The sequence below is a fragment of the Bos javanicus genome, chromosome 15 (genome assembly GCF_032452875.1).
Source record: "Bos javanicus breed banteng chromosome 15, ARS-OSU_banteng_1.0, whole genome shotgun sequence".
In the NCBI taxonomy this organism is placed as follows: Eukaryota; Metazoa; Chordata; class Mammalia; order Artiodactyla; family Bovidae; genus Bos; species Bos javanicus.
Window position 1 is genome coordinate 44,355,359 of NC_083882.1, and position 70,611 is coordinate 44,425,969.

At 51.2% G+C, this 70,611-nt stretch overlaps 1 protein-coding gene across 3 annotated transcripts; it reads left to right on the plus strand.

Moving 5' to 3' along the window:
• Window positions 1-11,127: 11,127 nt before the first annotated feature.
• On the plus strand, window positions 11,128-53,010 carry LMO1 (LIM domain only 1). Of its 3 annotated transcripts, XM_061380492.1 has the most exons (5): window positions 11,128-11,333; window positions 15,784-16,043; window positions 48,306-48,519; window positions 51,042-51,167; window positions 52,627-53,010. In XM_061380492.1, the coding sequence occupies exons 2-5, from the start codon at window positions 16,019-16,021 to the stop codon at window positions 52,730-52,732; spliced, it is 471 nt and encodes a 156-aa protein (XP_061236476.1). In that variant the 5' UTR covers window positions 11,128-11,333; window positions 15,784-16,018; the 3' UTR covers window positions 52,733-53,010. The 3 variants fall into 3 exon arrangements, with proteins under 3 accessions (XP_061236476.1, XP_061236477.1, XP_061296863.1); XM_061380493.1 differs by lacking the exon at window positions 15,784-16,043 and having other exon boundaries at window positions 11,129-11,333; XM_061440879.1 differs by lacking the exon at window positions 11,128-11,333 and having other exon boundaries at window positions 15,487-16,043.
• Window positions 53,011-70,611: the final 17,601 nt, after the last annotated feature.

A 70,611-nucleotide genomic window follows, 5' to 3' on the forward strand; every position in this document is an offset into this window, starting at 1 on the left:
GATAATGAGTGATGTTGAGCATCTTTTCATGTGTTTGTTAGCCATCTGTATGTCTTCTTTGGAGAAATGTCTATTAAGTTCTTTGGCCCATTTATGACAGCACCATTTTAAAAAGTAACTTTCAGTTCAGTTCAGTTCAGTCGCTCAGTTGTGTCTGACTCTTTGCGACCCCATGAACTGCAGTATGCCAGGCCTCCCTGTTCGTCACCAACTCCCGGAGTCCGCTCAAACCCATGTCCATTGAGTCAGTGATGCCATCCAACCATCTCATCCTCTGTCATCCCCTTCTCCTCCTGCCCCCAGTCTTTCCCAGCATCAGTGTCTTTTCATATGAGTCAGCTCATCGCATCAGGTGGCCAAAGTATTGGAGTTTCAGCTTCAACATCAGTCCCTCCAATGAACACCCAGGACTGATTTCCTTTAAAATTGACTGGTTGGATCTCCTTGCAGTCCAAGGGACTCTCAAGAGTCTTCTCCAACACCACAGTTCAAAGGCATCAATTCTTCGGCACTCAGCCTTCTTTATAGTCCAACTCTCACATCCATACATGACCACTGGAAAAACCTTAGCCTTGACTAGACGGACGTTTGTTGGCAAAGTAATGTCTCTGCTTTTTATTATGTTGTCTAGGTTGGTCCTAACTTTCCTTCCAAGGAGTAAGCATCTTTTAATTTCATGGCTGCAATCACCATCTGCAGTGATTTTGGAGCCCAGAAAAATAAAGTTAGCCACTGTGTCCACTGTTTCCACATCTACTTCCCATGAAGTGATGGGACCGGATGCCATGATCTTAGTTTTCTGAATGTTGAGCTTTAAGCCAACTTTATCACTCTCCTCTTTCATTTTCATCAAGAGGCTCTTTAGTTCTTCCTCACTTTCTGCCATAAGGGTGGTGTCATCTGCATATCTGAGGTTATTGATATTTCTCCCAGCAATCTTGATTCCAGCTTGTGCTTCCTCCAGTCCAGCGTTTCTCATGATGTACTCTGCATATAAGTTAAATAAGGTGACAATATACAGCCTTGACATACTCCTTTATTGAGATATGATTCACATACATACAATTTACCCATTTAAAGCATAGAATTTAATGTATTTTAATATATTCTTAGATAGGCGAATCACCATAGTCAATTTTAGAACCTTTCATTATCTCAAAAAGAAACCTTGTACACTTTAGATAGAGGATGAGATGGTTCGATAGCATCATCTACTCAGTGGACATGAATTTGAGCAAATTCTGGGAGATAGTGAAGGATGGGGAGCCTGGAGGGCTACAGTCCATGGGGTTGCAAAGAGTCAGACACAACTCAGCATATGAACAACAGCAACAACAACATTTTAGGTGCTAGCTTGTTCCTACCCCTGCAACCACTCGTCTGTTTTCTGTCTCTATAAACTTGCCTACTCTTGACATTTCTATAAATGGAATTATATAATATGTAGACTTTTGTAACTGCCTTTTTTCACACAGCATAACATTCTGAGGCTTATTCACTTTGTGGCATGTATCAGTATTTCATTCCTTTTTGTGGCCCAATAACATCCCTTGTCAGTTGATGGCCATTTGTTTTTCCCCCACGTTTTGGCTATTATAAACAACGCTACTTTCAACATCAGTGTACAAATTTTTTGTGCGGATATGTTTTCAGTTCTCTTGTCTACATACCTAGATGTAGAATTAACGGGTCATATGGTGATTCTATGTTTACCTTTTGAGGGATTACCAGGCTGTTTTCCAAAGTGGCTGCACCATTTCACATTCCCACCAGCAGTTAGGGGTTCCAGTTTCTCCACATCTTCACCAACATTTGTTATTATCTGACTTTTTGATTTTAGCTTCCTAGTGGATGTGAACGGAGAAGGCAATGGCACCCCACTCCAGTACTCTTGCCTGGAAAATCCCAGGGACGGAGGAGCCTGGTAGACTGCAGTCCATGGGGTCGCTAGGAGTTGGACACGACTATATAACTTTCAAGTAGACAACCTGAGCGACTTCACTTTCACTTTTCACTTTCATGCAATGGAGAAGGAAATGGCAACCCACTCCAGTGTTCTTGCCTGGAGAATCCCAGGGATAGGGGAGCCTGGTGGGCTGCCGTCTCTGGGGTCGCAGAGTCGGACACGACTGAAGCGACTTAGTAGCAGCAGCAGCAGCAGTGGATGTGAAGTGGTATATTATTGTGGTTTGATGTGCATTTCCAATAGTGATGAACATCTTTTCAGGTGGCTTATTGGCTTATTTGTTTATCTTCTTCAGAGAACTATCTATTCAGTTCGATTTATTCATTGTTTTCTCTGATGAACTGAAATGAAATTTTATCATATATTAAATTATTTTCTAATTTGGATCTATATATTGGTTCTTTGTTCCTCTGTTCTACTTACCACTTCCTAGCTTATCCTGTACTGTTCAGATCATGGTGGCTTTGTAATATCTTTTATTATCTAATAATGCAAGTTCTTGTTAACTAGTCTTTCTTCTCATGTTTTCTCAACTAGACTCAGACACTTATTTTTCAAATATAATTCAAATTAATTTTTTACATTTCTAAAATACTTTTTAATTTGAGATTCTAATAGAAATTGCATTGAAAGTGAAGTGAAGTGAAAGTCTCTCAGTCATGTCCGACTCTGCAACTGTATAGTCCATGGAATTCTCCAGACCAGAATACCGGCGTGGATAGCCTTTCCCTTCTGCAGGGGATCTTCCCATCCCAGGGATCGAACCCAGGTCTCCCGCATTGCAGGCAGATTCTTTACCAGCTGAGCCACAAGGGAATCCCAAAAGGCTGGCTTGTCAGGAGTGGGAAATGAATTATTTTTATGAGAATAAGTCTTTTCTTTGAAACATGGCTACCTTTCTATATGTTTAGATCTTGTCATATGTCCTTCAATAAGATTTCATAACTTTATCCAAAGAACTTTACCTTTGTGATTGTTGTTTTAAAATTATCCCTTAGTATTTTACTGTTTTGTCACGATTGCAAATTAATTTTTTGTCATTTACATTTCTAATATGTCATTGTATTGAGAAAAAAACTATAGATTTTCCTTTACCTTGTATTTAGCCACCTAGTAACTTCTAAACTAAACTTTGTTGGAATTTCTTGAAATGCAATCATATCATTTGTTAAAAAAAAACATGTTGTCATTTAAAAAAATCAGCTATTTATTCCAATTAGTTTACTTTTGTCTTATTGAATTAGTTAAAATCTCCAAAAAATGTTGAATATTAGTGATGGTAATGACATCTTGGCAAGAGATGCTCTTGCCAATTTCTGGCAAGAGCTTCTGAATGTCATATATTTGTTATTGAGTTTTGATAGATAGTCTTTATCAAATTAAAATATTTTTCTTCTTTTTTTTGCTTTGCTTTGTATTTTATTAGCAATATTTGCTGAATGTTATGAAGTGGTTTTTGGCATCTATTACTATAGTCATATTTTGATCCTTTTCATTAGTTGATGTACTGGACTTATATTGATAAATTTCTTGATGCAGAATCATGTTTTTGATGATAAACTCTCCTATGTATGGTGTAAATTTGTGATACTTTTCCCATATCTAGTAGTTAATATCCTTATTTCAGATTTTGCACTCATTGAAACTGGTCTGTAATTTTTTCTTTCTCTTTTAATTCAATCTTTATAAGTTTGGGGAATTAAGAAGATGCTAGCAAATAAAACGAACCAATAATATTTCCAAATTATTCTCTTGTCTGGAAATAATTTAGGTAACATTAAAAATCATCTGTTTTTAAAGGTTATATAAAACTCACTTTTGCTATAATCTGTGGCTTGTAATATTTTTATTTTATTCTTAATTATGGTAAAATACACATGACATAAAATTCACCATCTCATCCATTTTTAAGTGTACATGTCATTAAGGGTAAGTACATTTACATTGTTATGCAGCCAATCCCCAGAACTCTTTTTATTTTGCAAAACTCAAACTCTATCTCCAGAACTCATTTTATCTTGCAAAACTGAAACTCTATACCCATTAAACAAAAACTCCCTGTTTTCCCCATCCCTCAGCCTCTGACAGCCACAATTCTACTTTCTGTCTCTATGAATTCAACTGCTCTAGGTATCTCTTTGGAGAAGGAAATGGCAACCACTCCAGCATTCTTGCCTAGAGAATCCCGTGGACGGAGGAGCCTGGTGGGCTGCTGTACATAAGATCACACAGAGTTGGGCATGACTGAAGTGACTTGGCATCCATGCATTGGAGAAGGAAATGGCAACCCACTCCAGTATTCTTGCTTGGAGAATCCCAGGGACAGAGGAGCCTGGTAGGCTTCCATCTATGGGGTCGTACAGAGTTGGACACAACTGAAGCGACTTAGCAGCAGCAGCAGATACCTCTTATGAGTGAAGTCATGCAGTATTGGTCTTCCTGTAATGGTCTTTTTTTACTTAGCATAATGTCCTCAAGTTTTATCCAAGTTGTAGCATGTATCAGAATTTCCTTCCTTTTTAAGGCCAAATAATATTCTATCATATATATATGTATATTTTTACATCTATATACCGCATTTAGTATACCTATTCATCCACTGATGAACACATGAGTTGCTTCCCGCTTTGGGCTATTGTGAATAATGATTCTACAAACAGGGGTTTACAAATACCTTTTTAAGACTTTGTTTTCAATTCTTTGGGGTATATTCCCAGGAGAGGAATTGCTGGATCATACAGTATCTTGTGGGCTTCCGAGGTGACTCAGTGGGTAAAGAATCTGCCTGCAATGCAGCAGATGCAAGCAGGTGCGAGTTTGTCCCCCAGCTTGGGAAGATGCCCTGGAGGAAGACAAGGCAATCCACTCCAATATTCTTGCCTGGTGCCGGAAACATCAGTTCACTTCCTGGGTTGGGAAAATTCCCCTGGAGAAGGGATAGACTACCCACTTCAGTATTCTTGGGCTTCCCTGGTGGCTCAGACAGTAAAGAATCTGCCTGCAATGTCTGGATTCAATCCCTGGGTTAGGAAGATCCCCTGGAGGAGGACAAAGCAACCCACTCCAGTATTCTTGCCTGGAGACTCCCCATGTACAGAGGAGCCTGGTGGGGTACAGTCCATAGAATTGCAAAGAGCTGGACATGACTGAAGCAACTGAGCATGCGTGCACATGGTATCTTGTAATGTTTTAATAGCAGAGTTTTCATTAAAAAAACAACAACAGCTTCTGTTTATTGGCCTATTCAAGATTTCAACTTCTGTGCTCAATTTTGATAATTTTCTACGTTGCCTGGAAAACATCTATTTCCTCTAGGTTTTCACATTTGTTTTCATAAGCTTATGTACATTATTGTTACAATTCTTTAACCTTTTCTGTATCTGTGATATGCCTCTTTTCTTAAATCTAATATGGTGTGTTTTTGCTTTCTTGTTTTTCTTAACTAAGGTTGCCTGGAAAAGTTTATCAATTTTGTTGGTTTTTTCAAAGAACCAGGGTTGGGTTTTCTTTTAATTATTTTTCTATTATTTATTTTCTGTTGCGTTAATTTCTGATTTTTATAACTTTGTTAATTTCATTTATTTTCTTTGGGCTTAGTTTGTTCTCTTTCTAATTTCTTAAATTAAATACTTAGTTAAATTTTTTTTAGTCTTTGTTTCATTGTTAAAAGCACTTATGATCCAACTATTTTTTTTTTAATTCTATCTATAGTAAATATATAAAAAAAACAAAAAACAAAAAAAAGTTTATGGCTATATTTTTTCCTCTGAATACAGCTGTGTCTTATAAATTCTTCATGGTATGCTATTCTCTTTTTCATTACTAGGTGGTTTGTAATTTCAGTTTTGACTTTGTTTTTGATCCAGTAGTAATTTAAAAGAGTGTTTCTTAATTACCAAGCAGTATATACATTTGGCCTTGAAATTAGTCTTATTTATATTAATATTGCTGTTCCTCCTCCTTCTCTGATTGCATTTACTTGGTGTATCTTTGCTCATTGCTTTATTTTCAGTCTTCATTATCACCTTGTTTTGAGAATATTTCTTGTAAACAGCATGTGGCTATATTTTATGCTTTAAATTACTCAGACAATCTGTTTTTTGATAGGGAAATTCAGCCTCTTCACATGTAGTGTAATATACTGATATACTTAGCTTTACTTGTTCCATCTTATTCCGTATACTTGTTGTTCCTTCCCCCCTCACACACACACACACACACACACACACACACACACATATACCTTTGTTGTTGTTGCTTTTGCTGGCTTGGTTGAAATTCTGCTTTACTTCTAGATTTCTGGTATTAAGAATTGAGTGGTTGGTTTACTGAAAAAAGATGAAGAAAGATTTGGGAAGAAAATCATAGGCTCAATTTGGATTTTAAATTTTAAGGTACATCCAATGGGATGAAACATTCTATGGGAGATGTCAAGGGGATATGTGGAAATACCAGAGCAGAACTCAAAGGGAGACTTCTGAGTAAGGGCTACACACCAACAACCCTAGATGGCACCTCAAGGTGGGGAAGGTGTTCAGAGACGCCTGGGACCCAGTCCTGAGGGATGCCATAGTTAACAGCTGATGAAAGAAGAAAAGCTGGCAATCCATGAAGACTAGAAGGAATGTCCACGGGGTAGAAGGAAAACTCAGAGAATGTGTCTGTCTGAGGAAGAAACATGTTCAAGACAGAAGGGATTATATGCATTAAATTCTGAGAGGTATGGTGAGCCCTAAACATAGTCTTTTAGTGACATGAAAGTCACTGGTGACCTTGGCAAGCCTTACGGAGGCTGAAGCCAGATGGTTGTGGAGGAGGAGAGAGTGGGAGATGAGGAAGTGTGACAACAAAGGGAATAGATGGCAAAAGGTCTCAAGGCAGATGTGAGGTCCAAGGAACTCCTTTGTTGACTTGTTTCAGGTAAGACACCAGAGTTTGCCTGCCTGCTGTGGTGAAAGGTCCAGCAGAACCAGGAGGTCAAAGGGAAGGGGAAGAACCAATGGGACCCTTTGACCAGTGGTAGCTGGTGGACCAGAGCACATGCTGAGAGATAGGGCCCAGCAGGAAGAAGGTCATGTTCTCCAGGAGGGAAGGCATGCATGACCAGGTGCCTGTTGCAGATGTGGAAAATGATGGTAGGAGCACAGACCTGGGGCAGGAGGACGTGGGCCTTTCTGTGGACACATCCCATCTCTTAAAGTAGGAAGTGACATCACCTACTGACACTGCGATGGAGCAGAGGAATAGATCAGACAGCTGTGGAGACAAGAAGAGAAAGAGGACAAGAAGAGAAAGAGAGTGTGGGAGAACACGTGTGGCTTCTGGGCAGCAAGGGGCAGTGGGAGCAAAGCCTTTGGTTGGCCTGATGTTGATGACATTGATGACGCCCTTTGCATCTCTGGCTGAGCTCCACCGCCTCCCAGGCAAGGCTGGCTATGGGTGCTATTCTGGCCCGTTCTCGCTCCCACAGCCTCTCCCTTCATGCCGGTCACATAGCTAAAACAGGTTGGAACGTGGATGCCGTACATATGTCAGGTACCAGATCTCACACGTTTATAACAATCAGCTCCAAATTCTGATTCCTCTCTTCTGGGTCCTCCTCTCCAAAAAGGTGTAAGACCTTCTAGGAATGCTTATACATGTAATCCAGGTGCCCTCTGGACACCATCAGATTTTGAGTTCTGGATAAAGCCATTTTCTCTCTAATATTCCCAGGGTTGGGAGGTAGGGTTGATAGGCTAGGGATACAGATGCCTCCCATAATATTAGGGTTGTTCCCTGATACTCTTGCCATCTCGTCATCCACTGCATGCACACACTTCCACCCATGCCACTGAGCTGCTGATGCAGGTACTCTTGTCCCTCTCTGTAGTTACCCGTCATTTCTAGTGACCAGCTGTTTTAGAGGAGGCTTTGATAGTAGAGCTATAGGACTCTTAGTGACCTGCTTCCTCATCTGCATCATTGCCCTCTTCTCATTGGAGTGCTGGGCAGAAGTGGGCCAGGCCCAGCTTTGCACCATACCTGGAACTGTTGCCCTTCCAAACTCCAGGCCTTGCTACTCAATCTAGACCCCCATGGGGATCTCCTCTCAGGACCCTCATTGTCTCTCCTCCAGCATGGTCCCCACTGGGGACCTTGATCCTTATAGTATGTCCATCCATGTCCAAATCTCAGGGATACACTAAGTTCAGTGTCCTTCACTAGTGCCTGAGGCTCATATACATTCAGAGATGGGGCTGGGCATCTGTTTCAGTATCCCTGACCACTCATCATGGTGAAGCTCTAATTTTCTCTTCCACTATGAAAACCATGAGGCTGGTCTTCAAAGAGCTCACACAGGTCCTCCGTGTAAGTGAGGGTGGGGCAAGGAAGCTGGGCTGGACTCAAGTGTCAGATCCTGCCAAGTAGATAACCCAATTACAAGGCCATGCTCGTCCATATAGTGCTTTTCTGAAAATTAGCAAAAAGTACTTTCTTTTGGCAGGTGCAGCCTATGTCAGACACATGGCTTGGAGAGCAGAGAGAGGGCAGAATTTCAGCCCCCTCTTGTCCTCTTGGCCAGAAGCCCTAGTGCCAGGAACAGCCAGCACCAGTCTAGACAGTGACTGTGCCTAGCAACACAGAGAACTAAACAGCATGGAGATCAAAATTTGAATTCATAGGAAGCATGCACCTGGGTTCTGGTCCCTTTCCATCTGAAGTCCTGGGGGAAACAAAAAGATGGTGCCTAAGGTTCTCTCCTTCTGAGCCTTCATTTTTATATCTGAATTCCTCCCCTGCCTCTATGGCTCCCATTTTCTCCAGTGACCCAGTGTAGACTCTTCATATGGTATCTGTCCTTCTACTCTAGGGGAGAGCTGAAACTGTGCCCTCAGGGACTGACCTTATTCTCCAGGTTTCAGTGGACCAATGCACGCACCGCTCAGAAGTCCAGACTTCACACAGAGACACTCACTTAGAGGAACACAGGGGAGATGTTTCCTTAGAGGATTTTGAGAGGTGGGCAAGGGCTTCCTAAGCAGAGGGATGCCATGAGAAGAATCACTAGAGCGAGAACCTGCAGGGTATGTTCAATTACAGCAAAGCAATCCAGAGGGGCAGGAGTGTGAGGCTGTTGTTGGAGGTCAATAGATAGCAATTAAATTGAAGTGAAGGGCAGTGGTGGTTACAAAGGCTTCCCCAGATCTGGGGAAGGGCCTAAAATGATCTGATAAGCAGTTAGGTCTTGGTCTTGTGGACAAAGGGGAACCATGGAAACTTTTTGAGCAGGAGAGTAGTAGGGTCAGGTCTTGGCACCAGGAAGATGACTCTAGCAGCTTGTGCTGGATGGTGAGGAGGAGTTGCCAAACTCAGTCACTGCATGGCTATGTCCGGTGTTTGTGGAAGATGAGAACAGCAGGTTTGGGAGGTCATTCTGAAGAGCACCTCTGAACAGCCCCCTTTTCTTCACTGAATTGAGTATAATTAATTCACTCATTTCACAAACTTTGCCCCATATGAACGATGTGGGTCAATGTGCAAGGATGGAGGAGGGCAGGAGGAACCTGGATGAGCCCTCCCTTCCCCTCCCCTAGCCCTCTCTCCACCCCTCAATCAGAATGTGTTTTGATAAGTGGGGGCTTGGGAGACAGCATGAGGGTGACAAACTGTGCCTCCTCCACCAATTAAATTTTTTAAAAAGCTGCTATGGAAGGAGCGAATATTAGTTTCCTGATTTATAAAGCCAAATGGATTAAGCTCATTCATTGCCCGGGGAAACAAAAAGGAAATCTTCAATACCTCTGTGCACATTGAGAACGGGAACAATACTGGTCTTTAGAAAGCAGAAACCTAATTTGGGGGAATCAATTACCCTCTGTGTCCCTGCCTCTGTGGGCTCTCTCACTGGCTTTCTCTCAATAGAGATTCTCTGGGAGGTAGAATGTGGAGAAGTTGGTCAACCATAGGCACACCCTCCGTTTAGCCTTACAAACAGGAGGCAAAGAACTAGGGTTTGTGGAGTGGGAGTTGGGGGTGCACCTGGATATCAGACACTTGTGGAAATGGGAGGAGGCAAGCTGTGGCTGGGGAGGGCTTTGGGATAAAACCTGGAGAATGGGGGAGGGGGGCGGGTATAGGGATGTGCAGTGAGAGGGCAAGAGAAGGGGATGATGGGAACCCGGAGTTTATAACTGGGGGGAAGGGGAGCATCCTCCAGTCCGTGATGGGGTGAGGAGGACACTCTCTCAGCCTGGCTCCACAGACCCCAACCGCCTCCTGATTCGTCTCGTCTGTGGTCTGCACTTGCCCTTGTGGGTTTGAGCCTGCAATGTGCAATGGCCAGAAAATTAGACAAAATGAAAGGGGATGGGGCGCCAGCCACAGTAGCCACAGAGTCACATTCACAGCCACACACAGAAGCGCGTGCACAATTTCACACATTCCGGTGCTGGGTCTCAGACACTGGCCCACGGTCCCCAGCCCCAGGGCCGCACTCACCCCGATGCACTCACAGTCACACATGGGGAAGCCCACACTCACAAGGACAGGGTCACAGACTCAAAACGACACCCCACATACTCCCACCTGAAATCGCACACATTCCGCCTCCCCCAAGTCCGAGCTGAAGCTCCCACGGTGTCTCACCACCCAACACAGCCCTCACTCTGGCATGTGGTCTCACACACACACACACACACACACACACACACACACACAGAGTCCCTCACACGCACACACTCTGGCTGTGCTTTTGTGTTTTGTCAGAATTAATGAGAAAAGTTCCCGTGCCCTGCGGGTAATTAGTGTCCTTGGAGTTAAATAAGCTAATGGCGGGCACCTCTGGCCCAAGCAATTATGTTTGTGTATTGAATAATTGATTCAAAGGGGGGGAAGGGCCGCTAATCAGATCTGAACATAATGAATTGATTTAATTAACAGGGGAATCTGAGGGGCCCTGGGAAACGCAGGCTTCTTCACTCGGCTGAGCGAGCGCTGCCCGCGCGGAGAGAAGAGCGCTCGGCGGCGGCGGCGGCGGCGGCGGCTCCGGCCCGGCCCGGGCAGCTGCTGCCGGCTCGGCTCGTCCATCGAGGCCGGGCGGACTCGCCCCAGCCCCAGCCCCGCCCCAGCCCCGCCCCGTCCCGCCCCGCCCCCGGGTCTGGCCCGGCCGCCCGCCCGCCGGAGCTCCTAGCCGGTGGGGCTCAGCTCCGGGCGCCGGTCGATCCGCCCCAGTCCGCGGCCGCGCTCGCCGGGCGCGGAGCCCGCGCGGGGCCGGCGGGAGCAAAGCAGACGAGCGACGGCGGAGTCCGAGCCGCCCGCCCCTCCGTGTCCTCGGCCCGGGCCGGGCTGGAGCCGCCGGGGACCATGGTGTTGGACCAAGAGGACGGTAGGTGCCCGGGGACCCGCGGGGCGCAGGGCGAGGGCGGCGGCAGCGTCCCCCGCGCCCGGCCCCGGCCGCCTTTGGCCCGCTCCCCGGAAGCCCGGCGGTGGAGGTGCGCGCGGGTGCGTATCGGAGTGCCGGGCTCAGCCCGAGGCTCCTCAGCCGGATTAGGAAGTCACACGGGCCAGCCAAGCCCGGCAGCCCTGCACGCTCGGGCAGGGAACTTTCTCAGTGGCTCTTGCCGCCTCGCGGGCAAAGGAGCGCCTCTCCGATCCGCGCCGTGGGCTTCCCCGCAGTGCCCACTGACCCCAGTCTCTCTGCCTCCCCACTGGTATCTGCATGTTCCCGCTTCTGCACCGCTGCGGAAAGGCTCCCCCAGGAGGATGCCCAGAGAACCCCGGGGTGAGGGTGCCATCCAACCAGCACCGCCCTGGGGTCCCTCAGGTCTGGAACGTCATAGCTGCGGGATGGGTGACATGGCTTCACACCTGGCCGGGTTGGGGAGGACTCTGGCCGATCAGTTCCCCCAGCCCAGAGTGTTGGGAGGTGCACTGCCGGTTAGGGCATGTGGACGGGCTGTATATCCAAGATAGCAGAGGCGGATTCACATTGATGGAATGAGTTTTTAAGCTTCAGAGCCCTTCCGTTGTAATTTTGTTTAGTAAATCTCCTATTCTTTTTCTTAAAGACCCTTTACTTACCCACCCCAACCCTAGTTGCATAAGGAAGCTTGACTCTCAGAAAATCTAACCACCCCTGGGTCCAGCTCACACCCTTCCCATTGTAAATGCCAGTCTCTTAGGAGAACTCACAGCTCTGCTGGTCCATGGAGCATCCCCGGTTGCTAGGGCAGTTCTCTGGTGCCCGGGAGATGAAGCCCTGAGGCAGGAGGCTGGGAAATTGGGGGTTGGGAGGCAGCTGCTGGTCTGCAGGAAGGGGTCTGGGTGCCTGGCCTTTCTCTCTGGCCCCGCTAGTCCCTTTTCCCACCATGCCACCTCCCAGTAGGGTGATTAACTATCCTGGTTTGCCCAGGACCATCCCTGTTTTATCACTGACAGTCCCAGGATCTGGAAGCCCCTCAGTCCAGAGAACTGGGGCAAACTAGGACATCTGGTCGACAGCCTATATCCACAACCTTCTCTGGGCTGTTGTGCAGGGGTGGGTTGGCCTTCATTGAAGGGGCGGGGAGACTTGTTTTCTGGAGTGTAGATTCTGCATAGGCCCTCACAAAACCCAACAAGTTATAACGGCAGCTTCCTGGAAGGCCTGTCCTAGGCTTCCAGAAACCGAAAGAGGAAAAGTTTGCCAACTGTGTACTTTGCCACTCTAGTTGGTTGCAAATCCCTATGCATGGGCTGCTTTGTGGGAGTCGGGGGCTGGGCAGGGCAGGGCACCTGAACTTGGCCAGCAGCCATCCTTATGGTACGCAAAGTCTGTAGAGTCACTCTGTCCCCTCAACTGTGGCGGCCACTGGGAACGGGCCTTTGTCACTCCAAATACCCCTTTTGAGTGTCACCTGTGAGGCCAGCTTGTAACTCCATCTTGGAGCTGGAGGCAGGCCCTCAGGCCAAGGCACATGTGACAAGCCCCGCTGAGGAGTTCTGGAATATCTGGTCTGCTGGGCCCCCCGGGCATCAAGTCTTCAGCCCCCTCCCCCACAACCCCAGTGCAGGAATCCTTCATTGGGACTTTACTGCCAGATGCAATGACAAACTGCTAGGACCTGCCCAAAACTTTGTAAAGCAGCCAGGCTCACCCCCTTTCTGCTCACCGTAACCTAGGGGGCTGAGCAACTGGCCTCCCTCTGCTGTCCCCAGAGGCATTTCAAGGGCATTTTGGAGCACTCTTGGCAGTCTCACAGTGAGAGTACACGCTCATCACCTGTGGAATGTATCAGGTGCAGACCCCCGCCCCCAGCCCCAGGGGATACGAGAATTCCACCCCCGTGTTGTGGGCGTGCCCCTGGACCTGAAGGCAGCTTGGGTGGGAGTGAGCATGGGCACAGGAGTTACCTCCCTGCACAACAATTACCCATAAGCTGAGAGGCAGGCTGCTGGAGGAGCCAGGCTCCTGCCTGGGTTTGTCAGCCCAGCAGGCCCCTTCCTGGGTGGGAGCTCAAGTCACCCAAAGCGTCCAAAGGTTGCTGGGTAGCTCTGTCCACCAGAAGGCCTCTGTGGAGGCCCTTCTCCAGATGAGTGTGGCAGCTCAGTGCTCATCACTGGGGCTGCAGAGGGAGCTGCCTGTGGGCAAAGGCAGCTAGCCCTTCACACACAGCACCAACTCCCTGCTCACACCCCAGCCTCTTCTACAGTCCATTGTTCTGTAACCCAGGCCTGTCCCAGTCCCTGGGTTGGGCTGCAAGGCCCCTGACTCTCGAAAGAGATGCTGCTAACTGTGTGGCTGCTAATTGGGCACCTTGGGAGCTGGGGAGAGCTAATGTTGGGACAGAGTCCCAAGCACACACCTGAGAGTGAGAAAGTGGCCCCAGCTAATCAAGTTCGGGTTTGTGGGTCAGGGCCAGACCCTGAGAGTGAGGAGAGGCAGTCCCAGAGGCCAGGAGTAAGGCCACAGCCCTTGTAGAGTGAACACCTCCAGGTAGCAAAGAGCTGTCTACAGAAAGAAGCTCCCCCTTGCCAGCCTGCCGGGTCCAGTGCTTGCTGTGCTGTCAGGCCCCCAACTCAGGCTGGGGTGAGGGGCTGGCACTAAATGTGCCGGCGGCGGCAGTGCCAAAGCCTCCCTCAGACCCTCAGGGTACAGCTGAGCTGCAGTGGCAGGGGAGAGATCAAGCTCGCAGTCCTGAGGGATGGTGAGTCTGAGCAAAATGATATATTTAACATCAAATATACTCAAGGACTATTAGGATTAAGTATTCAAGATGAAGGGGAAAGCGAAACCCTCTGAGCTGCGGATGAAGCATCTCATTAGAAGCAGCCTCTCTTCTGTTTTCTCAAAGCTTGACTTTCCTGCCTAGGGTAGAGGAGGATGGGCTGCAGCACCATCCCTTCTCCCCTTCCCCCTCCCATCAAGCACCCCACATTGGGGCCCCCTAGGGCTTAAGGGGCATGACCTGGCCTTCAAATCTCCTTTGTACCCACTGTCTCCCCCCTCCGCCATTGTCTGGGGTGCTACAGTTTACAAAGCACATTCATATGCAATGTCTCATCTGATCCCCAGAGCAAATTTGGAGATAGCAGAGCTGTTTTCTGCTTCACAGACAGGGAAACTGAGGCCCTAGGGAGAGAAAATGACTTGCAAAAGCCCCCTACTGGTAATAGGCAGAGACGAGATGAAGTCGTGATGGCCCTTTGCCCCTCCAAGGACTACAGTTTCCTTCTCCTTGCCTGGATCTAATCCTTGGAAGTGACTGTGGGGGATGAGCCTCTGGCACATGTTAAGATTTCCATCCCATCCTGGAACTCTGTAGTGTCAAGAGAAAAAAAAAAAGCCCTTGATATTGAAGAGTGGCCTTCCTGGAGAAGGTAGCCTGGGCACCAGCCCCAAGGTGCTCAGAGAGAAGCAGGGTTCAGAGGGAGAGGAGATGAACACTGTATCCCTTCCTGCCTCCTGTGTTACTAAGCAAAAATCAGCGCCTCTGTAATAGTAGAAATCTGTTTTCACTGCTGTATCCCCAGTGCCTTAGAATAGAGCTTGGTGCCTAGTATGTGCTCAATAAATAGTTGTGGAATGAAAATAATAACCTTCAAGGCCATGCTGTGCTTGCTCAGATAGAAGCTGAGACAGGATCTCATTCTCTGTGAAATCAAGATGCTCTTCTGAGGGGCTGCTGGGGTAAGGGTGGTGATGGAAGACTCAACAGTGGGAAAATCTGTGCCCTGCAGAGGGTTAACTTTGCCAAACAATCCAGGAAGCAACCAGGAACCCCGGAGAGAGGAGGTAGCAAGGGAGGGTACGTGGTCAGAGAAAGAGTGCCCCCGTGGGAGGGGGCCAAAATCAAGGCTGAGGGGACTGACAGACAGGAGTGGCCTGCCAGACAGTGTTTGGGAATGAGGACCCTGGGTCCTGAGCAGAGCCACGCGCCGAGTTGAGGCCTAGAGGCCTCCAGGTGGCGCTGCGGAGCCGGGCAGCCGCGCGTCTCCACTCCCCATTAACTCGGGAGAGAGGGGGGCCTCGGGAAATGTGTGCATTTATTCTGTAGCAGGAGTGCAAACCTCATACATTGAGGGAGAAAGGCAGCGGGAGACGGCCGCCGAGATTCCCCCATCTCTTTGAATATAATTTTAGATTGAGATTCAGATTAAATCCGAGGGGAAAACACTTTATGAGGCTGAAAGCTGTGTCGTTGCCAGAGCCAGGGTTATGAGCTATCAAATGCAATTACATTAAGACAGATTATACTGGGCAAATTGAGCCATTTAGAAGGTGAGAATCAAAGAAACGGCTCTGATCCTCTCTTCCCCCTTCTCTCTCCCTCTCCCTCTCCCTCTCCAAATTGCAGTTCGTAGTTCCTTGCAATTCTGAGGCACAAAAGTAGGTGAGACTGCTTTTGTATCTGCGAAGTGCTTCACTCCTGAATGTAATTCTAGCTGAGTGCAATCTAGGTTAAGAGCCGGACAAGCGGGTAATTAGAGTCCGCTCGCTGCCGGAGGACCGGCCGCCCCGCCGAAGCGCGCCCGGAATCGGCGCCCTTCTCCCGGCCGAGTCGAGCTGCGGCTGGACACGGAGCGCCCGAGATGATGGTGCTGGACAAGGAGGACGGTAGGTGGCGGGCGGGGGTCCCAACGCCCCGCGCCCCTGCGCCCCCGCCGTGGCGCGCGGGAACACACACGCCGGGACACGGGCGCGCACACGCCGGGCTGTGCTGGGCTGGCGGTCCCCAGGGGACTTGGGACTAGGGTGGGGAGGCAAGGGACCTCTGGGCTGCGCGCCCCCGGGGCCGGGCCAGGCCGAACCGGACCGCGGGCGGGCGAGCTGTGCTCCGGCCGTGTGATGCTCTGCGGGGCCGCGTGGAGGCTCCGGCTGCCCTCGGATCTTGGCGCAGCGGCAGTTCGCGTAGAACGTTTCGTCTTTGCGGCTGCTCCTCTCACCGCAGCCATCACCCTCGCGCCGCACGCGTAACCCGAGAGTCGCAGAGCGCCGAGCAAATCAGTGGCTTCGGGAAATCGGACTCCAGAGCTTGCGGCCCGCTGGCGCGCAGAAAGAAGGTGGCCACCGGGGTGCCCGGCAGGCCAGGGGGAAAGCCGGCCGGACCCTCGGGGACACGGCTGCCCGAAAGCTCGGTGAGATAAAGGGACGCCTCCTGTGCTGCCCACTGTCTCCCTGAGGGCTCTTGAGCTCGGAGGCAGGAGTTTGGCCCAGAGGAAGAAAGTGTCCCGCTCCCGGCCAGTAGCACGCGTGCCGGAGGCGCCAGGACCTACCTTGATCAAGAACTTCACTGCACCTGAGAGGTCAGAAGAGCGGGGCCCCGCGGTGGCTAGAAGCCACTAGTAGGGGGTCTCACACACCCAAAGCCTTCCTGACTGCGACTGTCCCGCAGTAATTGTCCTGGTATGTGCAGGAGAGGTCGGAGAACCCAGCCCTCTTAAGGGTAAAACCAGTGGGTGTCTTGTGACCCAGGGGCAGCCCTCGGGGTCGGAAGAGTGGCCCTTCCCTGGCCCCGGCCCATGCCCTTCTCCTCTGGAGGTGAGGGTTACCTGGTGGGTTAGTGTTGTCGGGAGACATGAATCTAATTGTTAGCACCCAAGCCCCACCTGCATTGTACTGCTGGTGAGGACCTGAGAAGAGGGGTTTTCTGTGAGTCAGTCGGGAATCCTCTTAGAGTGACATCAGCTGACCTCTCCCAGTGAGTATGAAGGTCTGTGCCCTCTGCCCTCCAGGTCGGTGGTGTTCCTGACATGGTCACTTGGTGGAAATCTGAAGTTAAGTGACTTAAGGTCACACAGGATGTTCCCTTTGCTGCCACTGTGTGCCGATGCCCCTAGCCTCCCTTCCACCCACTGAGACCTCAGGCAGGAAGGGCCATTTAAAATATCTGGCCCGGGGGTGGCATGTCGGGGAGCTCTGTGGCCGGTCAGCCCATTTCTGGGCGTGTGGGTAGAAAGAGAGGGAGGAGGACTAAATGCTCTGGCCAAAAGAATCCGTTTGCCAGGGTTTGGCTAGGGTGAGACACCCACTTCCTGGGTGCTGTTCTTTTTTATGGGCCCTCCCCTGGAGCCCCAGGTGGGCCAGTAGAGGGCTGGGCTGGTGCAGGCGTGTACTGATTGGAAAGGAGAAGAGGTCAGGGGTGAGGCCAGACAAGGAGGAAGGAGTCCTCGCTTTAGCTCCTTTCTCATCAACTCCCCGTGTTATCTTGGACCAGTCATGCCCATCTTGAGACCTCACTTTTCCTCTTGGTAAAGTGAGGAGCCAGTGCAGGCAGGTCCTTCCTTGGTGTTTGGAGGTGCTCCCACCATGGGCAGCATGTGGAAATTGGGGTATGTCTTCAACCCAGATTGTTTGGTATTGACTCCCTAGGCCCAAGCCAGAAATCCAGAAGACCCAGGCCCTGTACACAGGTGGCCTCAGGCAGGAAGACGGGCCTCCAGCTGACAAGATAACACCGCCACCAGCACCTCGGGTCTTGTACTCTGCAGGCACCCCAGAATGCCTTGGCTCTGTGTACTAAAGGTTTCCAAATGAGCCCTAAATGGAAATGGTTCTCTGGAGGTCATTTCAGCCAGTCTCCTACCTACCCCCCTGGTATATGTGTTTCCCTTAGTGTTCTCCAGACCTGTAAAGAAGAGCTGACTCTGCCCTAAGGTCCCCCAGCCTGTCCAGTCTTAACGATGTGGTGCCCAGTAGTGCTGAGATCACTGAGCTCTGGGACCCCTCACAGCACAAGGAAGAAGACTGGCTCAAGTCCTGAGGAGTCATTTGATTCATGTCCTGCTCAGCCTAGATCTGTCTTTCAAAAGCAGCCTTTTTGCTCATAAATCCACCCTCCATTCCCTGTTGGAGTCTAGCATCTCCTGGTTCCAGGAAACCCTGAAGGTAGTACCTTCAGCTAGGTGGAGGGAGAAAGGCTCTAGACCCCTTCACATCCTCACCCCCACCCCCAAACCTGCTGCCTAATTCCTTCCTTACACTTAATGCTCTCCCAGCAGGTGGCCATCTGGGCTGGGTGGCAGTACTGCTCCCCAGGGCCCCCAAGGAGTATGTTCCTCCCGGCTGTGGACTGCACCCTTTGTCTGGCTGCAGCGGGGAACTCGGGCTCCTATTAACCACCCCCAACGCCTTTTCTCCACCTGACAGCATCTTGTGGGAAGAGGCCCAGGCTCCTCTGGTTGAAGTCAGGTCCGCCAGCTGCCGAGGACCAAAGCTCTTGCTCTGCTGGGCTGCAGGGCTTTCATGTTGCACTTCTGAAAGATAATAAAATATCAATCGCTTTGCCGTAGCAACGGGTTTAAGAGACTTTCTGAAGTATTGAATCGTCAGAAAAAATTTTTTTTTTTTTTTTTTGCTTTTAAGCACAGTGCATTATTAATAAAGTAATCCATTAGGTCGAGCAGTGAAGGGCCACCACAGAGAGGAAAGATCTGTTTTGCAAACGGTTAAACTTCGGGTTTCAAGATTAATTGCTTTCATTTGGATGCTTGCTCTTGGCCTAGCCAGCTCCACTTTACTGGAACTCAGGGTCCTGCCTTTCTACGTGCCGTGGGGCCTGCCTGTCAGCAAAGGGAGCCCAGCTCCAACTTTCCTGGAGAAACCACCCTTCTCCCCCTGGCACCTGTGCTTGGACTGGCACAGGCAGTGGGCTTTCCGGGGAGGTTTGTGGTCCAAGGGGAGCTATAGCCCTGAACCCTGAAGAGTCAGATTAGCTCTCAGCCTGTTGGAGAAATGGCCCTAGAGCACGAGCAGGCAGCAGAGGGTCCAGGCAGCCCCCAAAACAGGGAGAGCCTCAGGTTGTGAAGGAATGGGAAGGAGAGCATGCTGAAGTCACCCCCGAAGGGTGGCCCCACGTGTGTGCTGCAGAAGGGCAGGTCTGGGTGTAAACTGCCTCTGCATAGGCCCAGCAGGAGGGCCGGGGCGACTGCAGGAAACACAGGCAGGCAGTGGAACTGACTTAATTCCTAGGGCATTTTTAATAAGTTAAAAAGACCTAAGGAGATTGGAGCTGGGCTGAGGAGGACCAGACAGTGCATCTTCAATTGTTAATGACCACTATGAGCACAGCTTCCACAGCAGACTTGGTTGATCCATGGGGGCAAGCTCTCAGCTACACTTGGCTACTGACTGGCAGGACCTCCTAGAATATCCCGTCATGCTCTGGACCACAGAGGGTCCTAGGGGCCTCTCCCAGCAGAGTGTGGCCAGGACCTCCCTGGTCCTGGAGGAAAGGCAGGAGGGAGTGGGCCCTGATGCTGTTCCGTAGTGCAGACCCCAACCCATCCGCAGGAGGGTGGAGCCCACTGGACACTGCTCTCTGTTGAGGGCTGGTAAAGGCCTTGTGAGGCTGGCACGGTGGGGACCAGGCCTGGCACCTGCCGTGTGCCTGGAAGAGAAGGGTCTCCATCTGCACCCACCAGTCTGGCCTGGGCTGCAGCCATTTCCTCATGCAGGGGAATGAAGCATCACAAAATCTGAGCATGTACAGCTATGTCCCCTTCCTGCCCAAACACAGCAAGGCAGGGAGCCTATAAGGATGGCTTTCTCCAACCCCCTCCCAGAGCCCAGGGTAAAAAGCAGGTGCTTCTGTCTGTTCCCTGCTCTTCCATTCATCTGCCCATGCGGAGAACTTGGGATGAGGGGGCGGGGTGGAGGGACAGGGAAACAACATAAATTGGTCTGTCGTCCGGAATCCATGTCTCGCTAATGTACCCAGATTAACTCAACTGTAAATTGTCTCCTTGGATGGCAGTGTCTTGCTAAAAGTTTCCCATATGATTCATGATTTGGATTGCTTTTAACGGCTATTGGCTAAGCAAGCCGGTGACTGTACAAGGTGATGCAATTGGCATTAGCGAGGGAGGCACGGGAGCGTGTAATGCAGTCAATACTGCATTAACTACTGATGCCCAATTACAGGGAGTGGGAGAGAGCCTTTCAGGAGCATTAGGACTGGGGAAAGCTGAGATCACTGGCCGCTGCTCGCCTAAAAGCTTCACCCTTTGCGTGCCGGGGCTCGGCCCTGGCCTGGCCACTCACTTGGCCTCTGTGGCCGTAGGAACTGCCTCTCTCGCTCTTGCATGTCCCACAACGATGCTTTTAGCACAGGGAAATGTGCATTTTCCTAGAGCTGGGGCCTGCTTCTCATCCCTCCTGAGAATTGATTTCCCACCCAGCTCCAAGTCCCAGAGTCAGATGGGGTGGCTGCCCCACCTGCTTCCATTTAAGGAACCGCTCAAAAAGCCCCATCTGAGAGTAGGACCAAGAGGAGGTCTATTTTGGTCTCTCCCCTTTGGAACAGATGGATGATTGCCAGCGAGCATTGGCGGCCGACCCTCTATGATCGGAAGAGACGTGAGGTTTAGCCTCAGCACAGCTGGACTGCTGGCACAGGCAAGGCTGCTGAAGCTGAAGAGTGGTCTTGGCTGGGCCTTCTCTGAACAGAAGACAGAGCTGGTTGGCTGATGAAAGTGACCCAAGCCAGCTTGGGGTCCTTAGCCAATGTGGACCCCCTCCAGAGCTACATCCCACAAAGGGCACAGCTGTCCCCATGTAGCCAGGAGGCCAAAACTTGTTCAGGTCCAGTTCTAGGGGCCAGACAACCTCCCAGGAACCCCTGATGAGGCATATTATGAAGTTTGGAAGAAGCTAGGGATGAAGGTAGAAAAAAGGACCTGATACCCCAGTGTGGCAGGTACTATGGGACTTGCTGCCACATCTACTATTGTGCTGAGCTACGTAGGTCCGATATGTCCACTGTAGTTCTGTGTTCTGTGCCAACCCAGCGTTGAGGTGGTTTTGCCTCTCTACCTTCTCATCTCTATGGTGAGAACAAGCACATCTAACTGGCAGTATTGTTTTCAGGATTAGCTCAGATAATGTCCATGTACACACATTATAAACCAGGAAGCTTCATGCATTGTGAAGTAACAGTGCTATCTGCAAAACCACAGGCTGATCCGAAATAGTCCTGTGCCCAGATCAGTGCTTTGTTTGCTGCCTGGTGCTGGGCCCTCATCCTCCCTTTTCTCTAGTTTACCCATCATGGCCATCCCTCACCACTGTCCAGGAGGCAAGGCGAACTCACTACTCACCACTGTTCAGGTCCTTACAGACAGGTAGCACCATGGGAAGAAGCCTCCAGAATCACTCTTTGTAAGCCCTTCCGTTTACAGTGGCAGAGTTGAAACTCAGCGTTGCCCAGAATTACATAGGGAGTTAGAGCCCAGAGCTTTAGCATCTTTCTGTGTTCCATCTTGGCTTCCATGCCTGTGCCTGTACCCAAAGTGCGACAAGGCTGGATGGTAGAAATCTCTGATAAGGAGGAATATGAGCTTAACCAAGACCATGTGTCTGGGCATCCTACTCATGGCCTCACTGACAGGCAGGGCATGTGTTCTCAGATGTAGGAAGGTCCTCCTGGTCGGTGCTGATGGGCGCTAACCTGACCTGGGCCTTCACGGGCTAGAGAAGCCCCAGAAGTACACGTGGCCTGTAGCCCATGCTGCCTGCCTGCCCTGCCTGGAGCTGAAGGACACCGAGGCACACAGGCCACCCTCCCAGCCTCGGCTGAACTTTTCGTGGTGCTGCTGGCCTGAGTTTTCCTGGTAGGTCTGTACTCTAGATAGGGCTACACCAGTGGAGTCACCTTGTGCTGACTACAAAAGCTGATTTTGCACATCCCTTCCCAACTCTGGGTTCAGGGACATCACATTGGTAACTTGTTACAAGCCATAGTGGAAATATTAACACCACAGAAATTGGCAAACACTGGAAATCAAGGGTTTTTTTTCCTGGAGAATCAGTTGTGAGATATTTATCAGCACACCACCGGATTGCATTCATCTGGGACTCTGGACCTAATTCTTTCACCACCATTCTCCCAACCCATCTACCACCTTTCTTTTGGTACCAGAGGACCCAGCCTTTGCCACCCTGACATTCTACCAGATACCTGCTGCCACACTAGGCTGGGCAGGACTGATATGTCCCCTCTGGTTTTATCTCCCATGCCGACCTGGCATTTCCCTCTGTACCCTTGCTCATGCTGTCCCCGTTGCCTGGTGCATCCTCACTACCCTTTGGTTGGCCTTGAGGGAGCCTACAGGCAACCTAGGCTTCTTACAGACCATTCCAGGTCCTGTTCAGAGTCACATCCACCCAACTAGCTACAAGCTCATCTCTCATTGGTTGGAGGATGTTTATTTTGTGTTCTGGCTAAGGCAGGAGCCTACTGTGGCTGACATAACAGAGTGGGGGGAGGGGGGCTGGCCCAGGTGCAGGGACAGATGCCTCAGAGTGCAGGCCTAGCGGGTCAGACTGGATCCCCAACTCCACCTCCTACCCCTTCCTAAGTGGGCTTTCTTGAGTGGCCTACTGCTTCAGGTGCAACCTGCTAGCATAAGTCAGGAGACTCGGCTGACTGCTGTGTGACTTCAGACAACTTCCTGGGCCTCGGTTTTCACATGTCTACAGTGGGGGCAACACTTAATTGGCACCTAATGTTCATGTACACACTTGATAATCCTGGAAGCCTCGTGTCCATGTGAAGTGAGAGTGCTCTCTACACAGATGCAGGATGATCTCTTTGGCTTTGGCCTCTTGGTCTTTACACAGCAGCTCTTGTTTCACTGAACCCTTAATTAAAAGCAAGCATTGTACTGTGCCTGCGTATCAGTTAGTTACTGCTGCATAACCAACCACCCCAAAACTCAGAGGCTCAAAACAACAAACATCTATTTAGCTTTTGAATCTGTGGGTCAGTAATGAAGGTTGGGCTTGGCTAAGGGGTTTTCTGGGCCTTGGCTAGACTCACTCATGCCTAGGGGATGGCTGATCAGCTGGATGCTGGGGATAACAAGACTATGTCCCTCATCATCCAGCAGACTTTTCTGGATTGTTCCCAGGCTGGAGGCAGGTCCAGAATGAATGTGCACAAGGCTTCTTGAGGCCTAGGCTTGGCTCTGGGATATTGTCACTTTGTATTCTGTTGGCTAAAATAAATCACAAGGCCAGCCCCAGTTCAAAAGATGGGGAAACAGTTCTACCCTTGAAGGAAGGAGGTGAAAAGTCACATTCCAAAGAGTGTGAATATGGGGAGGGGCAGAGACTTAGAGCCATGTACAGGTTTCACAACTCACAAGACCAGAGCTGGGCTCTGAGCCCAGGCCACCTGCACTCCTTCTCTGTGTTCTGCTGGCTCCCAGCTCCCCATTGCAGCTGGCAGACTTGAGAATAGGAGAGAAGGACACTTGTGACCCTGAGTAGAATCAGGAATGGTCTGTAATGGGGCTGCAGGGGGAGCTCCTGGGAGAGGGATGGAGCCAGCAAGAGGATGACTTGGGGTTGGGGGTGTGGGAGGCTTCCTGTGGGGGCCATTGTTGGGGGCCGACATCAGAGCCTGGCCAATTCCTCCATGGGGAAGCCTGGAGGGGGACCACAGTGAGGTCAGGCCCTACTGCCTTCTCTGGCTTTTCATCTGTCCTGCAAAGCCACCCATCAGTTGGAAGGGGTGTGAAGTTCTATGGTTCCCAGAACGGAATGAAACCTGGACATCCATGCAGATGCAGCCAGGCGGGAATCAATTCATTGGTTAGCCCCTCGCCTCAAAACAGGGCAGTAAGTGGGCTGGTGAGAGGCCCGTGTACATTCATAAACCAGCTGATTGAAAAGCAATATTTCAGATAAATACAAGCCAGCGATCTATCAGTGGTTGTAATAAAACCCAGGCTTCAGGCTGTGATTTTATTTTGAAATAATAAGAATTGCTTGATTCTTTTTACTTGAGTTACCATGGTAATTCCAGCGTGGAGCAGTGTTATATTGATTTAGAAAGTGGACAGTAATATTTCTTTTGTGTTATTCTGTTTCTAGGCCTTGATTTCTAATTTCCACTTGGAGATTACTTTTATAAATTTCTTAAGTCCTTCCACTTTTTTTCCTCTCACAGTATAATTTTCCTCTCATACGCCGCTATGTTCTGAGCTTATTGGTTTGCTCTTATTTTAAATTAAACTTGCTGGTTTCAAATATTGAAATGACATCTTTGTCTGTGTCTGTACTTTGGTTTAGCAAAATATTACAGTCTGACGCTTTCTGCTTAATAATTTAAGGGAGGCATTCTGTCGGCCCTCACTGGGTGCTGATAACTTATGACTCAACCAACGCAGACCTTAAACTCCTGACATTTTAATATTGTGTGGCGGGAGCGGCCGCCCCTCTGCTTGGAATCTCAGTGGAGAAAAATCCATGTGGTACCCCAGAAGGGAGTTTTAATAATTCACCTTTGCTGCTTGGCACAATGACTTGATAGAGCAGGGGAGGGAGGCTGGTTCTTCTTGGATAAGTGGGAGCAGCCCTGGTCTGGGCTCTGATGGCCCCCACGGGCACCCACTCCATCCAGACTTTCCTGTCCCCTGAATCTTTAAAAACTCCAATTCCTGATCCCTTGGTGATAGACTGTCCAGCCTGGATTGTGGGGGGCTGCCTATGGGGGCTGCCTATGGGGGCTGCCTATGGATTGTGGGTGGCTGCCTATGGGGGCTGCCTATGGATTGTGGGGGGCTACATCATGAATGCTTGAACTCTCTGTTTCTTAGTTTCCCAAGTGAAACTAGCTTGGGCTTAGTCAGACAGACTGAGTTCAAATCCCACTTTGGTCACTAGGTAATTCTAGATAGTAAACTGAAAAGTAATTCTAACTGGTGGAACGGGTATGATCATGACCATCTTCACACAGCTCTTGATGGTCTTAAAGGTGATTGATGTGGTTTCCCTCACATTCCTAGGGTTTTGGGAGGAGCAGGGGAGAAAGTGGAAATGGGTGTGCTTTGGAAAGTTTACTCCGTTCCAGATGTGCCTGGGTTCAGAACTCTGGCAGGAGTGTTCTTTGGAGAGGACCCGGGGCAATGACTCCACAAGGAAGTGGGTCAGCCCCACCCACTTTCCTGGTCTGCACAGCGGAGAACAGGGAATCGGCTGCAGCAAGCTAGAGGGTGTTCTCTGTCCTCCGAACTCTCCATACTACACAGCAAGAATGGGGCTCCAGGAAGCTCACAACAACAAAGATTGTAGGGCAGAGATCTGTACACAGGCCCCCTCTCTCTGGCCTGAGGAAAGGTCCTTCCTGTCCTGCGTGTATCCACCAGTGTGGTGGTGTGTTAGTTATCTCTTGCTGTGTAACAAATTATTTCACAATTTAGCAGCTTAAAAAAGCACCCACTTTTTAATCTCACAGTGTCTGTAGGTCAGGAGTCCAGGTACTTAGCTGGGTCTTCTGCTCAGGGTCTGTCATAATAATCAAGGCACTAGCTGGGACTGTGGTCTCATCTGAAGATTCATCCAGGGGAATGAGCTTTCAAGTTCACTCGTGGTTGTTGCTGCTGCTGCTGCTGCTGCTAAGTCGCTTCAGTTGTGTCCGACTCTGTGTGACCCCGTCCCTGAGATTCTCCAGGCAAGAACACTGGAGTGGGTTGCCATTTCCTTCTCCAATGCATGAAAGTGAAAAGTGAAAGTGAAGTTGCTCAGTCGTGTCTGACTCTTAATGACCCCATGGACTGCAGCCTACCAGGCTCCTCTGCCCATGGGATTTTCCAGGCAAGAGTACTGGAGTGGGGTGCCATTGCCTTCTCTGCATGTGGTTGTTGGTGGGATTCAATTCCTTGTGGGCTGCTGGACTGAGGGCCTCCATTCTCCACTGAAGGATGGCCAAAGCCTGCCTTCAGTTCCATGCCTCATGGCTTTCTCCACTAGAGCAGCTTGCTTCCTTGAAGCCACCAAGGGAGAATGTCTGCTAGCAAGCAGAAAGTCACAGTCTTTTATAAAATGTGACACATCTAATCACAGATGTGACATTCCATCACTTTTGCTGTATTTTCTTCCTTGGGAGCAAGTCTCTAGGTCCAGCTCATACTCAAGGAAGTGGGTGGGGGGTGGGGCTACACAGGGTGCAGAGGATCATTGCACGCCTGTGTGCTCAGTTGCTTCAGTCTGTTCAGCGCTTTGTGACCCCAGGGACTGCAGCCCACCAAGCTCCTCTGTCTGTGGGATCCTCCAGTCAAAAATACTGGAGTGGGTTGCCATGCTCTCCTCCAGGGGATCTTCCCAACCCAGAATTGAACCTGCATCTCCTGAGACTTCTGCACTGGCAGGCAGGTGGATTCTTTACCCACTGAGTTACCTGGGAAGCCAGAGGATCGCTGGGACAATCTTAAGAAGCTTCCTACTGCTTGTGAGTTGTCAGCCTCCAGAATAGCATCTCAGGCCCCAGGTGTCCAACAGCTTAGCTGCCCCCAGAGACAGTGACTCACCTCTATCCCCAGGAGGCCCAGCACCTCTGTTCCCTGCATCACCTCACACCAGGGAAGGACACAGATGTCCCAGCACCTTTCATTTCATCTTCACAGCGCCTCCAGGAGGCTGGAACTCAGCATTAGTCCCATTTTGCAGAGGAGAGGGTTATGCCCAGAGAGGGCAGGCTTGCAGAGCACTTGTCTGTTACTCCAGGGCCTCTCTTCTCTCGGAGGAGATAAGGGTCATTCCTTCCTGTGGCAACCTCCCCACAGCAGTGGGACTGAGGGCCTCAGCCCCTTGCCCGCTCTGCTCAGGCCAGGTGGAGCTGGCGTCTTTGAGGTGGCCTGGGCAGAGGCCACCTCAGCAGTTTTACCTGTGAACAGGGCTGAAGGAGACTCTCCTGTGGGCTGGGGCACAGGATGGAGACCAAAATTCATGCCTCCTCCACCTGGCTCTGCCACCAACTCACAGTATGTCCCTGGGCAGGCCTCTTCCCCTCTCTGGGGTTTTGCCATTTATGTTTCCAGGGTTGCTGGCTGCTTGATGCCCAAGCTATACCATGCATGGAGACGAGACCCCTGGTGGAAAGCAGTTGGGGTGAGGCCAAGACCAGGAGAGAGACACCACCCCATTGATGTTGCTGTGTCCTTCTTTCGTCTCCCGGGGTCAGGAGAAGTAGAGATCCCAGGTGAAAGCATTTGTGGCCTCCAACCCTCCACACTTGGTCAGGTGGACAATCCCATCCCTGGCTCTTCCCAGGCAGAGCTCAACTAGGAGACAGAGGGGACTTTTGAAATAGGCCTAAAGCCTGGAGGCCAGTGAGCCTGTCCCAGCTTCAGACCTGAGAGGACCCTGGTCAATTATGTCCTTTTATCAGTGGTTGGGGGGTGGGGGTATGAATGCACCAAGAAGCATCCATTAATAATTCTTTGCTGACACTGAGATATTCAGCTGATACTTTCTGAGTAGAAAAGTCTGGGGACCAGCAGAGGCTGCCTGCAACCTGGGATGGGACATCAGGGCTGAACCTCATCTCTTTGCCTGTTGACCAGAGGCAATCTCTTGCAGGCGGCCATTCTCATGCCAGCCAGAAGCTGCTCCCCAGTTTCCAGGCATCCCGGCAGGGCTTAGGGCTCCCAAGGAGCAGAGGACAGTGGGCGGGGCTAACTTGGGCACAGGTCCCGCTTAGTACTCAGCCCAAGTACAGAGTATGATGTTTTGACCTGCCTTTTTTCCCCTTAGGATGTTTTCACACTACTCTTTGATCCTCAGAATGCTTTATCAGATCAGTGCTAAAATATGCGTTTTACACAAGAATAACATCTCATTAGTATTATTGAAAATGTAAAGAAAAAAATAATCCAGGAAAAAGCCTAAATTGGTTGAAATAATTAACACAAAGCAAAACTGGCAACAGTTAAGACTGCACCTGGCAAAATATGTTATTGACTAAAAATTGACAGAAGAACCAAATCTTCCTGATAGAATTTAGACCTGCCAAAGTTGGCTCAGGAAATATTTTCTGGTATTAAGTAATTACTACAAAAAAAAAAATCCTCGGCAACAATGAAAGTTCTAATTTGAAAGATTTGATGTGAGCCCCAAACTGATCATGAGCCACATAGTCACTTAAGAATTTAAGAATAATTTATCCCAATGAGAATAATTCCAATATAATAAAATGGAGAAAGAAATGGTTTAACACTAATGAATAGAAAATTGATCAAGGCAATTTTGATTGAGTCAAATCAAACTGACTTAATGAAGCTCATTAAGAACTACTTTCTTGATGAACTATCATCAAAATATAATGCTTATTAACATATAGCTGTTAGGGGCTAGCCCCTAGTAGTAGATGCTTAGTAAATATTTGTTGCATGACCTGTGGATGAATGAGTTAGCAGGTAAAGGAAGGCAGGCGATGAGCAGACAGAATGAAAAATTCCTTTATCCCAGAGAGAGGGCAGATTTTCATTTTATTAAGATCATTTAGGCTACTCTGGAATGTTTTCCAAAACCACCAACCAATCCTCCACTTCTCAGTGGTCACCTACTGGGTGTCCTACAAATTTAACTCAATTCTGACATCTACCTACCCAGAGGTGACGTCAGATCCCACAGGTCCAGGGCTCATTCCCACAAGACTGCCTTCACTTCAGAAGCCAATCTCAAGTCCAGGTGTCACCTGTACTTCAGACCAACATGCTAACAATCAGGGTTCCCTACACCCCTCCTCTGCTGCTGCTAAGTTACTTCAGTTGTGTCCAACTCTGTGCGACCCCATAGATGGCAGCCCACCAGGCTCCCCCGTCCCTGGGATTCTCCAGGCAAAAACACTGGAGTGGGTTGCCATTTCCTTCTCCAACACCCTTCCTCAGGTGAGATGATCTCCTAGAATGGCTCACAAAGCTCAGGAAAGCATTTCCTTACATTTACCAGTTTGCTCTAAGGAGATGATAAAGGATACAGATGAGCAGGTGGATGAAGAAGCACATAGAGTGAGGTCTGTAGGGTCCCAAGCATAGCAGCTTTCATCCAGCTTCAGCATCAGTCCTTCCAATGAATATTCAGGACTGATTTCCTGAATATTGGCATGCATCACCCTCCTAATATGTGAACATGTTCACCAACCCAGAGCTCATCAAATCTTGTTCAGGACTCTGTATAGAGCTTCATCACTAGCCACCTCCCAGCCTTTCCTGGAGGTCAGTGGGTGAGGCAGAAAGTTCTGACCATCTAATCATAAGGTCTTTCTGGTGACCATCCCCAGCCTGAGGCTATCTAGGGGCCCCACCCTAAGTCACCTCATTAGTATAAACTCAGACGTACTCAGTAGGGACTCCTTATGAATAACAAAAGATACTCCCATCACTCAGGAAATTGCAAGGTTTATAGGAGTTCAGTGCCAGGAACCTGAGACAAAGACAAAGATATATTACTGTTATATCTACTCAGTTCTTTCAGTTCACTCAGTCGTGTCAGACTCTGAGACTCCGTGGACTGCAGCACATCAGGCTTCCCTGCCCATCACCAACTCCCAGAGCCTGCTCAAACTCATGTCCATTGAGTTGGTGATGCCATCCAACCATTTCATCCTCGGTTCTCCCCTTCTCCTTCCTTCAATCTTTCCCAGCAACAGGATCTTTTCCAATAAGTCTGTTCTTCACATCAGGTGGCCAAAGTATTGGAGCTTCAGCTTCAGCATCAGTCCTTCCAATGAATATTCAGGACTGATTTCCTTTAGGATTGACTGGTTTGATCTCCTTGCAGTCCAAGGGACTCTCAAGAGTTCTCCAACACCACAGTTCAAAAGCATCAATTCTTTGGCACTTAGCCTTTTTTATGTTCCAACTCTCACATCCATACATGACTACTGAAAAAACCATAGCTTTGACTAGATGGACCTTTGTCAGCAAAGTGATGTCTCTGCTTTTTAATATGCTGTCTGGGTTGGTCATAGCTTTTCTTCCAAGGACCATCTGCAGTAATTTTTCAGCCCAAGAAAATAGTCTGTCACTGTTTCCACTGTTTCCCCATCTATTTGCCATGAAATGATGGGACAGAATGCCATGATCTTAGTTTTTTGAATGTTGAGTTTTAAGCCAGCTTTTTCACTCTCTTTCACTTTTATCAGGAGACTTTTTAGTTCCTCTTCACTTTCTGCCATAAGGGTGGTGTCATCTGCATATGCGAGGTTATTGATATTTCTCCCAGCAGTCTTGATTCCAGCTTGTGCTTCATCCAGCCTGGCATTTCTCATGATATACTCTGTATATAAGTTAAATAAACAGGGTGGCAATATACAGCCTTGATGTACTCCTTCCCCAATTTGGAGGATATTTGGAGGGGATAAAACTAGGGGCAGAAAAAAACCAGCCATGACGTAGGAGGGAAGTGTTCTTTGTTTTGAATTTTATAGGATGACCACTCCCTAACCCCTCCAGCCGTAGACAGCCCTCTGCTCCTTCCTGCAGTTCCCTTCCTTCCAAGAGTCATTCTGGGCCTGTGGGTGGGTGGGGTGGAGATCGGGGACTAGATGGTCAGACTGGAGGCAGTTGAAGTCCTGGAAAGAAATGGTGGAGGGAGTGGCTAGAACTGTGGCCTTGGGAATGTGAGGGAATCTCTGTAGTCTCCTGGTGGTCAAGATCTTGCCTAGAACATTTCTACTACCAGTAGCAAGGCTTGAGTTTCCAGAGTTGAGCCCCAGGGAAGGCAGACAGAGTCCTCAACTGCAAGCCTGTCCTTATCCACTTTTGTCCTGGAGGCTCCTGCTGACCCTGCCCAGCCTTGGCCTGAGGCTCCCTGCTCTCTGTGCTCTCTTCTGTGGCTGCTCCATGATTGGACCAAGCTTCTGGCTTTCCAGGCTTCAAAGGAGTGAGCTGAAGCCCTTGGCCTGAGGCAGGTGGGAGCACACCAGGGCAGGGGAGCAGCAAGTCCAGCCAAACCAGCTACCCACGTCCCAGCTCCCAGAATCTCATTTGATCCTTCTGTAAAGTGTTTCATGGCCTTCACAGCTCTGGGCCTGTTTCCTCTCTCAGACTGGCTTCCATGAAAGCTCCTGGACTTCCCTGGTGATCTAGTGCTTAAGAATTCACCTGCTAATGCAGGGGACACGGGTTCAATCACTGATTCAGGAAGATCCCACATGCCGTAGGGCAGCCAAGCCCGTGCTCCACACCTACTGAGCTTGGGCTCCCTAGAGCCCGTGCTCTGCACAAGAGAAGCTACCGCAGTGAGAAGCCTGTGCATCACAACTAGAGCGTAGCCCTTCACTTGCCACAACTAGAGAAAACCCAAGTGCAGCAATGAAGTGCAGCCAAATAAAATAAAATTTAAAAAAACTCCTGATTCTGGGAAACAGCCAAGTCCCTCTACCCTTATCCATGTCTAATACGGCCCACCTCCTGATTATATGAGAGTATGACTGGCCTGAGAAGATCAGAACCTGTGTCTGAGGGCACTTCCATGGTGAGCCCAGCGTAAGGCCCTGGCTCTGCAATGAGCTGTCCCTCAGGGCCTCTGTGCAGCACAGCTCCTGCCTGGCTGCCCAGGGCCTAGCCACCCAGACCATTCCACCCTGGCTGCAGTCTTCTCCCTATGGCCCACTTTCCAGATGCTCTGCCTTCCCTTCCAGGGTAAAGGCTTCAGATTCCCTCCCCCAAGAAGAGAGAAACCCCAAGAGCATCAGTCCAGGCCCCAGATTCAGGGGCGGCTAGGTGCACCCTGCCACAGTGGGCCTGGCTCCCTCTGCTGATCACGTGCTTCATCTTCTTGAGTCACCTTCTCAGATTAGCCACAAAGAGTGCTGCCCTGGCCTGGGCACTGTACTCTCTCCCTCCAGCAGTTTTCATTTGACCCCAAGGCAGCCTAGTCGCCTTCCTTCCTGGCCTTTGTGGCCTGGATCTGAGCTTGTACACCCCGCCTAGGGGAGACTCAGGCCCTGAGATAGGGTAGCACTCCTTACTGAACCTTGGCTGGGGACCTGTAGGACCTCACTCCGATCCTAGTCATAGTGCCTGTGCTGTAACTTGTGATACCTGATGTAGGACAAGCTCAGGGTCTGGAAAAGGGACCCCCCTCCATGAGTATGTTGTTTGTAGGTGGGATGATAGCCTCAGAGGATGGAGAAATTTCAACAGAGAGCTCTAGGGAGACAAAACGCAAGTGTAGGAGTGGACACACTCAGGGAGTCAGAGGAGAGTGATGCTGCCTAGGGAGCAGGGCTGGAAAGAGAGGGCACAATCAGATTTCTGGATGGGAGTACTGAGGAGGGAGCCGGTAGGGGTGGGGAGGGTGATCTGAAGCCCTTCCCTATGGGGTAGCTGTTATGAGACAGGGTGATCCCGGCTGAGGGCTGGCTGTTAGACCTCCCAGGACCCCTCTCCTGACCCCAGAATTTACTTTTTATGAACTGTTTTCTCTTGTTCTCAAAGGAATATTTGTTTTGTTGTTTGTTTTGCTTTCCTTTATAACAGCTTTACTGAGAATAATTTGAATGCCACAAAATTAACCTTTTAAAAATGTGCATCTCAGTGTATTTAGAGTGATGCAGCCATCACCATTATCTAATTCAAGAACATTTTCATCACCCGAAAAAGAAGCTCCATATCCATTAGCAGTCACTCCCCATTCCCCTCCTCTCTGGCAACCACTGATTTACTTTCTGTCTCTATGGATTGGCCTATTCTGGATATTTCATACAAATGGAATCAGACAAGTTGTGGTCTTTGTGGCTGACTTCTTTCCTATCATAGTGTTTCCAAGGTTCATCATGTTGTAGCATGTCTCAATACTTCATTTCTTTTCATTGCCAAATAATATTCCATTATCTGTGTATATCACATTTTATTTATCCATACATCAGTTGATGGGCATTGGAATTGTTTTTACTTTTTAGCTATTGTGAATTATGCTACCATGAACATTCATATACAAGTTTCTGTGTGGACATATGTTTTCATTTTTCTTGGGTATATATTTAGGAGTAGAATTGCTGAGTCATATGGTAATTCTATGTTTAGGGATATTTGTTTTTGACTTTGAATAAACAGTACAAGAATGTTGAGAAGATAAACCATCCTTGGCTGTCTGAGTTTTTGGAAAGGAGGTTGCCTGCAGCCTGGTCCTCTGAGCACCCAAGGTTCAGCAGGACCTTGGGTCAGTCCTTTTCAACTGCTGGCTTCAGTTTTCTGATCAGTGAAGTGGGATTTGTTATGGCTCTTTGCTCACTTCAAGAGCTGTTGTTAGTAATTACTACTTACATAGCGTGTCCAGGATTGCAGAACACTCCTCTTACTTTAGCTGCTTTGCTCCTTTGGCCCTGCAGTTTGGGTATTATTACTCGAGTTCTGCTGATGGGAATGCTGAAGCTCAGAGAGGCTGAAGGACTTGACTGAGTTTACATTGTGGATTCATGGCAAAACCTGAACTTGAACCCAGACTCATCAGGGTCCAGGTCCCTGGCCTGAACTCCCGTTTCGCCTGTGTCTCTGGGCACAGCAGGGTGTTATGCGAGGGAGATCCCTGTCTGAGCAGCCATCACGATCCCGTCCCCATCCTGCGTGCTGGGAAGTCAGGCCCCAGACGTGGCAAGACGTGGGCTCTAAGGCAAAATGCTACTCTAGGATTTGTCAAGAGTCTGCTTTTTAGCTGTGTGACTTTGGATAAATTACTCCACCCCTCTGAGCCTCAATTTCCCCATCCACCAAACTGAAGCAGTAACTACTACTCAGAGCACTAGAAGGAGAATGTGGTAAGATGTATAGGAAATGCCAAGCACGATGTGAGGCAGGTGCTAGAACACTTGAACAGGGCTTGGGGAGGGTGCGGAGTGCTGTGGGACCTGTGAGGAGAAATGGGTGGATTCTGGGCTGTTCAGAGCCGGTGTTGGGGAGGAGACATCGCTTGGGCTGGCCAGGAAGCTGAGAGGAGGTGCGCTCTGCCAGCGTTCTCCAGCCTGGGGCTGCCAGAAAGCAGGAGGGGTTTCCAGGGGTTTCACCAAAACCTCCCGTCTCTAGGAGAGCTTGTAGATAGGCCCTGCTGCACCCTCAGCCCTCACCCCCAGCCTCGCCCATGATGCCTGAGATGGGGGCTTGCATGACTGCCTTAGTTAGCCTGAATGGTAATAAAACACTTTAAATTTATTGTGACATTTGGATTTAATTAAAAAGTACACACTTAGGGAAGTAGAACATAATGGGGAGAGAGGCAGGGTGGCTTTTCCCCTCCTTTCTTCCCCAAACTAATTAGCGTTGTATTTTAAATTGTTTATGTGCCGCTAATCATTGTAATAAATCATTTATACTGAAAAAGACACAGTCGGCTGTGCCCGCCGCGCGGGTTCCGCTCGCCAGGCTCTATCGCGAACAAATTGATCTGGAAGTGAATTTATTAACCACTGGGGAAGAAATCATTAGTGCTTTCTCTAAACATTCCCCAGGTACGCTTTATTGCCGCAGTTTATGCTGTAACTAAAAGGAGCATTACCCAGGCCCATGTTGTAATTTCCTCACAGAGCAGGCAGCCCACTCCCAAGACAGAGGGTGGGAGGGGTTGGGGCATTCCTGCCTCCTCGCCTGCAAGTGGTCTGGTGACCCCAGCCCTTCTGCAGGGCTGCTCATTCCAGAAGGGGGCTGCCCTCCCGGTGCCTCTCAGTGGAAGAGTGGCTCACAGTCGCTCGTGTTTATGTCTCTTTCAGTGTGGCTTCCAGTTGAGGGCTTAGCCTCAGGTTTGGAAAACTGAGGGGCAGGGGCGGTGAGTCACTGAGGTCAGACAGGCTTGTCGTGGACCAGCTTCCCCACCCAGAGATGGAAGGCATCAGTGGTGGGATGATCGTCTGCTTGGAGGAATGAATATGCCTGAGCAGGGCCCCAGGCAGAGCAGGGGCTCCTAGGAGCCTACTCTGCCTGCAAGTATCCCCAAGGCCCTTATCCTGCAGGCCCAGGGGCCTCCTCCTAAGTTTGGCTGGAGCAGTCTGTTCTGCTTGGTTTCCAGCTGTGGCCCGCTGCCCCCTGAGTCCCATCCCCTTCCAGTGCAGGGCCAGGATGGTGCTCAGCATGCCCCACACGGCCTGACGGGTGGCAGGCAGGGTGACTGTCAGCTCCCTGGCTGCAGACCCCATGCCTCAGTGCAGCCTGCCTCCACCCTGGCGTTCCCAGCAGTCCAGCTTCCTAGTCACGCTTACTCTCCCTTTGCACTGGGAGGCTTCAGACTACTCTTGCTTCCCAGGGCCTGCACGCCCAGGCCCGCACAGCAGGCTTCCTCCCACCAGGTTTCTGGAAGGGAAATTCACTTCTGAACCAACACCTTCTCCCTGGGAACCCATGGCTGGTCTGAGATACAAATGTCTGAGATACAAATTCCTGCCTGTCTGACTCCACTGCTCGTGTTCTTAGCAGCTTCCTCCACTGGGACCCCACGAGCCTCCTCAACCAGGTTAGGGGTTTGTGGGGATCTGGCTCACGTGGGCCTTGCCTTCAGTTCTTTTCACTGAGGTCTACAAAGGAGGGAGGAGCAGCCCCCTAGGCCTCAACAGAAGGCCCCAGGATGGCACCTCAGCCAGGCACCCCAGGAGCCGTGCTGGGGCTACTGGCACCTAAGAGGCTTCTCCCACTTCTGGGGTCTCCCTCCCAGCCTCCTTACCCTCTCCTCCCTCACCCAGCCCGGGGGCTAGCAGATGGGCCCTGGCTGCTCCAGGAAGCAAGCAGGACCCAGCAGCTGGCTAGGCCAAGCCTGCCTGGAGGGTCCCCTCGTGGCATCTAGAGAACGCATTTAAAAGTTTGAATTCAAAATTGATTTTGAAGGGCCCTAATCTCCGATCCCCTGGCTCTCACGGTGTGCCTGCAGCTCCTGCCAGACTCTCGTTTTCTGGTTCAGCGCGTTGGTGCTCGCGTCTCTGATGCTGTGAAATTGAGACTCGTCTGAGAGTCCGTGCCCTCCTCCTCCTCTGTGGAGATTGCAGGCCCCTTGGGAGCCCTGTTTCATTAGATGGGTGACGCGGGCTTTGCCGGTGCCCAGGGAGCAGCTGAGTTGCCTTCTGGGGAATTCAGCTTCCAGACGTTTCTCCGCTAGTACCCACAATTATGCAGCTCCAAGCAGCATCCTGCCAAGTGACTGGGGGCTGGCTGCAACAGACCAGGATGGGATGGGGCTTGAGGGAGCTGCAGATAGAGAGAGGCTTGGACCTGGGGGTTTTCTGTAGCAAACTTCAGGGGCTTTTTCCTTCTGCTTCCCCCGAGAGGTTCAGACTAGGCAGGGAGGGAGTAGTGGTTATATCTTTAAGCTCAAAGGACCCTCGAGAGGGCAGCTGTGGGATTGTGTGCCAGGGGAGGGGTGCCCCGGCCGCAAACACAAAGGGAAAGACTGAACTGCCAAGATTACACAGATGCCTGAGCTCCAGGCCTCCACCCCAGCACAAGAGTTGGGAGGGAGTATTTACTCAAGAGGCCTGCAATGCAGGAGACCCAGGTTCAAGCCCTGGGTTGGGGAAGATCCCCTGGAGAAGGGAGTGGCAACCCATTCCAGTATTCTTGCCTGAAGAATTCCATGGACTGAGGAGCCAGGTCCGTGGGGTCACAAAGAGTCAGACGTGACTGAGCTACTGATACTTTCACTTTCAGATGCACTGAGGAGGGGAGGGGGCTTCATTCCTCATGGGTCTGCAGGGCTGAAGGACAGGATTGGTGCCCCTTTATCTAAAAGGTAGAGGGTTTATATTGGGTTGGCCAAAAAGTTCGTTCGATTTTTCCTTAAGATTATACGGGAAGATTATACGGGAAAACCCAAAGGAACTTTTTTGGCCAATCCAGTGTTTGCACAAGAGCAGTCATTTCTCAGCTAGAGCCCTGGGGTGGGCCTATTCAAATTCCAGAGAGTGGCAGGCCAGGCACTGCTGCAGTTGCATCTGTGCTTGTTTCTTTGAGCTACATAGCTCCAGGTGTGTGATTCAGCACCAAGCCTGATGAAAACACCCATCTCTGGGGAGCCTGCCTATCTGCATCAGCCCACTTGGCCTAGCAGACTCTGGTCAGTAATATCTGCATAGATTCTGTTCAGTCTCTTCATTCATTAACTGAACTGATGGTTAAAAAGTGATCACTGTGGGGTTCAGTGCTGGAGACACAGTGGTGAGTAAGACAGAACTCCCAGGTCTTCATGGCACTTACAGTCTTATGATAAGAGACCAAACATTTTTCTTAGGTAAAATCACTAAAAAGTAAAAACAATTACAAATTGTGGTGAAAACTCAGAAGGAAATGACCAAGGAGTCATTTAAATAAGGAAATCAAGAGATCAAGGCTGGCCTCTCTAAGCAGATAACATTTAAGCTGAAGCCAAAAGATGAGAAGGAGTCAACCAACCTCATAAAGAAGCGGGAAGGGTGTTCTGGCAAGGGAGAAACAGCAGGTACAAAGGCCCTGAGGCAGGAGGGAGAGCTGGACTCTGGCTAAAGCTCATTGGGGGTGGAGGGGCAGAGACCAGACCACACAAGGATATCATGGGTTTGATGAAAAGTGTGGGTGATATTCCAAGCCCCCTGGAAGCTGAGGAAGGGTTTCAAGCTGAGCAGAGACCTGACCTACTTTGTTCTGAAAGATTTCTCCAGCTGCTATTTGAAGTTGGGTTATAGATACGAACAGAAGCAGCAGCTGGTGGGGGGCTTTAGCTAGTAGTGTGGTGAAAGATGGTGGTGGTTCTGGAAGTGGAACAAAGTAGGTGAGATGGGATACAGACCAAGCAGGGGAGAGGAATGAGGATGATGGAAGATCTGAGGATGACTCTGAGTTTATACCCCGAGCACCAGGATGGATGATGGTGTTAGGACTGTGAACGGAAGCCTGGGTAAGGATACAGGTTTGAGGGAGGAGACCTAGAGCCCTATTTTGGATCTGTTGCTTCCTAGATGTATCTGGAGCTTCCCAAAGATGAGAAGAGAAGGCCTTCACCCATGCTGGAGGGGCACGCACTGCAGATAAGTACGCAGTTAACTTAGGCATCATTCCCCATGCAGCTTCTGATGTTTCAAAGTGCCCCTAGATTCTGTCTGCAGCTGCTCCCATGTCTCTCGGTGCTCCCCTTCAAGTTCTCTACTGGGTTCCCTAAAGCTGTTGCCTGACAGCAGGCTATGCTGGGTCCGGCTTCCCTCTGTAGCGAGGACCCATGTGGTGTTATCTCCCTCCGCTGGAAGGTCCCCGTGGGCTCAGGCTTCCAGACGCACCATACCTCAGGAGGTTTGCCTCCACCAGAACCCACTGCAGAAGTGCCAGCTGCTTTCGGATTCCGGCACAGAAAGTGGCTCCCTTGGGGGACCCGGGGACCAGGGGCCCATCCTGCCCTGGTGCGTCCCTGCAGGGGGGTGTTTCAGAGCCGCCTTCTTTTGGCCAGGCCCAGATCGGGTCCAAGCAGAAGTTCACTTTCCCTGTTGCTTAGGAAAAAAATGATGCGATGCTGCCTCTGGAAAGAGCAGGGAGGGGGTGGGGCACTTCCTGGCCAGCAGCCTGTGTCCAAAGCCCTGCTCCGCCGCTCACAGGTCGCCTTGGGCAGGATTGTGATTTCCCTGACCTTGGGGTCATGAGCAGGATGAGCGTTAAGGAGTCTAAAGCATTTGGCTGTAGTAGGCATTCATTGTGGAGTGTTATCATGAGGTCAAATGCACCCACCGTGGCTGCAGATGTTTGGGACAGGACTGGACAGTGCTTTCCTTCAGCCTCTACTGTGGTGGACTGTGGAGACCCAGAGGCACTTGGCACTTTAGAGAAAGCAAGTGTTGCTGGACCCCTTTAAATTTCTTACCTAGGCCCCTCTCCAGGCCCCGCTTCCCCAATCATCTCATTCACACGAAGCTCCTGGCTATGGACTGAGGCTCCCCCAACCATTGTAGCTCTGGGTCCGGAGCCGCCAGCTGTCTGTCCTCTCACAGCTCAGCCCTCCCCAGTGAAGCTTCTTCGTCTTTCTTAAGGCCGCAGGGCAAACATCTCATCCCTGCCTCCACACAGCCTTTCTGCTCCCTTTCCAGCCACTGAATCATCTCTGTCCTTAGATTGCAGTCCACATCCCCTTGCTGGCCCGGCCAGAAGCCCTGTCTAGACCCTATAGCAGCCACAGCTTCTGAAGGACCAACGCCTGAGAAGCCTGTGACACGCCAGAGCCTGGGCACAGTGCCCTGCCCGTCACTCCTCCTGCTCTTAGTCCAGACCCTGCTCTAAGCTTGCCCCCAGAGTCCCACCCTAGAGTTACCCCTGTTCAGGCTGCACAGGAGAACCCAGAAGCTGCTCCAGCAAGCCTTCTTCACCTGGGCTGTTCAGGGAGGCCATGGGATGTGTGCAGGGGTGAGAACTTGATCCTGGGAATCTGGCAGGCTGGGGCTCCTATCCTTGCCCTCCCACCTTCCAGCTGTTTGACCTTGGGTAACAGCCTGAACCTCTCTGGGCCTGTTGAGTGAGTTAATCATTTAGTGCCTCGGGGTAAAAATGAGGATTCACTGAGACAACAGAGGTAGTGAATGGTGGGTAAATGGTGGGTTTTATGAAAAGACATATAAAGTCCCAACTGAGGGGCCTTCTTAGTTTTTTGTTGTTGCTCAGGTATCATGTATATGCAGTAAAAGGCCCAAGTCTCAGCTGTTCAGTGACGTTTTCCATATGTGTGCCCCCATTCACACACCACCAGGATCAAGATAAAGGACATTTTCAGGCCCTCGGCAGGCTTCCTCACGTCTCCTGACAGGTGATGATACACGCCATCATTCTGACGTTGATCACCATGGGTCGGCTTTCTGTTTGGGAAGTTCATACAAATGGAGTGACGCAGTGTGCCTTTCTGTCTCGCTTCTTTTGTGCCACATTATACTGTCTTATTCATCCATGTTGTTGTGTATACTGGTGATCCATTCCTTGTCATGGTTGTGTACTATTCCATTGTATAATCATAGCATAATTTAGTATCCATTTTACTGTTGATGGACATCTGTGCAGTCTCCAGTTTGGAGCTATTGAGAACTGCTGGGAACATCCTTGTGCATCTCTTTTGGTAGACATAAACTCTCACTCTTTGGGTGCATACTTAGGAAGAGAATTGTTGGGTCGTCAGATGTACGTAAGTTTTCTTAGCTGACTTTTTTAAAGCTACTTTGTTAAATGTTGTTATAAGCATTTCATGTCCATTATCTAATTTAATACTCTAAATAATCCTTTAAAGTAGGCTGTCCTCACTTAGCAGGTGAATATATTGAGCCTGGGCTGGGGAGTGATGGAGTCAGCTGAGTCCATCTCTCTGTGTGGACCACTGTCATGGTCTACATGGCCTTCCTCTCCTCCAGAGTCAAAGGGGTCAGTCCCCCCACTGCACTGTCTGGCATCCCAGGAACCGAGCCCCCACCACGGGGAGTTGGAGGTCACGGGAGCCCCACATCCCTCCCTCATCGAACCCAGTGCGCAGCCGCCTGCCTGTAAGGGGGTGTGCGCACAGAGGTGGTGATGAGTGTGCTCTAGGTGGCTGTAGCCGCGTGCTTCAACAGTTGTTCTCATTGGCTTTTGAGTCCAAATGAGTAGGAAATGCTATTAGTTCAGGCCTCGCCTGGCGCATGGCAAGGCCCTGGGATAGGAGTGCAGTCAGACGAGAAATTGTGGAGATAAAACTGGTGTGAAATGGAGGCCTTCGCACAAGGCTGGATGTGTCCGTGTGAAATGAAGTTACTTCTGAGAAAACGAGATTTAAAGAGATTCTGCAGAATTAGATTACACTTTCAAATTTCCTTATTAAACGGGATTGATGCTGAGGAGGGGCCGCTGGCTGGCTGTGTTTGGGATCCTACGTTGCAGTTCCAGGTCCAGGTGTGGACGCTGCTGGGTACAGGCACCTTGCAGGTGGCAGGGACCCAGACCCTAGCCTCTGGCAGCTGACGTGGGTATGATGATTGTAGACTGATCTCTTCTGGATAATGTCAGCCGCTTCACATGGGTCCGTGTGGGCAAAACCTCAGGGCTCGTGCACCTCCATTTCCTGGGGAATGTGGTATTGAGAACCGAGCACTAGGCTTCTTACTTGTGGGTTTTGTTCAAATCAGAGCTTGATTTTGAGCTACAGTCCACTTTTTGGATATGTTGTGGGTTTTTTTTTAAAATAATTTTATTTATCTGTGGCTGCACTGGGTCTTCATTGGTGCACGAGGGCTTTCTGTAGTTGTGGAGCGTGGGGCTACTCTTGCGGGCCCTGGGGCATGCGGAGTTTAGTAGTTGTGGCACACGGGTGTAGTTGCTCCACAGCGTGGAATCTTCCTGGTCCAGGGACCGAACCCATGTCCTCTGCATTGGCAGGTGGATTCTTATCCACTGCGCCACCTGGGAAGTCCTGATATGTTGTTTTGTAAAAAGACAGTCAACGATCATATGACCACTCGAGCGTATGTGTGTATATTTACGTGACACCCATGCGTGCACGTGCTTGGATGCAGGGGTTGTCTTTTCATGTGATTTACTGAGCACCTACCAATGCTCGCACTGTGCCAGAGCCTGGAATAACGTTCTGGGGAGAGTAAGCAGATGTGGCCCAGCCTCTTATGGATCTAGTTTGCAAGTGTGCGATTACATGTGCATGTGGAAGTCTGTGTGCAGCTATGTATGTTTGCAGGTGTGACCTGCATCTGCGTACCTTCTGTGTCTCCTGACCTCTGTGATGTCTGCCTCCTGGGTCTGCTAGCAGCTCTAGGTGAGCCATGCCCAGCCCGACATCAGAGCAGATGAATCCTGAAGACAGGCTGCTGAGCTTCAAATCCCAGCTCTGTATGACCTACGACAAGTCACAACCTTTCCAGTGCCTCAGTTTTCCCATTGTTAAAATGAAAATTGCTTTCATCTTCACAGGCATTTGCTAGTTTCTGTGAGGAGAGGTGCATTTAATGCCAGGTGTTATCCTACATGTGCCTGAGGACATCCTGGAAGTACATGCTAGAGTCATTCCCACCGCACAGGTGGGGAGACCAACAGGCCTTGAGAGACGCAATGACTTATCCAGGATCAAGACCAGGGCTTGCACAGGAGACCAGATGGGTGCTGGTCCATGAAGCCCCCGCTCCGTCGGTCTGCTGCAGGAGCGGGTGCCCCACACCACCAACAGAGCTGAGGACAATTTCAAGGGAGGCAAAGGTGTCAACAGTGGACAGGAATGGGGTCCACGTGGTGTGTGAAAAATAATAAAATGAAAATAATCAGGGTACCGTCCCATAAGGCAGTTGGGAGGCGAGCACTGCTAAGTATTCAATCATAGATATCTCCCTCCAGAATACCCTTAGCCCCCAGGAGAGTCCAGCCCTGGCTCCCTGCTGGCCCCTCGGGTGAGAAAGGGAGGCCTAGCTCTGTGCTGGGCAGCTGTGTTGTGCTGTGTGAATGTGGTTTTGAAACAGTACCGAGGCATATGGGGCGATGACGAGAAATCCCAAGCCCACACCTGCCTGTGTCCCAGGCCTCCCAGGGCAGCCAGAGGGACCTGCCCTGAGCTGTCACCCCTTGAGCTGCCACAGCCCCCATCTGCTCCCGACTGGTCCCTGAAGCTGCCTGTCAGATGGATGCGGCTGACCTCCTCCTATACACGTTTGCAGTGGCCACTAGACAATCCTTTGGGTAAGGCTCGACTCTAGTCAGCGCCTGTATGACTTTAACCATGGTGGCACGTTCAAATCAAGTGATCCTCCTCAAAATGTGTCCATCACGGGTTGCAGGGCCCTGAGATGGAGCTGTGACTAATGTCATTCTTCCCCACGTGCTGAATGGGCTGACACTAATCAGGGCTAGCTCTGGACTGCCAGGTTCGGTTAGTCCAGAGCACTTCACGTGGATTAGCTCCTGGATTCCTCACCGAAGCTCTAGGAGTGCTATTCTCATATTCGTTTTATAACAAAGAACCACAGAGCAGTTAAGGTCATATAGTCAAAGGTGTCAGATAAAACCAAATTGAAGGAAACTCCGTAATAACTGGCCTGTACTCTTCAAAGATGCTAGTGTCTTGAAACACAAAGAAGGGCTTAGGAATTCTTTCAGATTCAAGTAGACTGAACTTGACGACTGAATGAAATGCATGATCCAGACTTTTATTTTCCTGTAAAAGATATTATTGGGGGAACTGATGAAATCTGAATGGATGGATAATAGTATTAGATCAGTGGTAATTTTCTGGCTTTGATCATTGTACTGGAGTCACGTGAGAGACTGTCCTTTCTATTAGGAAATCACACCAAAGTTTTAAGGGGTGCAGGGGCTTCATTACTGAAACCAACTCTCCCCTGAGTCAGGAAAAGAATTATAGGAAGGGAAGGAGGGAAGGAGGTAGCTGCATAGATAAACAGGGAAGGATAAAGTAAATATGGTTTAAAAAGTTCATATTTAGAGGTTTGGTGTAAAGAACATACAGGAATTCTTTCTGTTCTTGCAAAACCTGGAAGTTTGAAGTGTTGACAAAATAAAAAGTTAAAGAGCAAGAAAACAAGTGTCAGAACAGGGAAGACTTCCCAGGGTGCATGTTGACAATAGGCTCCTATTTGTCAGTCGCAGCCAGTGGCCAGACTCTGGGCTGGGGCTTCCTATGAAGAACCTTATTCAGTCCTCACCACAACCTGGTGGAAGGAAACTGGTATGGCCCCATTTCACAGATGACGGAAAGGTAAAGGGATTTGCACCAGGCCCTCCAGTGACTTAGGACAGTTCCCAGACTGGAAAGCAGGCTTTCTCAGTTCAGGGTCTAGGCTCTTAGCCTCAGCTCCACTGCTGACTCTGACGTTTGGGAAAGAGTGGGGTGGGCAGGACCAGGCATTGTTCTTCCTGGAGCAATAGTGAAAGGAAGGCTCTGGGCCAGAAGCAGACGAACTCCATTTGCAGGATGGAAAGGGAATGTTATTCCTGAATTCTGCAGGGAGCGGAACCAGCAGAGCCAGGCAGTGGGGGGGCCTCAAATACCAGGTGGAGTTCTGGGTGGTGGCCACAGTGGCTTCCAGCAGGGGAGCCACAGAGCATAATGTGGAGTGACCCGGGGCTGAATGGGGATGCCATTCTGGGGAGGCGGACCGGCCCTTGAGATCACTAGGAGCGGAGAGAGTGCTCCACAGCTGGGCTTAGCCTGCTCTCCAAACTAGAGGCATGGGTGGGCCCAGGAGCCGGTGGCCTTGGCACTTTGGAAAAGTCCGATCTGAGGGGCAGGCTGGCCGGGGGTAGGTGGCAAGAGTTGCTGAGGACTTGGGTGTGGCCTGGCAGACCACTCTGTGGGGTGTGGGAAGAGCTGAATGACCTCTGGCAGTCCCTTCTGGTCACCCGGACTGTCTGGCTTTTCCCCAGATTAAAGAGCTGAGGGTTAGTGTCTGGCAGCCGAATGAGTCAGACTGGGAGCCAGCCTTCTTCCTGCATCGGCCCGCCCAGGGATTCAGCCTGACCAGCGTAGGGATAGGGTAAGGGTTGGGCTCATCTCCCGTCAAATATCTCCCTGCACACCCCAAGATTTAGGGGAACACTCGAGCTGAGTGAATTAGTTTATTTTATTGGGTCCCATGTGTATGTGTGTGTGTGTGTGTGTCTGAGCGTGAGCCTGCACGCACACGCAGGGGCAAACACCATCCATTGTAAAATATCAGTGTTTTCATGGGTGAGTAGTAATTACTGGGTAATGCTTTAAAACCTTTCCCGAAGGAGCGCAAAGCTGTTTTTTTCTAAAGTCAGGAGTACATTAAAAGGATTACCATGTAGATTTGATTTTTAGATAACACTAAAATGGATCCCAAATGGACTTCAGCAAAAGGATGCTATCTCCTTAATGGAAAGTGCATGGCCTGAGGCTCAGCTCCCAGAGCCGGGCAGGGGAGGGAAGGAGGGAGAGGAGAGGTGTCTGCAGGGCCGACTGGCAGGCTGGAAGGGGGCTGGGGAGGCAGGACAGGGATGAAGAGCCTGGACCCTCTGGGGAGCATCTTGCTCCATCTGGGGAAAAAGGGACCATAGATGTTCTCCTTAAAGCCCTTTCACCTTGCCAGGGGTGTTTTCAAGTCTCCTGGACCAGCCCAGGGAGAGCAAATAGCGTGAGTGCTTCCTAAAGAAGGGAGGGGTGAGTCAGACTTCTCCCAGGACCTCAGACTTTCTAGGCAAAGAAAGCGCAAAGTCCCCAGATGCTCTGGGACCTCCTCGGCCAGGCTGACCCTAATGTTCCGTGTCTCAGTGGACGTCAGACACTAACAGGAGCTACATGTCTTCTTTAGAGTTCTCCAGGGCCCAGAAAGCAGTGTCCAGATAAGCAGCCTGCCTGGAGTGGGGTGTTCAGGCCTTCCAGAGCCCCCACCTTATGCCAGGCTGGGGACCTGGGGCAGCATGTGGGTTCACTCCCCATAACCTCCCTGGGTCCTCTAGGTGCCCCGTCCCAGCATCGATAGAATTACCAGCTACCATGTGGTCTATAGCACTGCAGGCTTAGCCTCTCCAGGAGTCAAGCCAGATGGAATATGGAACAGGACAGACACTCCTAGTACTGGGATCCCCCTTCATTTGGGGGTATAATTTAGTGGGCCAGATATATCCCCTGAGTAAGGAAGTTCCAGCCACCCCCAAACCCCACAGCAGTGAAAGCACAAGTGTAGAGCCCCGGGAGGGCCCAGCATGTCTGGGAAGGGAGCCAGGCCTGCTGCCAGCCTAGGGGAACGAAGGGGAAATCAGCCTTAGGGAGACTGGATAGAGACTTCGCCTGGGGTTTTCCAAGCTGGAATTTATATGCATAGCTATGCTGGCTGGCTCTCCCTCCACAGGCCCCAGGGACAGTTTTGCCCCCGGGAGCCCCCAGACCTTCCCACACCCAGCTCTTTGAATCCCTCCCGCACTTGCTCCCTGTAGGCCAGGCCTTGGAAGGGCCCCCTGGGCCCCCCTTAGCTCACGGACCTGTCTGCTCCCCAGCCAGCCTCTCTGGGCTCCTCAGAGTTCTGTGACCGGGCTGGCCCCTGTCAGCGGAGACGCAGGCAGGCCTGAGGACGCAGCCAACCTGAGCCCCATCACTCTCTCAGACCAATTAACCTTTAGAGCTGCATTAAGGAAATGAGGCAACGGACTTCCCAGCTAACAGATGGGCCCTGCGGGGACTGGGGGAGGGAGGAGCCCAGCACAGGAAGCCTGGTCGGCCTCCACACTGCCCTCGCCTGTCTGGCTGATCCTGGGTTCTCCAGGGCTGCCCCCTCTCCCAGAGGAGGCAGCGGGGCGAGAAGAGCACAGGAGGGACGCAGGACCCCTGGGGCCAACTTGATGCGGGGCTTACGTGATCCGGGACGCAGGACCCCTGGGGCCAACGTGATGCGGGGCTTACGTGAGCCGTTTGACCTATCTGGGTCTCAGTTTCCCCACCTGTGGAATGAGAGCATTTGCCTGTAAGAACTCCGGGGGCCCGTCTGACTGGACCTCTGTGGACTCTGAGACTGAAGTCCTTTGGAAGCTACTTCTCTCCTGAAGCATGAGGAAGGGTCACCTTTGGAGGAAGGAAGGGAATGGTTGGTGGCTGGGGGGGGGGCGTGCAGTGAGGGGGAGGGCCGAGAGGAGGGGTGCCCTGGAACTGGAACTGAACCCAGAGCCTGGAGAGTACGCAGGTCCTTTGGAGGAGATGGGCCCAGGAAGAGGGAGCCTTCAGGGGCTTGTTGGAAAACCGAGGGGGCAGGAAGAAGTGGGCTTTTCCCTCCAGAGGCGACCCCTCAGCCCAGCAGTGCTCTAGTCAGGGAAGGAACACCCCCTACCCCCACCACCACTGTGAGGGGCTCTTAGACAGGTGTCACAGGCAACCCCGCTGTCCAGCCTATCTCTGAGACTCCCCGCATTTCCATCCAAGCCTGGATTTCACCACACCCGAGCCTCAGGGCCCCGCATGGATGCCCAGGTCACCTGGGGACATCTGCCCCCACCTCCTTCTCAACCTCCCCTCCCTGCGGCCTCATGGCTGGGGCCCTAGGAGCCATGCCTCTGTGCACATACAAGCCCACTGCATGCGGTACCAGTGTACGCAGGTTGCGTGTGAGTGCACTTGCTTGCTGCTGGGTGGTCTGCCCCTCCTCCAGGCAAGGCCATGCTGAGATTCCTGTCCTCTGTACTCACCATCTTCTTGTATGCCGGGAAGTTCATATGGACCCTGGGAGCTGGCCAGAGTCTCCAAGATTCTTACTTTGGTAGGACGAGCAAGGATGCAGAGGCACTGAAACTCCCCTTCCTCAGGCTAGGGCAGGTAGGAAGTTTGAATCCAGCTAGAAACATTCCTGGGGGCTGCCCAGGTGGCCCAGCAGGAATCAGCCTGCCAATTCAGGAGATGCAGGAGACACAGGTTTGATCCCTGGGTCAGGAAGTTCCACTGGAACAGGAAATGGCAACCCACTCCAGTATTCTTGCCTGGAGAATCCCATGGACAGAGGAACCCGGCGGGCTACAGTCCACAGGATCACAGAGTTGGACACGACTTAGCAACTGAGCAGGCACACATGCAGAAACATTCCTAGGGAGGCCGCCAACAAGGCCAGCGCCAGCTGTCTCCCCAACACCAGCCAGGAGCTCCAGAACTCCTGTGCCCCCAGGAGTATCACAGGAGCACCCCACTTTCTTCTTGACACCCCCAAAACCAAGAGGCTTTAATCTGATGTGTCCAGTTAAAATGAAAAGCACACTGCAGTGTGAGGACGTCCTGAGGTGGCAAACAAATCTAGGAGTCCTAGTGGAACCCAAGCCCATGACGAGCTTCCCAGGGCTGCTGGAAGAGCTGATGAGATGGGGCTTCCCGAGGAGGCCTCGGGTGTATGGTGGGTCACACAGCACAGGGGACAGTGGCTGGATGGAGAGGGGTGACTCGGGGGGGCTGGGCCCTGGGGCTGGTTGTATGCCTGCGGCTGAGCAGACTTGGGGCTCCTGCAGCTTCTGGAGGGACCTTCATGGGCCAGGGGAGGAGGCTGTGCCTTGCAGCCCCACAGCGTGGGACCCAAGGCCAGGAGAGGTGGTTGCCAAGGAGACAGGGAAGGATCCTGGGACGGGGCAGCAGAAAGAAGCAGAGGGACATGTCCTGAGCCACAGCGCCCACCATGTCCATCTGTCTGTCCATCCACAGGTGTGCCGATGCTCTCCGTCCAGCCCAAGGGGAAGCAGAAGGGCTGTGCGGGCTGCAACCGCAAGATCAAGGACCGCTACCTGCTGAAGGCGCTAGACCAGTACTGGCACGAGGACTGCCTCAAGTGCGCCTGCTGTGACTGCCGCCTGGGCGAGGTGGGCTCCACGCTCTACACCAAGGCCAACCTCATCCTGTGCCGGCGTGACTACCTGAGGTGGGCAGCCTCCCCCGCCCCGTACGCACCCCGGCCCTGCCAGCCCGAGAGCCCTCTTCTCCACGGCTGGCACTGCTCTGCCCTGCTTCAGCCCCCATACCCAGTCTACGCACATCCCGGCCCCTGCCCTGCCCCTGGGACTCAGTGCCCAGCACTTGTCCAGGGCGGGCCTGTCTCTAACCATCGGGCATCCAAGAGGAGCCTCCCAAGGGCACCAACGTGGTTCTGCGTCTGCCTTTGCCAGGCGCTTCTGACCCACCCTGTCCCTGGAATCGAGGAAGGGATGCGGTGAAGGAGCTTCCAGGAGCAAGTAGGGGAGTTCCAACTTCCCTGGGCCCCCCTGGCCTGCTGGTTTCCTCCTCAATCTCCCCAGGGCCCAGCTCCCCATCTTCCAGGTGGGCCCTGGGATTAGACACCCCCATGCCTGCAGAGTCTGGTAGGTAACCAGACCCTGGAAGAGCCACTGATGTTGGAGCTTAAAAACCTGGGTTTAAACTTGTTCTGTGCCTCTTTCCCCAGCCTCAGTTTACTCTTCTGTAGACAGTGAAAATACCAACACTTCCCCACCTTGCATTCTTCAGAGTTCCAACCCACCCCTCCCCTACAACCTGCATCCTATTCCCTGGGGCTGCCTCCCCCAGTTAACCCTCCCTTAGGCCATCTATGACATCAGCAAGGCTGGAAGGAGGCCACCAAGCAGGGGCCTTGGCTTAGACCCAGCATCTGCATTTGGCTCCCATGCAGGCTGCTGGGTGGTGGCCGGGCCTTGCGGGGAAGGAAGGCCCATCGCATTAATTAGTAGGTCGTGCCCAGGGTTTCTTGGGGCTCTCTCTACTCAGGACTGGGCTTGTTGCGGGGGAGGGTGCGATTATCAGCAGAGGCTCCCCTACTTACCCAAAGAGCCTAAGATTTACCTGCCTACACCTTCTGCCTTTGCAGGAGGTTTTATTTTGTTTTTGTTTTTTTTTAAGTGGTGCGGTAAACCAAGATGTGTGACTCAGACTGGAGCTGGAGGAGAGATGCTGAGGCCAAGAGGAGGGGTTAGGCATTGGGACTCGCCCCTTGGCAACCTGGAAGCGGCCTCCAAGTCTGGAGGTTTAGGACATCACCTGGGGGCTAACCCAACCAGGCTGAGGGGAGATGGCAGACCAGCTGACCTGGCCAGGAGTGGCCACAGTGCAGGAGGGGCTCATCTATAAGGTCAATGCATCCACAATCACCCTGGGCCCTGCCAGCTATTGGAGCCTGAAGATATTTTCCTGAGCTCTGGCAGAGGCCCAGGAATGACTCTGAGGCCACCTGGGCCAGTAGGCCAGGGGGCCTGTGGGGCTTCCTTGAGTTGCTCAGTCCCAGAGAATGGCTGTCCAGAACCTGCCCCTCTGCAGTGACTTCTCATTGGACTGGTGGCCAGAAAGGCCCCCCTTGGCGGGCAGATGTTGTGGCCCAGCCTTTGTCTGCCTTAATCTGAGCCACCAGGCAACTCAGGCTGATGAATAATGGAGCTACGCTCATCTGCAGGCGCCTGAGCTTGAGCTGGACAAATCAGGGATTAGAGGGCGTCCCGCCTGCCTCTTGGTCCCTTGCCTCACTTGGGGCTCACTCTGCCATTGTGCAGAAGGGAAGCGAGGAGGAGCCTGGCTGGCACATACCCCTGGAATGTCCAGTCAAGGGCAGGCCTGCATGGGGAGGGAGTGAGGTCCCTGTCCTTAGAGCTTTGCAATCAGCAGCCAAGAGGAGGGGTGCCTGCCCCAAAGAGGCATTGTGCCAGATGTCCTTGAAACTTCCTTTTGGCATCAGTCCTGTTTTAGAAGCATCTTTAAACAGGATCATCTAGCCCAGCATCCCCATTTTAAAGAAGGGTAAACTGAGGCTCAAGGGAGTTAGGCAAGTCCCACCATGAGTCAGTAGCAGAAAAAGACTACCCCATAGTGTTATTGTCAGGATTTAATGACTTGGTCTTTGAAGAGCCCCTAGATTAGCACCTGGCATATAGCAAATGCTATGTAGGCATTCACTAAAGGAGCTGTGGCTAAGAGGTTACAGTTTTCACAACAAGCCTGTGAAGGCTATGTTTCAGTTCCCATTTTACAGTTGAAATAAATCAGGCTCAGAGAAACTCAATGACTTGCTTAAGGACACACAGCCCATGACTGACAGACTGTGTCCAAGTTTGACCTTGTGTAAGCCTGGAATCCTTGCTCAGGGCCCAGCCTACTGTTCTGGTATCCCCAGGTGCTTGAGAGACCCAGTGAGAGCCCTCATTGTCAGCGAAGCCAGGGGACAGGCATATCAACCAACTCCCGAGTCCCCACAGGCTCCTTCCTGAGTGCTGTGTCAGTTTCTCTGAAGCCTGCTCTCTTAGCAGAAGTTAGACACTGTCATCTGTGCGTCTTCCTTCTGGCCCGGGCCCACCTGCTGAACTACAGGGGTAGAGGGCAGGTGGGCCCCCAAGTCGAGGCAACTCCCCTGCCCCCCACAGCCCCCCACAGACGCCTGAGCCCTCTGCACCCTTCCCTCTGCAGGCTCTTTGGCACCACAGGAAACTGCGCTGCTTGCAGCAAGCTGATTCCAGCCTTTGAGATGGTGATGCGGGCCCGAGACAACGTATATCACCTCGACTGCTTTGCCTGCCAGCTCTGCAACCAGAGGTGAGTGCTGGTCTGTACCAGACCCAACACACTCAGCAGACCCTAGCTGACACCTGCCGCCACAGACCAGGAGTGCCATAGAGGCGTGCATGCAAGCGCGGGTTCTGTTGCGTGTTGTAAGTATGTACATGTGTGTGTTTTATGTATGCCTGAGCCCTCTAGCCAAATGTGTGTGCTCTAATACTGTCACATGTGTACTCGTGTGGAGTTCATCTCTGTGCAAGCGTAATGGACAGGGCCATGCATGAGCTGTGCATACATTGTGTGTTGTGTCCATGATTGTATTTTTAAATGTCTGTGTACAAGGCGGGTCTGTGTGTGCTGTGTGCATGTGATGGGTGAGTATGCCTGTGTACGTGTGTTTTAAATGTATGTGCACAAGAGCCCTGTGTGTGTCCTGTGCCCTGTGTGCTACATGCAGATACACGCATGGACGTTCTAGTGAGAAGGGGTTCCCAGACCTGGCCAGTGAAATACCCCTGGGGAACTGTCACTCATTCCTGTGATTCTGGTTCCAGCCCAGCCTTCTTTCTGGTCTTTTGGCCCCTACTCTGTGCCCCGCCCCGCCCTGTGGGAGACCCTGGGGACCTAAGGAACCAGAGCCCTTCAGCCCTGAATAGGGGCCAACCCCCCAAAGGCCCTTTGCTCAGGACCCCCAAAGTTAGGAAAGAGCTCATACAAATGCTCCCAGAGGTTGAGGTCCAGGGGGACCTGCAGGGAACACTGGTTTGTCTGGGGCTATGCGCAGACCCACTGCCAGGGGGGCTCAGTGAAGTTGCAGCGCCACCTGGTGGTTGAAGCGGGATTGGCTGGGACCAGGCCTGTGACCCTGGGGTCCCACTCAAGGCCTCCGACCCCCGACCCCCGGGGACATCTTTGGGGGAAGGGCTGAATCCTCCAGTGCTTGAGGAGGACTGGGAGGGGCAGGGCCTTCTTTAGGTTAGAGGGAAGATGGTGGGACAGGGTCACCTCTTCCCGGAAACCCACAGATTCTGTTTAGAAGACGAGCGCCCTTCACTGAGCCATCTCCTTAAGGTGGGGTGGGGAACAGAGGGTTGGAAAAGTCAGCCATTTTATCCCTTCTTCTTTCTCCATCTCTGCCTCTCTCCTTCCCTCTCCTCGCTTGGTCCTTTCCTATCTCTTTGTCCATCTCTCTTTCTCCCTCTCTTGGGCATCATTTCTACACCTTCCCACCAAGCCCACCCCTGCCCCCACCCCACGAGGGACCTGGTCGTGGAAGCCTGTGGCTTGGGCTGTGGGCCTGGCCAAGGGCTGGGCTGACCCAGGGTGACTGGCTGGGTTTGCTTGGGACTTTCTGGGATCCTCTCTGGAAAGCTCAGACTCCCCAGGACCTCATTGCCCATATGTCCTCCTCCTGGGCCGGGTGGCGTCCTGTCTGGAGCTCCTACCATCCACTGGGACCCCACCATGGCCTCTCTCTCCTGCTTGGATTTTCCAGATTTTGTGTGGGAGACAAATTCTTCCTGAAGAACAACATGATCTTGTGTCAGATGGACTATGAGGAGGGGCAGCTTAATGGCACCTTTGACTCCCACGTTCAGTAACGCCCAGCACCTGGCCTCCAGGCCCGTCTGTCTGTCCATCCACCCGCCTGCCCACCCGCCTGGCCGGCCAGCCGCTCTCCTGCCGATGAGAACTCCTCCGTCCTCGATGGGAGGGATGGCCCTCCCTCCGCCGCTGCCCGTCTGTGTGTGACCCCTCCTGGGGCCAGGCTGGGCCTGTACAGTCTGTCTTCTGTATATAAATGGGAACATTTATTTTATGAGAAATGTAATGCGATTTTATTACTGGCGTGGATTAAACTTATGAATGTTTCCGGGGAGGTTACTCTGCATTGATCACATGACTACAGACCTGGGGGACCCTCCCCTCAGCTTGGGAGTAAAACAAGGCCCTCCCTCAGTTCTTGGCAGGGAGGAGGGCCCTAGAGCAGGACGTGGGGGCTCTAGTGTGTGCTGTTGTGGGGCAAGGGAGTTCCAGGTGGGCTTTACGGAGAAAAGCTGGAGGGGAAGGGACAACCCCCAGTACCCCCCAACCAGAAGTGGGAGCTAAACTGTCCACTCCCCATCCTCTGGCAACCATATACCCTGGTCCCCAAATGAAAACTTCCCTTTCCTGGGATCCTGTGTTACATCCCCCCTACACTGCTCAGTCAGGGACCCAGCTCTGATCTACCTCCGTGGTAAGACCCCAAATCCCAGGCTCCCTACGATGGGAGCGCAATCCTGAAACCTCTCTTCACCTTCAGGGGGATGAACAGCATTTGCTGTCTCTTCCTTACAGCCTGGGTCTTGGCATTCTGCTCCTCTGGGTGAGAGAGAAAATCCTGTTTCTCTGTAACTCAACCCACGCATGCTGGAGGTTTTCATTCATTCAGTTGGCAAACCTTAATCCGCTCTGTCTCAGCCCTGTGCTTCAAGTACCAGACATGAGGATGAATCATGGATAGGACACAGTCCGTGCCCTTGAGGACGAGGGGGAAAGCCAAGAAAACAAACAGATCACATCAAGGTGAGGACAAATGCCACAGGGAGACCTGGGACAGGCCCGTTTCCTCCAGCAGACACAGGACTGTTTGGGATGACTCCAGAGAGTCAGACAGACAAGTCAGCACCACACAGACAGATACGTGTGCTGACAAGAAGAAGAGATGGACACACACGTAGGTGGGTGTGTCGGCAGAGATAGGTAGGGACAGCCAGGTAGCTGGCAGGTACTCAGACTGGAAGATAGCCAGACAACCAGTGACCGAGTGAGGCCATGGCTGTAGCCACAGTGCCAAGCACATGGCCTGGAACTGAAAAGGTATCACTGAGCAGTATTAAAGAGAGAGCCTCCTTGGATCCAAAGCCGAAACAGAGAAGGCCGAATGGATGGGCTCCTCCAACCATCAGGCCACTCACTCCCCCTTCCCCAGGGACTGTTTTTATCCTGGCCACAGACCAGAGCCCAGATGAAGTCAGCCCACAGCTTTAAGCTCTGCCTACTCCTGGACAAGGGATTTGTTGCCTGGATGGAGCGGGGGCTGCACTGTGACCTCACATCACCTGCCCCAAGGAAGGCCTGATTCTCCCCTGGAGTGATGTGGGAGGACACCTGGGCTCTTAGGGGTGCTTGGAAGAGGTTGTGTCTCTAAGCTATGATTCTGTGGCCAGGGACCCAGTCCACAGGAAGGGATCGCTACAGCCAAGGATCTTGGGGTAAGAGTTCTCCTCTTTGGGTCTCACACCTTCGGTGAAGGAGCTGCATCCATGTATATGAGAGAGAAGAGACGCTGCAGGAGGTATTTTTGAGTGAGTTTGGTGAGACCAGGAGCTGTCGTCCATATGTGACCATGTGAGACTGAATGGATCTGAGCGTGTGAACTGGAGGCTGAAGTCCGTAATGAGGGATTTTTCTTGCTCAACATGAACAAGTAAATTATTTCTCTGGACTGTAGCAGAGTCCCCAGTGCCAGACCCTCCCTGGGCCCTGAGGTCTAGGATGGCTGTGCCCACCCCCAAGAACCCAACTCCTAACTTCGGAGTTTGCCACAGATAAAGTTGTAATGCAAGTTAATTGCATGATTATCAAGAGATAACGGAGCCACTCGAATGCAGTTTCTGGGCAATTACAGTTGTTTCCAACAGAGTTACCATATTGCAGCCATGAAATAATGTGTCATTTTGCAGTAATTATGTAATTAACTTGTCTCACACTCTAGGTTGCACAACAATTAATTCATTCACAATGAGATTGACTCAAAAGTCAGGCAACTAGGCTCTGAAAGCCCCCAAGAGCAGAGCCGGCCTTCTAAGATGACCCCAGCCCCACTCTGCCTGATGCAGACCTTGCCAGGATGCTTCCTCAGCCTAACATGGTATAAGTTCCAAGTCCAGCATCATGGCTCCACTTACCTCTGTCTCACTGTCCTCCTCCAGGAAATGGAGATGATCTGTTTCCTGGGACAGCCACAAGGCTGAGATCTACACATGAAGTGCTGTGCTTACATGAGCTGGGGTCACCATCCTGGACATCGTGAAGTCCTGAGTAGGAGCCCCTTAGCCCAGGAAGACCCATAGCAGTTCACAGCTGCCCCCACGAAGGGGCCACACAAGGCCTTGCCTCCTCGGGTGTAGAACCAATAGGTGGGGAGGAGAGTGAGTCAGAGAGGGGACCAGTCTCTCTGTAGCAGGGCAGCCAAGCTAGGGCTGGAATGGCTACTGGGAGCCAGGGATTATGTGCCTGGAGAGGATTTGCAAGCCCCCAGGGGAGATGCAGGAAGACCTTGATTTTCTCCACCTCCCTGGTCACCGTGTAGGAGAAACTTGGTTAAATATAGCGCATGAATGCTCCTGACCTGGTTCTCCTTGAGGCTGCCTCCCACCACCACAGGGAAATGGATTAGAGAAGCCAGGTTGCACTGAACACGAACCAATAGAGGCTATAGTAGCTCAAGCCTCAGCCTGGAGCTTGTGGGTGGTGGGAATGTGGAAGGCCTTGCACTGTAGCGATGCTTAAATCCCCTCTATCCCCAACCAGCCCATGGGACCCCATCTCCCCTCCTGCTTTCCTTAGTGGCTTGGCATCAGAAATACTCTAACAAGAGGCCTGGGGCCCATGGAACATGGCACGTGCTTATGCCCCCACTACTTGGTCTGAAGCTGGACCACAGAGTCTGTGTTTGGAAAGAAGTTTGATTCTAGCCTTGAGACTACTACAAGGCCCATCCTGAAATCTCACATGGCCCAGAAACTGCCCCACACCACGAGACACATAGGAGCCACAGGTGGAATCCACATGATATCTCTGCCTGGGACATCTCATCTCTACATGGAGGCAGCTGCTCTTTCCCTTAAAGCTGTCAGAGATAGTGAAGGGCAGGCTAAATCCGGCACTGAGCGATCCCTAGCATCACCCACCTGGGGATGCTGCCACTAGGTGAGGGTAGGTTCAGGAAAGATGCTTTGTAGCTGAGATTGTGTATCACTTGGTGAAAACTCCAGTGAGAAAATTCTGTCAGTCTGCAAATCATTATTTCGCTATATGCTGTTGGTGGTTGCTTAGTCACTCAGTCGTGTCCGACTCTTTGCGACCCCGTGGACTGCAGCACACCAGGCTTCCCTGTTCTTCACTATCTCCCGGAATTTGCTCAAACTCAAGCCATCTCATCCTCTGTTGCCCCCTTCTGCTCCTGCCCTCAGTCTTTCCCAGCATCAGGATCTTTTCCAGTGAGTTGGCTCTTCACATCAGGTGGCCAAAGTTCACTATGTATCTCCTCCCATGCTATAATTGCCTAATAATGAAAAGAAGAGCTGACGTGAAGGTGAGTTGGTGCAGAAAAATACTTGATCCAGACTGGTTTATCATGAGAAAATGATCAAATGAACCAAACACACACCCACACAAAGAACTAAGATCCAGCAAAAAAGTGCTGGTTAATCAGTACCTACTGAGCAAACCTCATCTCTGCTCCTGGCCCCTGGGGCAGACTCTCAGGCTACTTTATCCCAGCAAGAGTGGGAACCTCCTGCTCCCAGATGCAAGGTTTGAGGGGTGTCCAGATTTCTTCAGACTCTTGGTGCCTCCAGAGTAGATTGTTCTTGAGCTCCCTCCTGCTGGGGCCATTTTTTGTCCCCCACCAACAGCCCATCCAGCCAGTGGGTCTGCCCCCAATCTACCAACACCTCTCTGTTCCTGCTACCATGTTGAGCCCCTGAGGCCCCAGTGGCCTCCAGCACTCACCAACTCTCCCCCTGGGACTGGATCCAATGCTCACATAATAAGTTTCGCAGCAAACTTCTTTCCACCCTGTGCTTCTCCCTTTCACTGCCTATACCCATCTTGTTGGATCAGGGGACCTCCTGTGGTGTGGCTCCTTCTACCTGCGTTAGACCCTCACGACCCTCTCTAGGGTCTCAGGGCTGCACCTAAGGAAAGGGAAGGTCATTGCTGCTCCGGCATCCATCAGGGGTGCAGGGCAGAGGTGAGAGGTGCTTTACTCTGAAACTGCTGTAGCAGGAAGAGGGAGAGGCTGGACCAGGCCTCAGGTGGGAGGGAACGTAGCTCAGAGAGAGAAGTTAGCTTTAAGAACCTATTTTCAGTGTTCGGGGCAGGGGAAACTTGGATACAAATATTTTGGACTCTACAAAATGTTTTTTATTCTGGGGCCACATCCTTCTCCTTTCTGAGAACTGATAGAAGCTCTCTGTGCTGCTGGGTACTCCAAATCACCGGTCGCTCCTGCTCTCCAGATGCCCAGTCTGCACAGCTACCCAAGGCTTCCAGTGGGTGCTGCTCAGGCCCTGATTCTCTGGACTCACAGGCTCAGAGCCCAAGACAAGCAGCCCAGTCCCAAGTCCATCCCACCGGCACTGGGCCTTACAGAGACTATGACTTTGGCAGAGAAAGGCTGAGTCCCTCGGGCTGCTTGAAGCACCCAGTTCAGGGGTCTGCATACCCACATTCCCCTGCCTTCTCTGCAGGCACAACCAGATCCCAGAGAGAAGCTAAGGTGGGGGCTTCTCCCTCTGCTTGACTTACAGACTCATACCTCCTGGGTCTGCTTTGTGAGCAGAGTGGAGTTTCCTATAGTTCTGGCAAGTCCATGGTTGTCTCCCAGAGTCTGAGATGCTAAGGGATTGAGGCAGTTCCCAGGTGGCACCTCTTGTTCTACCTGGTCTCCCGCTGCACTTGGGCACATGGGGGTTCATCCCATAGAGGGGCCAAAGGCTTCCCCAGAGGACCCAGGCTCCCCTTCTTCCTCCTCCCTCCCCATCTGCCAACACAGATCAGGGATCACTTCCCCAAGATAGAGGGACAGGGAGAGCTGGAGCAGGAAATGAGAGAGGGAGCAGGAAAGGAGGAAAGGTGCAAATGAGGAAAGGGAGGAGGAAGGGGACATGGGGGAAAGAGATGAAAAGAGATGAAACAGAGCAGGAGAGAGAATGGGCAAGAGTCTGGGAAGAATCTGCTAACTGCAGGGAAGACTTGGGGTAGGGGCCACCATGGTGGCAGAGGGCAGTGTGGCATGGTGGTGGCACATGGCCTGGGAGCCAGTTGTGTGGGTTCAGATTCTCCTCCTCTTGGCAGCTTACTGCCTTGGGCAACTTACTTAGCTTATAGATGAGGCATTGCTCATCTTTATAAGGGACATGTCAATGGTACCTACTTCTCAGAGCTGCCTTGAGCATTAGCTGAGTCATTACATGGACAACATTTACAACTGCAGCAGGTTCATGGTAAATACCAGAACATGCAGTTCCACCGCTGGAACATTCACTGCATTCAGCCATGTCTAGGTCTGGTTCGGAGGCTTGGAGCCCTCCCATAGGAGGCTTGGGCTCCCCACGGCAGCCTCTAGCCACATGCCACTGGTTGTTCCTGGGCATCGGTGTGTGCTCCCTGGAAAGGGCACTGCACTCTGGGACTCAGTGGGCTTTCAAAAGCAAAAAACATGCCAAACCCAGTTGAGCCATTCAAGAGCTCTGTTGTTGTGGTTGTTGTTGTTTAGTAGTATCCAACTCTTCGGGCACCCCATGGACTGTAGCCTGCCAGGCTCCTCTGTCCATGGGGCTTCCCAGATAAGAACACTGGAGGGTGTTGCCATTTCTTTCTCCAAGGGATCTTCCTACCTCAAGGATTGAACCCACATCTCCTGCTTTTCAGGCAGATTCTTTACCACCGAGCCACCAGGGAAGCCATAACTCTATTAGGGAGGTGCCATTTTTGTTACCCCCATTGCTATGGGTGCCACTATTATCATCAGCCCCATTTTACAGCTGAAGAAAGAGGCTCAGAGAGCTGTTCTAGTAAGCAGTAGAACCTAGATCTGAATTCAGACCTGGCCTAATCAGATTCCATGCAGGTAATTTCCATATGAGATGAATAGCTAGAGGCAGCCCCACGCAGTGAAAGGATCTGAGAGTACACAGTAGGTTTTACCTATGACAGAGCCCCTGGACTTCCACCTCCCCAGACTACCCCTGAGTCTCACAACCCATCCTCCAAATGAGAACTTATTTCTTGGGTAAGGATGGCCCTTCTGTCCCTTACTGCGCATCCTAACTGAGCCTGTCACTGGGCCTCGCCTGTGCTGGGTGCTGGGTTGGAAGGGAGCAATTCCAGGTGATGGAGTTAGAGGCATTGCAAGGTGGGACAATGGTGAGACTCCAGCAGCTCATCCACTCCTGGGGCTGGAGGTTTCTCAGTCACCAATCCCTGGGCTGGAGGTTTCTCAGTCACCCAATCCCTGGGCTGGAGGTTTCTCAGTGAGACAGTCCTCAAAGCATCATCATTCAGTCGGGGAGCCAGCCCATCAGTCAGTCAACAGTCATGAATCAAGTGTCTGCCACATGCCAACATTCCAGGCATGGTTCTGGGTGCAAAGGAATGGAGATGCCAATGGAGAAAGCAGATAGGGTCATTCTCTCTGTGTCATTTACACTCTAGTGGGGGAGACAAATGATAAACAAATAGATCAATAACAAGTTAAATACAGTGTCAAGTGGCTTGAGGGAGGCTTACTTCAGACAGAGTGGGAAGGAATAGGCTTTTCTTGCCCAGTCTTATAGACCATCTTAACCAAGGAGCTCACTTTGGGGAAATTGAGGCCCAGAGAGAAAGCAATGTCTGCAGGCACACTGTAGCCAGACTGGTTTGGAAGCCTGGCCTCCTGGGCCTCAGCCTGACCCAGGGCTCTGCCTCCCTCATCCTGAGACCTGTATTCCAGCCAAGGATCTTCCTTGGGACACAATGCATGGAGGAAAGAGAGCATCTCTCAGCCCTGACGCCTGCTCGCTGCTTCTCTCCTTTTGTTTTCTAGGTTCATAAGAAGTAGTATTCCTTAAAATACCAAGAAACTGGGCTTGGGTTCTTGGCTGCCATCACCAGTCTCCCTGCACTGTAATACCACTAACTTGGGACACACTGGCTGGATCCTTGGCTTCTGGGGATTCTAGTCTGATTGTTCTGAACACTTGGAATAACTGCCCTCCACAGAGAATGTGTCAAGAAAGTAGGTTTCTCTGCAGACTCTGAGTGACCAGTTTTCCAGGGAGAAGAGGTGCTTTAAAAGCAGAAATTGGCAGTGCCCAGAGGGCCACAGGACAATGGGGCAGCATGACCAGCCCTCCTTTACCTTCTCCAGACCCTCACTGCCTTCAGCTCTGCTGGTCTGTTCTGAGGGTGGAGGTGATCCAGCTTGAGGCTCAGTCTCAGGGCTCCTACTGGACTGACCTGGCCCAGAGAGGGGCCAATGGAGGTGGGATTCTCTTGACTGTGTGTCACAGAGCTGAGGTTGGGGGCTGCTGCCAACAGTGTACCCCATCAGGCACCCCCTGGTGGAAGGGTGGTTTTGACCCCTGAGATGCCCCTCCTGCTTCATTCTGGCCTTTCATCCAGGGCTATAGATTTCTAGAATCCCCCTGACAGTAGAGCCCCTTGCTTCTAGATGAGGACACCAGGCCCCCACCCAGCCCTATCAGCTCCCAGTGAAGAAGTGAGGGGAACTTTCACAAAGCAGGGTTGGTGTAGGCACTGGTTCTGTGGGGCTCAGGAAACCCTGGACCCCCTTCTCCAAGTCCACACAGGTTGGATGCCCCTCATTCTCAGACCCAGCTGGCCTGCCCTGTCCTTCACCCCCTCTCCTGCACCTGTCTTCTTACTCAGGGCCTATTTGGAAGCTAATCCCAGTGTTCATTAAGTGACCCCTCCTCCTGCCCCTCTGCTTTCATTAGAAACAAGAGAGCTAATTACCAACTGCTCTGAGGCCCACCGCAGGCCATTTTAGAGCTGATGCAGCCCTTAAAATGTGATTTTAAAATCTCATTTCCCTGTAATGAAATGGGCTACCCGTCCCTCCCTGGTAAGGCTAATCACTACTGCTTCCCATCTGAAGAGGGACCTTGCTCCTTGTCCTCCCACCTAGCCTCAGGCTGTGGCTTTTTACAGATGCCTTTCCAGGCTTCGAAGCAGGGAGGCAGTGGGAGCGTCATCAGAGGATCCTCTCCCTCCAGGCAAATGTCCAAGTGAGTTCAGGAAAGCTGAGCTTGGAGGAGACTGCGCAAGATAGGTCCAAACTAGTGGGTTGGATGGAGAGAAGGTATTGAGGAGGAGGGATACAGGGAAAAGCAGGGCTGACTGGTGGCCATCATCCCCTCTGGAGCTTCAAAATTTTCCTGCTCAAACCCAAAGCTTGAACATGCCCTGAAGAAGGGAGAATGGGGTTAGGGCTACAGCGCTCCCTGGAGCTCTCCATGGTTCTGAACTTTTTGAGCCTGAGCTCTCTGGTTCTGTCAGCTACCCAGAGTGGAAAGGATGGTGGAAAGCACCTCCAAGTATCAAGATGTCGCCTTTATCTGGAAGACAGGTGCTTGCTGTCTCCAGAAGCAGCTGGAGTCTAAGAAGGGAGACCCCTGTTCAGGCCCCTCTAACTCTGGGAAATGATGGCCAACACAGCCCTTCATAGTGACCCATCTTCTTCTTCTCCACCTCCTGCCTGGAACCTGCAGGTGGAAAAAACAAAATAAAAAGGAGAAATCTTCTTTTTTTGGTGGGGGCACAGTTTGTGGGATTAGTTCCCCAACCAGGGACCTTACTGGGGCTACCCCCCACCCTGAAGTGCAGAGTCCACCAGGAAATTCCCAAAGGACAATATTAATTTTGTCATATATGTAAGTTTGTTTCATCTCAAAAATGCACTTTTCTTTTGTACTTTAGATATTATATTTATTTTAAATAACATAGGGAGATGCCCTAATATTGTTTCCTTAATTTAGGGACTCTAACTTGGGCTCCCAACTCCATCTGGCTCTGCTTTCCTGAGTTCACTGGGGAATTTGCTACATAATCCTAGAGATCCCTCCCCTTCCACATTCTGGGAGCCCTTGATTCCCCTCTCAAAGGACATGTGGTGATACTGAATGCTCTTTCCCAGTCCCAGCAGCAATAGATGTCCACCAATGTTCAGCCCATAACCTGTTAAAGTGGAAATATAAGAGGAGGGAAAAAGTAGTATGCTCTGTCCTGCTGGGGACCTCCAGGCCTTCATAGTGCAAGCCCTGGGCCCTCTGTTGATTAAGGTCGGGGATGCCCTTTATTGGGGAGGACTTTGAGAGACTAGAGGGTTCAACAGGTGGCAGAGTTCAGCACCATGGGGTGATATTTTTAAATGCTGCCTCTTCCAAGAGATAACAATGCTGATTGCAAGCAGAGAGGATCACTCTATTGGCTAAAAATTGCACATGACATGGCCTAGGACAGAGTTCTATATCTGATCACTGTTGCTGCTTCTGCTGCTAAGTTGCTTCAGTTGTGTCCGACTCTGTGCGACCCCATAGATGGCAGCCCACCAGGCTCCGCCATCCCTGGGATTCTCCAGGCAAGAGCACTGGAGTGGGTTACCATTTCCTTCTCCAATGCATGCAAGTGAAAAGTGAAAGTGAAGTCGCTCAGTCGTGTCCGACTCTTTGTGACCCCACGGACTGCAGCCTGCCAGGCTCCTCCATCCATGGGATTTTCCAGGCAAGAGTACTGGAGTGGGGTGCCATCGCCTTCTCCGATCTGATCACTAGGCACCTCCCATCAAGCTACTACATTTGGTGCTTTTGAGGGGCAAGTCTTCAAATACCTAAGTGTGTGTGATGGAGGCAGAGAAAAAATGAGGTTGTTTTAATTTCTCCATCCATCCCTCCCCACTTCCATTCCCCCTTCCATCCACTTCTCTATCTAGCCAATGTATGTTGAGCATCTAATATAGGATATGACAAGTGAGATACAAAAGAAATGAAGCAAAGCAACTGCCTTCAAAAACTCTCAAAGAAAGGAGGGGAGGCAGGAGCCAGCCAGTGAAAAAGTCATAACTCAGAGTGTCAGTGTCATAATAGAGCTTCAGAAAGAAGAAAGAGAAGGTGACTAACAGCCTGGGATACAAGAGAATTCCTGAGGAAATGATGCTTCAACCATCAAACAAGGGAAGATGATCATGGCAGGCAGTGGGTAAAGGCCCAGAAGTGGGAGAGAATGAGCTCAGGTGGAGGGTGGCCCAGAGCTCGGTATGCCTGCCACACAGAACACAGAGGCCAAGGGAGAGCAGCCAGGCTACTGGCAGGAGCCCGCACACTAGGCTGGGAAGGTGGACCTTTATCCTTGAGGCGACAGGGAAATGTCAGGCCTTTGTAAATGGAATAAGGACATGATCAGATCTGCAGTCTTTGAAAGATCATTCTGGAGTGACATAAAGGGTGAATCAGAAGGAGCAGACCCCAGGGGTGGGAACACCTGTGGTTTAAATTGCCCAGGTGAGAAATGAGTTTTGCATGGCTTGCTCCTCACGGGCCCCTGCTGGGATTTTTTATGTTTATACCCATTCAAAAAACATATACTTGAACCCCCCCTGGGGATGCAGAGGTGAGATGCTCTACCTGCCATGCCTTCCAAGGTCTGCCTTTTCCCTTTCCAGAAAACCCAGCCTCCCAGATCTCCTCCCAAGGACTTTTACCCATGTTCTGCTCCCAGGGCATCTGCAAGCACAGAGAATAAAATGGCCAAAGGAACACTGTTCACATTGCGTAAACAATTTTTTGTGAGTTGAGCTGGACTGTGGCCAGCTCCTCAATATCACCCCCTCCATTACCAGGGAAGACATTTGGGGCTCATAGAGAAAGGAATTGAGAATAGTGCCAATATCCCAAATGACTCAAGTGGGAGCATTTTCTGTGAATGGAGGAGCCCGGGAAAGCAGGATCAGAAATGAGTCAAACGCTTCCTTAGCACAGTAATTCCAGGTCATAATTATTGGAGAGAAATAAAAATGAGATTATTAGGAGGAACATGCATTCCTCTGGTGAGAATCAGCTATGTTGCAGTGGCAAATTTCTCTTAGGTAAATCCAGGGAGAAGCCGTGTATGTCTGGTTGAGATACTGAAGCAGGACCAGAGCAGCAACATCCTTTTCTCTCTCACAGGAACCAGGGAGCATCTCCCTGAGACACCCTCTCTGGTGGACATTTGGTTCAACCTGCATTCCACAGATGATCAGTCTAAATCAAAAGGGTCCACCTGACACCAAATATTGGTCCACTGTGAGTAGGTATCCAGGTTGTCCCAAGAAAGCTCTGTTTGCCACTGGAAGCATCTTATGACCACTAAGGAAACCAGCCTTAGAATGAAGCTGACACCCAGGAGGCAGAATGAAGGAATGGAAACACCTATGTTCTTGATGACTTCATTAAGTCTGGGAGCACATATTGGCTTGGCCAAAAAGTTCATTCAGGTTTTTCTGCACACTGCTATGGCAAACTCAAATGAACTTTTTGACCAACCCAATACTTGGGGTCTCACCCTACTTCTGGTGTCTTTATTCTTTTTGGTTCCTTTTCAGAACAATTAATATGAACCTTGGAGGACAGGTGGTATTGGGAGAAGAGGGACCCTTGCTAAGAACCTTATTGCCAGTGAGGCTGCATTAACACAGTATAGTGTCTACAATGTGGAAGGTGATGGGCTCCCTCTTCTCTCTCCTGGCCAGACCTCCTCTGGGGTTTGGACAGCAGGAAGGAGGCCTAGGATGGCAAGAAGAAGGGAGACCTTGCTAGATGAGGAGCATCTGCAGCATTAACTGCTGAAGACCTGCCTTGGGGCCGTGGTGTTCCTGTCTGGGGAGCAGAGTGGTCAAAAGCAGGGTCTGACAAAGTGGGGTTTGGTGTCTGATGCTGCTACTTTCATGAGTGACCTTAGGTAGTATCATATGTCTGTGCCTCAGACTCCCACTTCCTTCACAGGAATATTAGGAAGACTAAATAAGGTGGTGTGTAATAGGTGCCTGGTACTATGTGTGGTGGGGCTTCCCAGGGGGCACAGTGGTAAAGAATTGGCCTGCCAATGCAGGAGACACAAGAGACACGGGTTCAATCCCTGGAGAAGGAAAGGACAACCCACTCCAGTATTCTTGCCTGGGAAATCCCATAGGCAGAGGATCCTGGTGGGCTATATAGTCCATGGGGTCACAAAGGGTTGGACACAACTGAGTGACTGAGCAACTGAGCACACACACACACACACACACACACACACGGCACATAGTAGTTCCTCAATTAACATTAGATACTATTGTGATTATTGTGTTATTAGCTAAATTGTTGTCAAGGGAAGGGGAGACTCTGGGTGGGGGAGGTGTTGCAGGGAGGAGCATGCAGACTTCATATAAGAGGACCCTTATTATTAAAGTTTCCCTCCCCTGAAGGTCTTCAAACAGAAGCTGAATGACTCCCCCTCCTCAACTCTAAGGGCCACCTCCAGTTCTTAGCCAGACTTCTGGGTCCCTTCTACAACTTGTGCACCTGGTGGGGATGCCAATGACATCTGTCAGGCTGTCCAATGGGACTCTATTCCAGCCCAGAGGAAGGGAAATGGGCAGATGGCATGATCCCAGCCAGTGTCTGCAGAGGGGGATACAAGACCGTCTTCCTGACTCATCTCTTTGCTCAGAAAGCCCTCAGAATTCCTCTTTCTGAACAGAAGCAGCAGGATAGGGACAGGAACAAGGGCAGGAAGAGGTGGCTTAATAAAAAATCCCAATAAAACTCTGCAGCCCCTGGTGGCCAGGGCCAGGTCCTGGGCACAAGCCTTTCTTAGACTCACCCACTGGGGGCCCCTGACTAATATTCCTGGAGCCTCTGTCTGCTCCCAGCTTCATTAATGATGCTGAAGGGGGCTGGGAGGTCCAACAGGCTCCCCGACGCGGCCTGAAAATATTGCTGGGCCTTCCACGTGAGCCCCACCCCAGTGCACATACCCCTCTCAGTTCCAGGCCCTCTGCTGAGGAATGGGTTTGATTCAATCAGCCATTTGCCTGTGGGACCACCCAGGTCAACTTATTATGGGCAGGTGTCAGCTCCAGGGAGTCAGACAGCCCTTGTGTAGAATTCAAAACAGACTTATTGAAGAACAGCAGGAAGATGCTGGAATGGGGTTCTGTCCCGCCAGAGCAACCAGACCCAGGTAGGCTCGGGTGAGGGAAGGGTGGGCTATGGCAGGCGAGCGCGAAACCAGGTAGAGCCCACAGGCGGCGCTGCTCCGCTGGTTAGAGCTGGCCTCGCTCCACTGGGAGTTCTGGGCGGGACAGGCTTGGACCTTGTTCCCTCTCCCTGCCCACTAGTAGAAAGCACAATGCTTTAAGGAGTTTGGGCTGCAAAAAAGCGAAGTCTGGCCGGTTTGAAGACAGCCAGACAAAGGCCTGGTGCGGAACCGCCCGGAGTGCTTCGGCCCTCAGCTGCCTACAAAAGGGCGGAGAGGAGTGCGGACGCTGCAGTTCAGCTTAAAAAACAAACCTGTGAAACAGAACCCACTCCCCCCTCTTCCCCCTAGCTCCAGCATTAGCAGGAGGGGCTGAAAACATTTGTTCAGAGAGAGAGGAGGGGGGAGAAAACCCTAAGTGCTTCTGCTTCCTTTTTTTTGCCAAATCATGCAGAAGATGCTGGCAGCTGCAAAGATTCAATTATGCACAATGCGAAAAATCATTTACAAAAATAATGGCACTCGAAAAAAATGGCCTCTCCAGAAATGGCGTGGAACAATAAATCCGTTAATTAGCTAATTAATATTCAATTGGGGTCAGTGGGCTTAATAGAACCTTTCTTGGAGACCCAAGAAATTCTAAACTGCCGCGAGGCGCCTGCCCACTGCCATTATCTCGGACGAGCAGGCCCTTATCGGGCTGCCAGCTGTCCCCGAACAATACGGACCCTTATCAGCTGGGGCAGCAGCCCTGGCCGCTCACTCCAGCTCCCTCCGCCCAGAGGAGCACGCAGCCTCTTGGTAATTGATATATGGCGCAGCTTTGTCTGAAACTGTTTGCTCTGCTGGTATTTAAGGCAGCGCGGGCCCCCTGATTGATTGCCATTGGCCAAGTTTCTGCCGGCGATGACAACCCGTCAATGAGGGACCAGCCAATGGCAGTGGCTGACACTCTTGATGCCCCGGCCATCTGGGCCAGGCCAGTGGCTTGACATGTGGCAACATGGCCTGCTTGGGTCTGGCTTGAGTTTCCTCAAATGTGAGCCTGAGCCCATTGACAGGTATTTGCATGGCTGGCCAGAGTCCCCCGCCCTGTTTTGCTGGGAGGTTGAATCAGGTTTTTGTAACCGTAAGTGAGGTCCCTGGACCTGCAGCATCCATCACCCCGGAGCTTGTTAGAAATGCAAATTCTTGCTGCCACCTCAGGTCTTGAATCTGAATATCAGAAGAGAAGGCTTGGGAATCTAGGCTTTAATCAAGTTCTCTAGATATCTCTGATGCTTGTTAAAGTTTGAGAAGCAGTTGACAAGACCAGAGTTCCCACTCCTGTTTGTCTTAGAGTTACCTGAGGTGGGGGATAGTTAAATATACAGATTCCCACTGAAGCATGTGTCCTAAGCACTAAGGTACTCTGGGAACACAAGAACTGGCCAGCAAAAAGGCACAGAAACAGGCTGCCATGGTCAAGGCCCTCCAGGGGTAGGGTGCTGGGTAGGGAGGACTTGTCCAGCATGGAGCAAGGCTGCACAGTGTAGACAAGCTCTGGCTACATGGGGTTTGGGCTCCAGGAACCCACTTGGGAGCCATTCTCTATAGAAATGATGTTCCTCATGGGAGAATGTGTCCCTAGACACTTTGAGACCCGTAGTGAGGCTGTCTCAGCACATCTCCTTAGCAGAAGGGGCCATGGGATGGGAAAAGAAGAGAAGGAAGTAGAGCTAGAGGAGAAACAGATGGAAAAGAAACTTGTCAGTTCTCTTCTCTGGGCTCACAACATAGAGTCGGGCTTTAGGTGCTCTCCGAGTGGGCAGGTTCCTCCATGTGCCATCCTCCCCCATCTTCTCTCTTCACCCTATGGGGCCATTCTCTATCATCATATCCTCTCCAGTCTGCCTTCGTATGTAGGGCTCAGAGTCCCAGCCTTTTGAGGCCTGCCCTCTCTGCAGTCCAGACACATATGTCCAGAGTCCCAAGTACTCAGGGAGCAACATGGTCATGTCTCTGCATATGAAAGAGTCATGAGGATAGAAGGGCTTTGGGGGACCTGGACTTGGAGCCCTCCTAGGATAAGGTGGTTGGGAAAGTCCCCTGCCCTTATCGCACCCCACCTTCTCTCCAGGGCTGAGTGAGAATTAGCCATTAATTAGCAATAGAAACCAGGAGGCCACAGGGAGGGCCAATCACCAGGCATAAGGTTCAATGCCCTGATCCCATGCAGTGCAGAAGGGATCTGCAGGTCGAGGAGCTTGGTGGTAGGAATTCACAGCCAGGGCCAGGTGCGAGGAGGACTGAGCATCAGCAGGCAACAGGGCCCCAGCCATAGGGGCTGTGGGCAGGGCTGGTGGGGCAAAGCTGCTCTAAGCAATGAGCAGGACCTGGTGGAGCCTCAAGCCTCTTAACACGTTAGGATAGACAGCTCAGCCCAGGGCTGGAGGCTGAGGCCCAGTGAGACCAGAGGGATGCCCCCTGGGCCCACTGAGGCCACAGGTGCGGTCAAGGGGCTGATGAAGGGAAGCATCGAGCAGCCAATCCAAGCAGTGCCTTCGTCTTTAATGCGGCTCAGCAGCAAGGGCTCAACATGCTGTTTCTCCCTGGTCATTTCCAGGGGCCTTTCGACCCCGGGGCCTTCTGGGCCTTGACCGCTGTGTGAGAGGACTGACAGGCATTTCTAGAGCTGCCCCAGGCCTTGGGGGAGGCTCAGACATGTGCTCCATCTGTGTGGAGGTTACTGGCATGCCCCACTGGAAGAAGCACAGCTGAGACTTGGGTTCCTGACTAAATGCTCCCCATCAGTGCCTTCTCTGGGGCTCCTGGTGCATTGAAAGGCTGTCGAAGAATAGCAAAGGTAAACACCCATCACCTGTCACTCTGCTAGGTTAAATGACTGCCATTTTGATATTTGTACAAACCCGAATAAGGAAAATAACTTTCTGTTAAGTAAGCAAACCAGTGACTTGAGAACCCATGGATTAACCCAGGCCCTAACCTACTAAGTGAATAGTTCGCTTCTAAAACTGCCCAGTGCAATAAAACAGTGCCTTGCTTCCCCTACACATGTGCCCACACATGACTTTTGCCTTTGTGGTGACCCTTAATCCCTCACTGAGCAAGTTTGCTCCTCTGGGCAGCTTAGCTTTGGCCCATCTCATCAGATCTTGGGACTGGAGGCCAAAGGTGGGCTGGGCTGTACACTCCCTTTGGGGAGTGAACATGTGATTCCAGGTCAGGGGTGCTGCCTTGCATGAGCTGGTGCAAGAGCAAGACACCTCAATCCTCCTTTCCTAGATCAAATCTGCTCTGGTTTCAAGAGGGCCCTGAATGCTGGCCTCCTTTGGAGAGGCCTCCATAGCCAGCTGTTGGTGGGAAAGAATGAGAAACAGTGAGAGACTCAGAGACAGAGGAGAGGGGCAGAGGGAGCTGGTTGGTTTGTGTGAGAGTTGGGGGGAGCACTCATCATTGGTTAAATTATCTGGACTCTCCTTTGGCTGCCCCAGAGACTTGCTGTGTCTATGATGACAGTGGTCAAGGTACAGGTCATAGCAGGCTGGGACCTTGCATGCTTCCCAAATCTCTATTCTGATAGAGTCACTGACTTCCTTCAAGCTCAAAGTGAGTTCTTTCTTGAGCAGGTAAAAGGCTGAAAAGTGAAAGTGCAAGTCACTCAGTCATGTCCAACTATTTGCCACCCCATGGATTATACAGTCCATGGAATTCTCCAGACCACAATACTGGAGTGGGTAGCCTTTCTGTTCTGCAGGGAATCTTCCCAACCCAAGGATCGAACCCAGGTCTCCCACATTGCAGGCAGATTCTTTACCAGCTGAGTCACCAGGGAAGCCCAAGAATACTGGAGTGGGTAGCCTATCATTTCTCCAGTGGATCTTCCAAACCCAGGAATCAAACCAGGGTCTCCTGCATTGCAGGTGGATTCTTTACCAGCTGGGCTACCAGGGAAGCCCAGGAAAAAGGCTGAACTTACTCCCAATCCCCTTTGCCACTTGTCCTTGAAACACTAGACTATTGGGAACCTCAGACCAGCGTCCACCCCAATTTACAGATGAGGAAACTGAGGCTGCCCAAGTACACACTACACACATGGGGTCAGGGATGGGCTGGGCTGGCACTCTAGGAACTCTCTCTTTCACCTTTATCCATCTACCTACTGCCCACCTTCTCACACCCTTCACGGGTCTCCATGGCGGGGGAGTCCAGGCCCCACCAGCAGCTGAAAGGAAGTCCCACTCCCCTGAAAACCAGCCAGGGAAGCAGGAGCTCTGAGTGCTCCTGCAGAGTTTGGAGCTCCCTCAACTTCAGGACTAATTGCAGAGAGGCGGTGGGCGGGCTCTTGGCAAGCGATTAGCTGTCCCACTGCATGAATAATTTGCATAGAAAATGCTTTATTTTGGCAATCTATTAAAGGGCCCACAGT

Coding starts and splice junctions, on each gene's coding strand:
- LMO1 (XM_061380492.1), top strand. CDS start 16,019: ATGATGGTGCTGGACAAGGAGGACG. Junction 16,044..48,305: donor GGTGCTGGACAAGGAGGACG/GTAGGTGGCGGG, acceptor GTCCATCCACAG/GTGTGCCGATGCTCTCCGTC. Junction 48,520..51,041: donor TGCCGGCGTGACTACCTGAG/GTGGGCAGCCTC, acceptor TTCCCTCTGCAG/GCTCTTTGGCACCACAGGAA.